This window comes from Abramis brama, assembly GCF_963993115.1.
Source record: "Abramis brama genome assembly, chromosome: 15".
NCBI lineage: Eukaryota > Metazoa > Chordata > Actinopteri > Cypriniformes > Leuciscidae > Abramis > Abramis brama.
Genome location: NC_139977.1, coordinates 5,207,214 through 5,279,302, shown reverse-complemented (window position 1 = coordinate 5,279,302; position 72,089 = coordinate 5,207,214). Strand labels below are relative to the sequence as shown.

Genomic DNA, 72,089 nt, shown 5'->3' with positions numbered 1-72,089 from the left:
ATTTTTCTTTTATGCCAAAAATCATTAGGATATTAAGTAAATTTCCTACAGTAAATATATAAAACATTTATTTTTGTGAGTGAATGCGGCACAATCGCAAACATAAATGGACAACTTTAAAGGAGATTTTCTCAATGTTTCGATTTTGTTGCACCCTCAGATTCTAGATTTTCATTAAATAGTTGTATCTCGACCAAATATTGTCCTATCCTAACAAACCATACATCAATGGAAAGCTTATTTATTCAGCTTTCAGATGATGTATAAATCTCAATGTCAAAAAATTGACCCATGTGACCCACAGTTTTGTGGTCCAGGGTCACATAGGAAGCAAATGACGAAAAGAAAAGGGTGACGGCGGTGTGTAAATCGAGTTACCCCTCCCACTTCTGCTGGTTTTACTGAGATTTCTTATCCCGTAAGAACTGGCCATTAATATTACAGTTGTCCTGTGGTAAAATTACATTATTACTCCATCAACCCTTGTAAAACTAATCCCATCCGAATAGGGCATAAGACTTCTTCAGCAAACATAAAAATGCATAAATATAGAATTACTCTTCAAATCTTCAAAAGACGTCCCACACATTAGCCCGAGACCGCACTGCTGTTCGTGTTCGCCAAACATGCAACCGTTTTAGCATCAAAATAGTAAAACCAAGACATACGCCGTGTTGTGTGGCTGTTGTGGAAGTTTAATCCTCCTTGTTAAATTCCATAGTGTCTTTACAACGACATGTGATGAATGTCACAATTCTGTCTTCACTTTGTGCATGAGGTCTTTCTGGTCGATCATTTCCAGTTGTCTGTTCCAGCGGTGGTATGCTAACAGTGCTATATTCTTAGCCGCCACCGAGCTCATTTCCATCGCACTTCCAGCCCACTCGATTCCATTGAGGAAGTACAGGTTATCGTGCAGCTCCACCGGCGGCAAACCCTGTGTGCTTCCATAACTAGGGTACGCCAACCAATCCGTGACCTGCACGGAGTAATAGGACTTAAAAAGGGTCTTCAGCTCACTCTTCCCCAGAGGAACCGGGGAAAACACCTTGTAAACCCCGGCCTCCTGAGGCTGTTTTCTGCGGAAGCCGGAGCTTATGTTGACGGGACACACGCTGGCGGCGCTGTTGAAGACCAGTCCGGGAGTGTCCGTGGTGAGGATGCTTGAAAATGGGAAAAGCTTTGGGTCGGGGAAGCCGAAGTAGGAGCAGTTTAGGTAGCCGTGGATGATGGAGGCCACGGTTTGGTGGTAGGAGCCCGTCATTTCTGGGAGTTGTGGCTCGAAGCCCTGGAATGAGATGCCGGAGTTGACATTTTGTTGGAGAGGCGTTGCAACTACTACAATATCATAGAGCTCCGATGTCTTTTCATTTTGAGAGTCGTAGGTGAGCTCATACTGGTGGTAATCTCCTGAGGAAACAAACTGCAGTTTTAGTTATTATTCGATCCACCTTATTCCTACGCCCGAATTATGGGTGTAACTTCCGTTAAGCTGTAAACGATCAGTGAAACGCTCGCTCTATGAACGCAATACGTTAAAAAAAGTGTCACAATGAGATGACATTAATCTACTCACCCTTCAACCATTAAAAGGAAATATAAAAGTGTAAAAGCATCAACAAGGTACTTTCAACAGACGGGTTAAATATCTTTGTAGTAATATATCTGTATTATGTAGCTTATGTTGCCTTACTCAAAAATGTTCATTAACTTCAGCATTACGTGATACTATTTCAGAGTGATTTCTGTCATTTTGACTGATAATAAATTGCATTTACCTGTGAAAACAAACCTGGAAAGAGACGTGAGGATTTGAGGAGCATAACGAGAGATTCTTCGTGCATTCCAGTGAATTATTAATGAAATACAGGTGAAACTCGAAAAATTAGAATATCGTGCAAAAGTTCATTTATTTCAACAAGGTGAAACTAATGATTATGGCTTACAGCTTATGAACATTTTCAAAATTTCTGAGATTTTGAATTTGGGATTTTCATCAGCTGTAAACCACAACACATAAAGGCTTGAAATATCTCACTTTGCATGAAATGAGTCTATATATTAGTTTCACCTTTTAAGTTGAATTACTGAAATAATGAACTTTTGCACAATATTCTAATTTTGAGAGTTTCACCTGTATATCTTAAATTAAATCTGGGAGAACAGAGCACAAATGTGCAGTCAATGTTGTCCTTTTTCATACTTTTACAGCGGATTGCAAAGGGGAAAAAGAAAATAATCACGAGGAAAAGAAAGCAGCGACTGAAAAGAGCTGTCACGTTAAAACTCCAAGTATAACGTTGTTCTCATGATGTCTGAAAATAAAATTGACAGCTCATGCAGTCAAACTGACGGATCAGCTTTATTTGTAGGGCAACCTTATGATCTGAAATGATTTGTTTCAGCCTTTTTGAATGGAAGTTCCCCAAACCGGAAGTGCCACCCATAATTCAACACGCAGTGAGGTCGTCAGGAATAAGGTGGAAAAGACCACCACATTTTTAAGGTGCGTTCACACTGGCAGCCATCCAGGCATTATAAAACTGATCGGTGAATGTTTTAAACAGCTGATTGTACAGGACAGTTAATCGCTGTTCTAAACTAATGCGCTGCTGCATTGTAACACACACAGATACAGTGAAGAAAACCATGTGAAAAAACAATTCTTAAAGGGGTCATATAATGCCATTTTTGTACAAGTTAATATGATTCTTTAGGGTCTAAATGAAAAGTTTGTAATATACTTTAATTAAAAATTCTCATTAGTATTGTAAGAAAACACTCATTTTACCTGGTCAAAAACAACTCTGTTTTCAGCACGCCGTTTACGTGCATGTGTCTTTAAATGATAATGAGCTTTGCTCACCCCGCCCCTCTGTTCTGTGGGGCGTTTTGACAACACACGTGGAGTGTTGCCTTGACAACAGTTGAGGGTATATTTTGGAGAAAGAATGGCAGCGGGAGTCTCTGAGGACACATCTGTGCAACCGTATCAATTTGAACCGGAGTCGGACCCGGAACAAGATGACGGCCCCGAAGAAGTTCGACCATTAAGGCTCGAACAGGACGTTTCTGAATGGTTGGTTAACGTAATGTCACTTTGATCTATCTTTGTGTGTACTGGCAGGGTAGAGTAGTGAGATACGAACACTGTGTTTACTGATGTACGTTAGTTCATTGACAGATTGATGTTACAGCTAATGGTCATGAAAAACTTTTTTTCGGTAAATGTAGGCTTGTCCGTGATGCGTAACGTTATCTATGCAGTGTTAGGTACAACTGTCAGGGCTGAAGCACATGAGGAATATTCCCTTCGAAAACAAAACTCAGCCACTGCGTCTTCAGCGGTTCGGATTTAGGAACATCAAAATGATGCTGTGTTCGTTATTACACCCAAGAACAGAACACCACAATCGCTTAGACGCCATTCTGCTCCAGCGTATCAACAATGGCGGACTATGATGACAGCTCGCTCAGGGCGGGTCTGTGTTGAAACGCTGCTGTCAATTAACAATCGTGGGAGGGGCGAGACGGGGAAAACATATAAGGATATTAAAAAAAAAACACTGGATGGATTTTTATCATCATATGATGGTTGTGTACAGGCACTGCCAACACACATTTCAGTACAATCAACTTGTAAAAGTGCATGTACCATTATATGACCCCTTTAAACATTCGTAATGCTTCCCCTGCCATTGGCGAGATATTCCATCGTTTATGAACCACTTTCCTGCCATTGACAGAAACTTCAGGCAATCCATGTTTTCACTGTTGTTGTTATTAACCTAGACCATAGTACAGAATCTTCTGATCCAAAAACAAATCGAAGAAGATCTGCGTAACCCAGAAGAAGTGACTTTTTTGGCCCCTTAAAAGTTCGTGCTAGTGACATTTTGGACAAACATCATATTCGTTCTGATGCCTGACAGAAAATATGTACATGAGAACAGCTTTATTGGACATATGTGAGCACGGATTAGAAGAGAAAACAAGACACACAAGTATGACGCGATGTCACGAATATGCTAATTGACGCATGACGTCATCTAGCGACATTTTGGGCAGGATTTAGCTACTTTCCTTTGAAAACAGTTGGCAACACTGGATAGAAGTTGTTTACGCACAAGTAAGCTAACGTGATCACCAAATAGAGCTGCGTGATTGGTCGTTAAATGATTCTTCTGTGTCTATTAAATCTAACCAATCAGTGTTTGCGCTGCCGCTGATCCAGAGAGAGCAGTGGTCATGTATAGGTATGAAACGGCTTCACACACAGTCTTTTCAACCACACAGAATCGCAATTTCTGTGTTACAATTAGGGATGTCACAGTATCAAAATTCCAGTAGTCGGTACCGATACCATTAAAATTTTACGGTTCTCGGTACCACGGCAAAATCTGTTGGAACTATTTTTCTATTTTATTTAAAGGTGTAGTAGAGGATTTTATTTTTCCGGGTGGATCATCAAGACTATTGGTCCTCCTAATTGTCAATCATTCTGGTGATATGTTTACGTAAGGCCGTCGTACGTGCTCGTCCTTTCTGTGCATGCGCACTTTCAGGTGTATATGTGTGGTGAGCTACGGTTCCAGCCATTCATTGAAGCTCGCCCGTTCTCACCGGGTTTTTTCAAAATGTCAGAGGGTCGCAAGAGAAAAAGTGTCTACGAATTGTATGACAAGAAGAGAAAGGCCTCTGAAGAATGTGTTTTTGGGAGAATATTCCACACGCTGGCGTGCGCTAAAAGCACAGGTTGGGCTTCCCACTGATGCCTCAGTCGCGAAGTTTCTACTCGACAGGTAAAGTTTGGCATGCTATTTGGAGAAATCCATTTAAAATCACTGCTAGTAAAAGTTAATGTAAGCTATGATTAGCGATGCTAGCCCTGGCACAAGTCACACACCGCGCAGACACGGTAAACATCTCAATTTGTCTAAAGTAGCCTTATGACCAAATGGTAAAAGGTATCACGCTGAAATGTTCTAAAACCTTGTGTGTTCATTTTTGATCATTCCAATGTGTTCACCATAGTATTTATTACACAAATGCAACAAGCTACTTCTCCATTGCAGATCATGTCTTGAGTCCTCACTCATAAAACACGGAAGGGCATTTGACATTTTGTCTTGCATGAATGTTTCTGAGTCTGACATAGTGGAAAAAGTGCAAATCTTCTTTTGGAAAGTAGGCTTGTATGAGCCATGCCGACAGCAACTTGTAAACAGAGCGTGCACGAGGAGAACTGGGCTCGTGCATGCTCTCTCGTGCACACGTTTAATAGGCGTTCCCTCTCGGGAGCAGGTAGAGTGTTGCGCATGTGCATTTTTTCAAAAAGTGGAGAGGGCGGTTCTTTTCTAAAATTCGGGAAAATCCTCCACTATACCTTTAACTATTTGAAAAAAATATTAAATTCAATTCAATTACTTTATGACGGTAATCATAAGTAAATAATACATATAAGCATTAAAGGCTACATGCTGTTTAAACGTAAATATTGCTTATAAAAAAAAAAATCTCATGGAGACGTAGCTAAATCTGCTGTACAGTAGCCTAATTATTTCTGTCAATTTCTTCAAGTTAAACCAAACCTTTATTTTGACGGGTTGCCGTGAAGACCTTTGAGTTTCTGTGTGTGTATGATATGACGATAGTTTTTTCTCTAATTAAACGGTAAAATGCTCATGAAGTGACTCATCTGAATTTCATCATGTCATCATATCATCATATCATGAGGCAGCAGAGACTGAAAACTCGTGCTTCAGTGTGTGTGTGTGTGTGTGTGTGAGGTAAATGAAACCGCAGAGTTTCTGGAGTCTGGAGTCCCGCGCTTAGATAAAAACACGGAGGTGACTTAAAGCAGCTCCTATTAGTGGGTACCGAATATACCCGGTACTACAGAAATGCTGGTATCGTCACAAGTACCGGTACTTTGACAACACGAGTTACAATAATTCATATTTTCACAGAAGTACTAGAATAAAAGTTTATAGTTTGAATATAAACACTGATGTCTAAGGTAGAGATCAAAATAGAGCAAAATCACCTTTTAAAAGAAACGTGACGAGTGAGCGAATCCAGACATCGGCTGTACGCTCGTTATTGCGGTGCATTGTGGGATTGAATAAGTGCACTCAATAACGTCCCCTATGGTTTGGGACAGCACTATAATGGCTGTCCCCTCAAATAACGCCCTATTTGAGGGTATAGGGGGCGATTTCGGATTCAGCCCATTGTATTTGTCATTGAATCATTCATTCAAGAGATTTGTTCAAAAATGCTGATTCATCCAGTACTGAAACAAGAAGCATTTATCAGCGAGTCATTGAATCATTCATTCAAACTGCTTTTTTGTTTTGTTTTTAAATAATTAACTCAGATTAATTAAACATTTTAAACAGACTGCAGCAATTAACATGTTGTCAGAACCTCTAGTAAATGACATGTTATGTTGTTTAGCTGTCAGTTCAGAATTGTGGGAGAATCGTGATCTCCGTTTTATCCAGAATCGTGCCGCTGTATCACAAAACAATCTGAATGAAATGTCGAAACCCACGAAGAGGTGCAGGACTGTGAAGCTTCACGGCTGTTCATGGACTCGATCTACTTCCATATACGTTTGGATTATCGTTCTGTATCCGATCCGGACAAAGTCTTTGACAAAAACGTGATTTTCTAAGCTTTCTTCATACATTCAAGTTTAGATCAAAGAACAGTATTTTTGCCTGTCAGTGTGAACACACCTTTAGCGGTCCAGATGAACATGATTGTTTTTTCATGTGGAATACCTGCTGATCGTAGGCTAATGGTTGTAACTGGACTCTGGATGAGATTAGCTTTAGCTAGTTGAAGCAGTCCTGAGCAAACCAGCTTGTTTCCTCCCTCCACGGCCCAGAGATTGGCCTGTGCACCGGCGAGAGACACGGCACCTGTCACAGAGAAACACACACATCAGGACAGGTGATCTCATGACCAACATGCTTTTGTTCTAGGATCATTTAGAACTTTCTCTTCTACTGTTGATAAGATATAAAGGTTACACTTTATTTTAAGGTGATGTAGTTACATTGTACTTACTCAAATAAGTGCTGAGTTAGGGTTTGGTTTAGGGTTAGTTACTCTTAACTATGCATCATTTACTGTTATTACTATAGTAAGTTAGCCTGACGTCGTCATACTCAGATTCTAGTCAGAGTATGAGTCTGAATCTGCTCCACTGGGCTGTGATTAAGGGGCGTGTTTCAACCGAACCAGGAAAGAAAATGCCTCTGCACTCTATTGGATAGACCTACAACCAATCAGAGTAACGGAGTAAGTGACGTATTTTCTTCATTCATGTTTCCAATCGACAGATGCCTTGAGAGCGGTTCTCTGTTCCTCTTTTAAAATCTATGCGCTGTTGATATCTTCTATAACAGATGCGATGGCGTAATCTACACATCTCAATTCTCCAGCGGCAGTCATCTTTGTTGTAAACGAATTCAACCCAAGCGCTCTTTGCTGACATGGATGATTACATTACAGTTGATCATCCGTCCATCATCGTATAAAGCCCGCCCTGGCAATTTGATTGGTCCGAACAGCTCTGGGTCGAGCATAGTTGCTCCACAACGGATTAAGTCCAGATCGAACTTCCTGACCTCAAATGTTGTGGGCGGGGCTAAGTTCGGCTGGCATCCAGGCTAATAGTAAGTACATGTAGTAACGCAACCATGGCACCTTAAAATAAAGTGTTACCGGTATTAAAAGTGCCAAATCATGAAAACTTTGATGTAAAACAGTTTGATGTCAAACTTTTAAAACTCTGTCCAAAACCCATTCATTTTAACTAAGCAAAAACAACATTAAGAAATCAACTTGTTTAATTTTTTAACATTTAAAAATTAACGTACATGGTCACAAAATTAATTAAACTATTATATAAAAATGTACAATGTTTCAAAATATTTTTTAAATGTTTTTTTATTATGTTCACAAAGGGCTAAAAATGGCTGTTTTGTGTTTGAGTACATTTTAAAATGTCATTTATTCCTGTGATGATAAAGCTGAACATGTTAATGTTGAAACTGTTGCTTAATATATTAATATTAGCTCATTTGAAATGTAACAATGTCTTTACTGCCACATTTGATCAATTTAATGCATTAAAAATGCTACATTTTCAAATAATAATAATACTGTACCCAAAACTTTTGAATAGTAGTGTATATTTAATAGATTGCTTATGTTTTTGGTGCAAAAACTTTACAAGACACTTTCAGATTTTTAATAAGAAGATCTTGTAGCCCTTTAATGTTTGAGGTTTATTATATACTCTAGGTATATATACACTTTGTGCTTCAAATATGTATTATGTGATTATTATTCATCACTTTTAGAATTAAAAGAAAGTGAAAAGTAGAGTATAATTCTCATAAGAGTGTAGAAATACAGTTTCCGGCTGTGCATACCGACAAACGCAGGGATGCTGATGTTCTGGCCGTAGTTGACCCTCATGATGGGGGCGATGACCTCATCAATGAAGCGCTGCGAGACGCCCAGTTCTAGCAGAGACTCGGAGAGAGAGCGGCGGGTCATGTTGATAAAGCCCGAACCGCCCAGAGAATGCAGCAGCTCTTCCACTGAACTGAAGGCGTAGCCATGGGCCTGGTATTTATAGATCCTGACAGGAAAAGAGAGGATGATGGTGAGACAGATCATTTGGTAAATGAAAATCAAATACAAAAACTTGTCACTCAGCTGAACAGAACTGCAGATTTTAAGGTTCCCCAACACTACAGTTAAATCATCGAAGGTATGTAGAGAATGCATCAACAAGAAGTGGTTTGACAAGAAGTGCCTCTTTCTTTTCATTTTTTCAGAATTACCTATTGAGGACATAATCAAAATGCTTTTTTTTAAGTGCCCCTTTTGTGCTTTTTCGAATATTATGTTTCATGCCGTGTGTAATAAAGCTGTTTGTGACTGTAAAAGGTCTGCAAAGTTTAAAAGATCAAAGTGCACAATAAATGGAGTTATTGTGTCCCAAAAGAAAGAACTGCCTGAAACGAGTCGTCAGTCATTCCAGTCTTACTTCATGCATGAACCGATGTAGGTTTGTAACACATTTGCATAATTATACATTTGCACAATTTTTTAAACAGATATTCAATAGTGTTGGGACATGTTTCCTATCGACTGTAAACAAACGCTTTCTCTCTGGTTCTGTTCCAGATCAGTGTAAACAAGCCATGGTGAGACAGATATTGAAAAGACCAAAACATTTTTTGTCTCATTTTAGACCCATTTCAAATCTATCATTTATTGCTAAGATCTTAGAGAAAGCTGTTGCCAGAAAAATTAAAATACACAACACAGAATTTCTGAAAAAACAAAAAACAAAAAAACATTATATAGAAATACATTTTTTAAACATTATGAATTATGAGTTCCGGATTGAATTAATTAGACATGCACTTTGATTATTAAAATTATTAAAACAATTAAAATGGAATCCAGAAAACTTAAAACAGAAAACACAGAATTTAGTAAAAAAGAAAACGGAATTTGAGAAAAGAAAACGTATTTCATAAGGCCCTAAACATGTAATTTTTGTTAAACTTTTAATAAATTGTTATTAAATTGTCTAAGTTTCATGATTTCAAGTAATTAGATTTAATTAATTATGTTTTTTGATTACTAAAATGTAATTTAACCATATTTTTTTTTAACTGATTTGTACACAAACACACACATTACATTAAGGGATGTTTTTTTTATTTTTTTTTATTACATAATCATATGTCTACTCCAGTTAGTTTTTAAAAAAAATATAAACATTTAAAATGGTGGCTGTCATAAAAACTTCACAGATTTATTCAAACATTCATTAAATATTGAAGAACATTAAAAATCATAATGAATATGTAATGTAGTGCATATATTTATCAAAATGCTCCTCTCTAGAGTTGACTAATGAGTTATGGTCACTAAATATGTTTTTTTTGAGGTAAATGTGATTTTACGTGACACTGTTTACAAGCTGTTTTATTGACGTCTTTCTGCGGCTGAAACACTGATTGAGCAATTACATGAGAGACATGATACGGATTTCGGTATCTTTTAACATAACTTCGGTTATGTTGCTGCAATGTATATTATGAGAAAATAAAGTGTTCTTTGACCTTGGATGCATGTAAAAGTATTATAGGAGACAACCAAAACATAATTATGGAGGCACTTTAAAATGCAACAGCCCTACGTCACAGCACGACAAAACCACTTGCTATTGCTATTCAGTTTCAGGTGGTAATTATACAATTTTATTCTAACAGGCAGAGATTTGGGGGAAAAAAATACTATGGAAGTCAGTGGCCATCAAATGTCTGGTTACCGACATTCTTCAAAATATCTTCTTTTGTGTTCAGCAGAAGAAAGAAATTCATACAGGTTTGGAACAACTTGAGTGTGAGTAAATGGGTGAGTTGTAGGGGTGTGCCGGTTTCAGAATTGGTGATGACGGTTATGACGTGAGTCAAATGTGACGGTTCGTAACATAACCGTCGGGGGCGGGCCCTTGTCTGTTCTAGAAAGGATGCAGCAAAGATATTGCTAATGTATGAGGCATAGGCCTACGCTGAGTTTCATTCATTTATGATGAGATGCGCTCTAGTTCACAATGCAATGCAAGTGAACGCGGCGCACCAGTGCCGGTTATTATATTGTCTGCTATATCTGATTTTTATTTATTAAATACATTTATTACAATTAAGATACAATTTGTACAAAACGAAATTCGTTTTAAAGAAAGGCTTTTAACAATAAAATACAAGTGAACGCGGTGCGTTGGCGCCTCAATGTCACGGTTATTATATTGTCTGCTATATCTGCTTTTTATTTATTAAATACATGCAATTGGTTGATGAAACATTTATTAAAATTAAGATACAATTTTTACAAAACGAAATTCACTTTAAAGAAAGGCTCTCTACAAAGAAAAACTTAATGAAGTGGTAAAAATCATGTCTGACGATTTACAAAACAAAACTTGCGTTGGTAGGCTACTTGGCAAAGAATCAAATACAGTTGGAAACGACGTAGACCATTAATGACACAGACTGTTAACAATTGTTTTTAATTAGTATTTAAACATTCTCTATGATAAAAAATGTTTGTAAAAAATATTTTAATAACACGGTTTTGGCGGTTATAGAGTTCTAATGACGGTGTTCAACTATAACCGTCGGTCTCACGGTTATATACTAACCGTCACACCCCTAGTGAATTGTGTGCTTAATTTTAAACGTAAGCAAATTTAAAAGATTATAAACGGTCAGTAAGCGGTTTTAATGTCCTCTACCCTTTCGCTCACCTCATGAACTTCTCCATGATCTCCTCCACCCACATCTGCAGGCGGATGAAGCTGATCCCATAGCGCCACCACAGGCGAAACAGATCCAGCAGGTACCAGTCCGTCTCCTCCAGGATAAACTCCTCTCCATTAAACACCGCTGTTTTCCCAGCCACGCTCTTACGGTACTTCAGCCCTGTGGACGGGTAACATGAGACGAGCACTGAAGAGAACAGCCTCACGCTTTATATAATGCGTCTTTCATTGTACTTGCATTAAAAAAAAATGTTAAAGTGTTAATTCAACCAAAAATTTCTCACCCTTATGTCGTTCCAAACCCGAAACACAAATGAAGAAATTTTAAATGAAATCTGAGAGATTTCTGTCCCTCCATTGACGCTTTTGAGTGGTTTAGTCCAAATTTCCTAAAGAGACTTGATCGTTTTATGATGAACATTTTGAATTTAGGCTTTTATTCACATTTAAACATTCATCAACACACACATCAGTTGTGGTAAACTGAACCTCAAGCATGTTCGCTTGACGTGCGAGAACCAGTGAGGTTTATTCTTGTGTTACGCAGCAAGAAAACACAAGAATTTTCACTATCCCTTTAAGTGCAGTGTACTTATTGTGTGTTCATATTGTATTGCAAAACACTTGTGCTGCTATTGAGGTGTGATACCGGTAATGTGAGGGGCAGGTTTCATGTTTCATAAGGGTGGGTTAAGGTGTAAGGGAAGGGTCAACAGTGAAATTACAGATGCATGCAGGTTTTTTTTTTTTTTTTTTTTTAAATAAGTACAAGGTAAAAACATGTATGAACAAAATAATTGCATTGCATCAAATGGTTAATTTAAATGTTAGTGCATAGTTGTTAAAGACACCTATAAAGTGGGGCTGAGAACAGAATGAATAAAAACAAAACCCTTACGCGAAGTATGAGCAACTGAAGAAGTGTTTTCTCAGGAGGAGAACTAATTCAGTCACTAATAACTAAATTCAACATTTTAGCAAACATGACTACAACTAACCCAGTTGCTGGACAAAGTCTTGCATGTGCAGGTTGAGGGAATGGATGATGGATCCGCCGGACTCGTACTCTTGCTGGTTGACGGTCACAGTAGCCAGTCGACCACCGACTGAGCCTTTCTCAAACACATCAATTCTCACTTCTGGCCCGAAATGTTGCCTAAGGAAATGAGCTGTTGCGGTTCCTCCGATTCCGGCTCCAACAACAGCTACACACACATACACACACACACACATACATACACATACACACACAACACGAGTGTTCAGACTGCAGCATAAAAACCTTTATTTGTAATATCATTCACTTTTTGGCCTACCTATTTTAGAAGGCGGAGCGCCATCTTGCTTTGCAAAATCCGAATCGGCCAATACATGCACAAAAGAAAGAAGAACAAGCAGAGACTGATGCATGTTTGTTTATGACCCGAGACTACTTCAAATGAACAGAGGATGCACGTGCATTCAAGCTAACAGTTAAATGAATGCATGAGCCTTTATGCATTTCTTCTCATCATTGTAATAGAAAGGAAAAAAAGGAATTAACACGCAAATATCTGATGATTTTGATAAATGTCGATTAAAAGCTATACGCATAAATGTCTGCTACTGTCCACCGGCAACAAGAACGCATGATCGGCGTTCATGCGCACGCTTCTGACCAATCAGAGCAAGAGAAACTCTCTTCTGACCAATCGGAGCGATATAAATGTCTGACCAATCGGAATAGGAGAAACATTCTCTCTTCCGGGATGCTTTGAAGCATCAAGATGGAATGGGATTCTTGGACCCAATTATTGGTTAGATTTAGTTTTTGTTGGAAGTTAAAAGATGCCATATGCGATTTCAGCGACTGTTTTAGACCGTCCAGTCCCCTCAATCATACGACATATATTTAAAACACCGCCTTTCAAAGACATTTTACGGTATGATTGACAGACAGAAAGCGTTTCTGCCTAAAAGATCGCTAAATTACTTTTAATTGCCATTTACAGTGAAGAGGGCTCTCACAGGTGTGATGTCTCAGTCAGGAGTCAGGTGATATCTGTCAGGTAAATGTTACATTTCCAGGATTCTCAGAAGCGGAAGTCGTTATGGTTTGTGTTCCCATTTTCTCAAATAGCAAAAGAAAAACATGACGATAGTGTTTTCACAACTTTCAAAAAGAGGAAAAAATAAATAAATGTAGAGATTGATAACGGCAGTCGGAAGAGAGAAAGATGTCTTGTTGACCTTATATAGCCACTGTATTCGAAACAGCGTTAATTAGTTTTTTGTAATTTAAAGTAAAGGTTATATAATACAAAGTATACTGTTATTATAGTAAAATTTGCCATTTAAGTGAAATTATTGAACTTAAATATAATATATATTATATTATATTATATTTAAGTTCAATAATTTCACTTAAATGGCAATGCAAATTACCTATTAATTGTCATTTAAGTGAAATTACTTAACTTAAATATACAAGCTTTATAAAAATGATCATTCTTAGAAGAAAGTTTCAGATGGCACCTAGGCTTTTGCATCTAAACTCTTCATATATATATATATATATATAAAAAACTTTGCAGTTTTATAGGAGTTTTAGATGATGGATTTTATAGGAGATTTACGATGCTGATGACCGTTAACACGTCACGGTCTGTGAAAGGGTCAATATACAGACCTTATTCAGAGCAGCGCCATGACAGGCATGAAAGCGAGGCTGTGAAGAATAGACTTGCCGTGTTTTCAATGGCATCCACTGTAAAAAAAAAAAAAAAAAAGCTGTTTAAAACTCCTATATCACTTATAATTTTCCACCGCTCATGCTGTCTGGGATTTTTGGTCTACTGAAATTTTCATGGAAAGATATTTTTGCAATGTTTTGTCAGTAGAAGAACAATCAATACACTGAAGAGATGCAGGCCTAGCTATACGTCACAGCCTCACATTCATTCCTGTGAAAAAACAAAGATGACGCTGCTGTGAATAAGGTCTGGCCTATGTCTGGCCTATACATTCATTCACTATTCCCTACATTACACTAATATAGTCCACATGAAGGAGTGAATGAAAACGAGTGAGTGAATTCGGTCACTGAGTGCGCCGGAAGGGCTGCTGCTTTTGCATAGTTTGTGTTTGGTGTTTAATAATCATTTGAAACTTAGCAAACTGGCAGCTACAGTAGTAATGAAACGATTTTTCTTGAACTCTTTCATGGAACTATGTATAAATCTTATTTAAACAATTTAATAACCAATTAAAAAGGAATTTATACCTAGATGATATTAAGCAGTTTGGAAAATGGATGGATGAATTCATTTCGACACGACTCTCTCAGTGCATTATGGGTATTCTCTAGCCGTTGCACACTAGTTTTTGCGGTGCATTATGGGATTGAATGAGTGCACTCAATAACGTCCCCTATGGTTTCGGACAGCACCACAAATGGCCGCTAGTGTCCTATTTAAAGGAGTATTTCGACACAGCTCCGTTCACGCCACGTCGTAATTATCGTAATTACAGGATTTCAACTTGTAAAAAGTGTTCAAGTTCTCGTAGAGCTTGTAATTACAACTTGTGAGCTGGGAATTTTCTGAGAGCTCCTACTTGCACCACATGATCAAATAAAATAAAAAATGACCTAACATAAATTATGCAATTCCAATATATCAGCATAGTCACAAAATAATGAATATTTTCCCTTGATTATGTATGTATAACTCCTTAAAAATGGAAAGCACAAGAGAACTATTTAAAATAAAAACAGAGTAGTATTAAATAATTTAATAAAATTAGATTCAATTAATATAAATAAAATGTCAAAATAAAAAAATTATATTAAAAACATGAAATAATTAAATTAAACAAATTTAAATCTGGTAGAGAAATTAGAGTTGTAGTTTTACTTTACTTTTGATATTGATATTTTACATTTTTCTAAGGCTAATAGAGTTGTTCCAGTCAGATCGTATGTTAGTTATTAGTTAATTCTGGGTCAGGGAGAAATTCCCCTTTAGCCAACTGGTTTTGTTTGGAGACTGATTTCCCAAACAATTATTATGTTCAAGATTAAAAGGGATTTTCTTACAAAATCACAATGACCAGTGCCAGGAACCTGAAACATGATTTGACTTGATGCCTGTCCTGGAAATGTCCCTTGACCTGAAAGGTTACAATAGATTAAAAATACATTCAATGTTCTGTTTAAAATTGAAACCATTATTTATTAATTTGTACCATTTGTGACATTTCAAAGATTTCTTAAAATACTACAATAACTAAAGAAGAAATATCGTCGAAATAAGTATAGACCACTCATTCCAGTCACTGACATTTTCACCCCCCCCCAAAGAAAAACAAAATATATATCTATATCTATATATATATCTATATATATATATATATATATATATATATATATATATATATACATATTATATATAGAGAGAGAGTTCAGATGCAAAAGCCTCTAAGTGCCATCTGACATTTTCTTTTAGAATGATAATTTTTATCAAGCTTGTATATTTAAGTTCAGTAATTTCACTTAAATTACAATTAATAGGTAATTTTCATTGCCATGTAAGTGAAATTACTGAACTTAAATATACAAGCTTGATAAAAATTATCATTCTAAAAGAAAATTTCAGATGGCACTTAGAGGCTTTTGCATCTGAACACTTCATATACATATATATATATATATATATATATATATATATATATATATATATATATATATATACATACATACATACATACATACACATATATATATATATATATATATATATATGGCCTGGAATATACTTTGGGTTAAATCAGCTATATATATATATATATATATATATATATATATATATATATATATATATATATATATATATATATATATATATATATATGGCCTGGAATATACTTTGGGTTAAATCAGCTATATATATATATATATATATATATACATGCTTATTTGGTCATAGTTAATATTTGTGCCCGGTTTCACAGACAAGGCTTAAGATAGTCCCATACTAAAATGCATGTTTGAGTTGTTTTAACTGAAAGCTGATATATCTTTAAATATGTCATATATGTAATGTTTTTTCTAAGGCACATTTATAAAAGCTACTTAAATGTCTAAATCCTGGCTTAATCTAAACCCTGTCTGTGAAACCAGGCCATGGTGTCTTCACTTTTCTCGTGTTATATGAGGAAATAATTCTCATTTGTTCAAGAATACTGTAAACACTGACAGGGCGTTTATATCTTCTAAACTGTGCCATTAATCTTCCTCACCAGTGTTGATGCCGGCTTTCACACGTTTGCACTTTTAAAGGTCAGCGTTTATTTATACGCCGTTTTCTCGTCATGAGAGTGGCCGTGACTTCAGGTCATCTGTGAGATTCTGACTCATTTCCTCAGTCATGTGAGGAGAGAGAGAAAACTCAGTGGCGCAAGATGGCCAAAAGTCATGATGACCGATATCATAAAAACAACTCATGAAAAGTCATGACAGGACATTCCCACATTGTTTATGACCTTTACAGACATATTTTTGCTGCTGTAATGTTAAATGGTCAGTGGAAATGTTTACAATTCATCGAAAGTGGTGACCTAAAAACAGTAACATGTAAATGTTCAAGTCAGCGATATTATTTAACACAACTGAACCAGCCTATAAACATTCATTCATGTGGCCTACCCACAAATCAACATTTTTGGGTTAAATCAGCTAGAAATCCCACTTTAAGGGAACAGGTTACTACTGTTGACAGTGTGTAAAGCTGAATGCAGGGCATTCTCGTCATGAAAACTAGAGTGATATTCAAAACAGGAGGTCTGATATTTTGCATTGTTTTGGTACTCTTGGAAACTGGGACGAGAAAAAAACCACCAACAACAACTCTCGTATGAATCAGGAACGTGAAAAAGTTCGTCTAATAACAGCCATGTGACAGTTAGACAGGACGAGATATGGCCGTCTTGATGGGCAAACCGAACAGGGTTAGGATTTCCCCGTCTCAACCCACGGACTTTACAGAGCGGAAATGGTGCATTAAATACTTAACCAACATTTCCTCCTGCTCTGGCGGTTGGGGTTTTCTCAACACCAGCGTCGCTTGCACGTCGCCTCGTCTGCAATAACAGGCCATACCGACGGAAAAACAATGTTACTCGATCAAGCTTTATCCATTAAACTAAACATGATTGCAACGTGTGCTGTTGGTGGCGTGACGTGGGTCTATTATCATGGGCTATACGTGTGTTGTGCAATTACGGCTATCTTTGCACTTTGAGCAAAATGGATAGCAGAGGGACTTTCCCATGACTGTGTGTGTAGTGTGGAACAAACGCCCATGCAAATGACAGGTCTAATCGATGGGTTTATATAGGGATGCTGCACTGAGCGAGTAGGCGGCAGAAGAGCTTATCGCTCACGGCAGGTTCATGAGAGACGTGATTCAGCATCCTCAATATTGGTACTGGTACCGAAATGACTCAGTGTCAACACATGATGTGGACCTGTGGAGAAAAGAGGCGAAAACTGAAGGTAGGTTTGAGGAGGTGAGTGATAAAACGCAGATAGACGACAGATGCGCACGTGGGTTGAAGAAGTCAAGAGTTAAAAAAAAAAGTTGCAAAATGCAATCGTTGCATTTCATGTTTAAGAGCGTTCCCACACTTAATGTAAACACTTATCAATGTGGAGTTTATGAGGGCCGTTCAGATTCATCATAACACAACATGCATGGAAGCAATATGCGCATTAAATGCACTACTGTTCAAAAGTTTAGGGTAAGCAAGACTTTTTGTGGAAGAAATTATTCATTTTATTTAGCATGGATGCATTTCGTTGGTCAAAAGTGGCAGTATAGACATTTATATTGTTATAAACGATTTCTATTCATCGAAAAATCCTGGAAAAAAAGAAAGAAAAAGTGTCTCGGTTTCCCCCAAAGTAATTTTTAAAATAATAAAAACTGTTTTCAACATTGATAAAAAAAAAAAATTCTGAAGGATCATGCGACACTGAAGACTGGAGGCATCATTACATTTTAAAATATATTCAAATAGCATTCATTTTTTAAGTTTATTTCACAATATTACTGCACTGGAAAAAAATTTTATATAATCAATACGTTATGACAACAAATGTTTTTACATTGCTTTCAAAACTCATTTTTTAAAGTAATATAAGTTGAAATGACTTAAACATCCAAGTTGATTGTACTTAAAAATTTAAGGCAGCCACTTTTTTTTTTATCAAATAAACTTTTTTTTTCAAAAGCAAAATCTTATTGACCCCAAACTGTAATGAAAGGCTACATTTATTTTTATATTTATTTTGTGTGTAGTAGGTGAAATTAATTTGTTGCGAAGTTCTAACATATTAACATAATTAAAAGTTCAATCAACTGAAAACATTATTTAAATGATCCTCGATCACAGGAATCTTAGTTTAATTCATATCTTGGTTTTATTTGATTCTTGCAAGGAAGTTAACCGAACATGACAAATATTAGTTAGAGTCATTCGTGCATGAAGTGCTTTCGAGAAAATGCTCTTGAACAAATACAGAATTGCTGGAAACATGAAGAGGAACGAGGAAATCCAAGACAAAAAAAAATTTGCTACCAAAAGAGACACAATGTGCGACACATTTTACTAACTAAATAATCTGTTTTTATTTTTGGTGATGAATGATTTTTGAATGAATATTTATTGACTTTCATTTTGTTTTTTGCTTAGCTCTGCATGACTTCTGGGTGTTAAACTGAGCTCTTGGCTTTGAGAACTGAATTCCAAGGGTGTCTTCTTTATATTCAGCCCACGGAGTTCAGTTCTTAAGTTTGGATGCTCTCGGCATCGGCTCTGACCCGCGACCCGCACAAACACTGGACCAGAAGGTACTGATGCCGTTTATCATGCACAGCTCCTCAGTCCTCTTCTGGCTTTCAGATTAGAGATCTTAATGCACTAGTTCAGCGGATTCTGTCAGGTTGTGGATCATCATTTCTCTGTTGCGTAGAAGTAAATTAGAAAACTTTTGCTGTAGTTTTGTATGGTGATTTTTTTTTTTTTTTTTTTTTTTTTTTAATTAGCACTTTTATTTTTATCCTACACGCAAGTGAAGACTTGTTTGGTTAAACACGATATAGTAAATAAGGGTCATTAATTGTTTACCAGCAATGTTTTTTTTTAATCTAATTTATATACTGTATAATGTATGTATGTATAATGTCAAATATATACAGTATTTATATATATATATATATATACACACATATTACTTGCTCTATATTATATTTTGACATTAAACAATATCAGTATACGATGAAATGTTGTGAATAATGGGAAATACGTCTGTTGGTAAAGAAAGGCAATATTTCTTTACTGTTTTTGCAGCACAATACGTTTTATGAACTTTATTGCTAAAGTATTTTGATAATAAAAACATTTTTTATTTTAATATGAAAAAAAGTATTTCATTTTATGCAATTAAAAAGCGAAAATTACAGGTCATTATCCCTTTAAAGTGCATTATGAACTTTAACTGCTTTGCTGAAACTGGTTTACTAAAATTAATATGAAGTTGGGTTATAGTTATAGTCAGTCATCGGCAAAGGTGTAGTTTGTACATCTGGCACTTTATTTTACAGTGTCCTTGTTAGAAATGTTACATGTAGTTAATAACAACAGTAAATTAAACTAAAACTCTATATAAAACTAAAACTAAATGGAAATTAATTTCACTTAGTTAAAGCTGCAGTCCGTAACTTATAGTCCAGATATAAACACTTGTTATAGGTGTACCGTAGTGATTCAGGATGAGACAAAAACACGCTTTGGAAAATGGATTCATGATGTTCTCGCTTATTATATACATCTACGGACTGCAGCTTTAAATGTATAAATACACTCTCACAAGGACACCTTCAAATAAACTTGATAACCATGATAACCAACATATAGCATATACTTTTTTTCAAATGCTTTATCTGATGTCCAGTTGTTAAATCGCTCTTAGTTCCTGACATTTTAAAGTAAAATGTCTTCATCGCCCCAATCTGCCAAAAAAAGACACTTGAAACTGACATTATCCGGAAGGCTTCGGCTGATTGTTTCGTTTTAAAGACAATTTAAAGGAGTCATGACATGAGAAATCAAACTTGCCTTGATCTTTTGATGATAATTAGGTCTTTGCACGATAATTAAATTAAATTAAATTCACATTTATTTTTTTATAGCACTTTGCACAATACATATCATTTCAAAGCAGCTTTACAGAAAAATACATGTTTCTACATTACAATTTAGAGTGTCAAAGTCCTGTGTCAAAAGTCCATTTGTCCAGAAATGTACTAAGATAATACAAATCATGTAGTTAGCTAAAATCATGTTCTCATTTAGGCAGAAACAATGGTCTCATTGAAACTATTACAAGTTGAGATCATAATGATGATATAGAAAATTTGGCAGTTTTCCATCATCTCTGCATCTGAAGTGTTCATATGAGGCTGGATCCAGACGGTTTCCTCGAGCTGCTGTTCATAACATTTCAAGCAAAAGATAATCATGTGCATGTCATCTGACTGACATCTGACATACTGGAGTACAAAGAGGTTAAGATATGTATTATATGAATGCTAGGCTAAAGAGATGCGTCTTTAATCTAGATTTAAACTGGGAGAGCGAGTCTGAGTCCGAACATTATCAGGAAGGCCATTCCAGAGTTTAGGAGCCAAATGTGGAAACGCTCCTTTAGTGGACTTAGATATTAGAGGTACTATCAGAAGCCCAGAGTTTTGTGATCTCAAAAAGCGTGATGGATTGTAGGGCAATAGAAGATTAGTTAAATACACAGGAGCTAAACCATTTAGGGCCTATAGGTCAGTAGCAATACTTTTCAGTTAATACGGAACTTAATAGGCAACCAGCGTAGAGATGATAAAATATGGGTTATATGATCACATTTTCCTGATAAGAACTCTAGTATAGCTGCATTATGGACTAACTGTAGCTTGTTTATTTAGGATGTAATGCATTACAGTAATCTAGACTAGAGGTCATGAATGCCTGAACTAACTTTTTAACCTGGATGGGAGACTCCTGGGGAAACCAGGTGTCTGCTGGAAGAGGTGTAAGTGAGGCCAGCAGGGGGCGCTCACCCTGTGGTCTGTGTGGGTCCTAACGCCCCAGTAAAGTGATGAGGACACTATACTGTCAAAGAGCACCGTCCTTCGGATGAGACGTTAAACTGAGGTCATGGCTCTCTGTGGTCATTAAAAATCCCAGGATGTCCTTCGGAAAAAGAGTAGGGGTGTAACCCTGGTATCCTGGACACATTTGCCCATTGGCCTCTGCACTGTAAAAAGTGAACAGTTGGATCAACTTAAAAAAATTACTTCAATTGGTAACACCTAAAGAAATTAAGTTTTCTCAACTTAAATTATCACATTTTATCGTGAAAACCGTGATAATTTAAGTTAACTTAATTTCTTTAGGTGTTACCAATTGAAGTAATTTTTTTAAGTTGATCCAACTGTTCACTTTTTACAGTGTGGCTATCATGGCCTCCTAATCATCCCCATACACTGATTGGCTTCATCACTGTCTCCTCTCCACCAGTAAGCTGGTGTGTGTGTGGTGGTCGTTCTGGCACAATATGGCTGCCGTCACTTTGAGTATATAGCCTAAATGTAACAAATTATTATTATCATTATTACAGGTGGGAATGGAGACACTGTGGAAGGACGAGACACTGGAGACAGGGAGAGAAATCCACTTTGACTAAACGAGATCGGACGATGAGCTGGGGTGAAGCGAGTGCATTTATAGTGGGGGTGATGAGGGTGATGAGAGATGTAGTGCAGATCTGTGACAGTTACGATTGCAGAATATCTAACCTGTCCTGAGACGCCCGCGGAGGTCGTCCGTGAACTTTCTGCCTGTCCTGAACACAGACTGTAAAAAAAAGATGGACGACGCACCTTCCCTCTCTTCCATTGTAGTAAGCGACGCCGCCAGTGACCCAATATGGCGCTGACATCTTGAGTCTCAAGTCGAGTGAGCGTGAAGTGGTATCAAGGTACTCACTAAAACCAAACTTATTTAAAGAACGAACTCTTGAACTTATATCAGCGTGATAAAAAACAAAACTGGCTAAAATGACAGAAACCATCTTTGGAAAAAAAATTATTTGATTATATTTTATATTATTATATTATTATATTATATTATTATTTGAATTATAACGTCCATTACGTTACATGGAGAGGGCGGGGTTTATGACCTACACTGGGACCAGCCACCAGGGGGCGATCGAGACGCTTTGGCTTCACTTTTCAGGACTCGTGTGGCTCGCTTTCCCCCGACACAACCACGGAGGTCACCTGTGAACTCTCAGTTTGTCCTGTTATGGCCACAGAGGTTAATCTGAACTCTCTGCCTGTTTTGACACAGCCCTAGAGGCCAACCATAACCTCTCTATGCTCTTTGTTCCAGTTCCACCTGATTAGTGATGGTGGTTTTCTGATGGTGGCGTCCAGGTCCGACCAAACGGCAACCGTCCGGTCTCTCCCTTGAATCCAGCACGGAAGTGACTTAAACTGCAATTCATCGACTGGCCACTAGAGACAGGCTGCAATAGAGAGTCAATCCCATAAACCCCCATGTTAAAATGCCTAAATTTACAGCAGAAAAAAACATGTTTACTGCCTGGTGCAAAAAGTGGTTTTGGTCTATAGCTAATTTTAGTGACGCGCGGCCGGCTCCGCACACTTTGGGCTTAAACAATGCTCTTCTGAAACCTACGGGTGACGTCACGAACACTACGTCCATTTGATGGTCCTTAGCTACGCCTTGGCAACACCAGCTGGAGAGCCCACGATCTCCACCAGAGGGCACTGCTTCCCCCTGCTTTAACTCACCGTGAACGACATATCCCAAAAATCATTGCCAGGACTAATCATATTCTGATTAATCTATTATTATTAATCTATAGCCCTGTGTATTGACTCTTACTTTGCAAAATCTTGTATTTTGTTGTTACACTGCATTTCTGAGCATTATCCTGGTTTCTTGTGTCTTGGTTTTCTGGATTGCCCCTTTGCCTGTGTTTTCTGCCCTGTTGTTCACTTGGATTGCTTGACCTTTTGCCTGTTATATATTCTGGATTGTCCCAATAAAGCTGCATTTGGATCTTCAACCCAAGTCTCAGAGCAGTTCGTAGCAAGTCATCACGGTGCTTACAAGACTAATGGCATATTCATTTTTTAAAATGCATTGAATAGGCTCTGTGCCTCCCTACATCTGTTTCCCATACTATATTATCTGTTGTAACAAAATAAATAAATATAGTGCTATCAATTGATTTAAAAAAATAACTACTGTAGATTAATCACACATTTTTTTCTGATTAATCACATTTTATATTTTATATATATATATTTTATAATGTAATAATTTCACAGTTAATCTCCAAATTTATGTAGAAACAACATGAAGACAGTATATTTTAGATACTTGTTTAATGGCATCTTTTTATAAAAGATATCACTGATACTAATACAGCTACTGATGTCTCGATGACAATGATTTTTTACCCCAATCTTAAACATTAATTATAGCCCTTCAACATTACAGTTTAATTGAAAGCTATATAAAAAAATGTGTAACATTTATTAGGCTTCAAAAAATATAACAACTTTTTTTAAGTGAACTTCAAACAATCCTCACACAAAACCATAATAAATGTCATATTTACATGTGCCCCTCCTACCTGTCTAACAAGTCATCACGGTGCTTACAAGGCTGAATGGTTATGCTGTTATTTATTACTTTTTACATATTCTGTGAAAAAATCAGATGGCAGCTGGGATCCGTCAACCATATATATATAAAAAATAAATTAAATATATATATATATATAATTTCTTTTTTTTTCTTCTTTTTTTACATAAAAAAAAAAAACTTGATTTTTCTAAATTTTCACTTTTTTTCTGCTTTTTGTTGCAGCTGGAAAAAAATGTAGACAAAAAATGGCACTTTGTTGCTTTCAACCACAAGATCTCTTATTTACATACGTGCAACTGGGCCATCTCTGCTTAATGGAGTGCAGCAGGAGCACATCAAAACTAGTTTGCATTTTAGCACTCCCAGTTCCATCGCCCTGAAATGATAGTGTATTGTTATTGGAAATATACAGTATATTTTTGAAGTATATATTGGGGGCAATCTAAGCAGATTCAATAATCTGATTCAAGAGTCTGTGAAAGCTCATTGTTTGGTTAATCATTGAACATGTGAGTTGTCGGAAGCTTAGTGATGGTGACATTGAAGTAGCCTATAAGACTGGTCTTGGTCTTGAGACCAGTTTTTGAAGGTCTTGGCCTTGTCTCGGCCTCGACCGCATTTGTTCTCGGTCTTGTCTCTGTCTCAGACTAAGAGGACTCAGTAGGCCTATGTTATTTTAAGACATTGAAAAAAATGTTTTTGTGAAGTGAACCAGAGTGATGCTAACTTCTGGGTTAGCCTAAACAAATGTCATGATCACTGCAGCGCTTTATAGTCTCTGGCAATAGTCGAAGCTCTTCTTCTGCCCTATTACATTAAACGTGGCTTTACTGCCATCTAGTGTTCTTTTAGTAGGCTATTCAACAAACTAACTCCAAATCCTTCGGGTCATTCTGTGTGAACGATCAATACTGTCTTTGCTTGAGTTAGTTAGTTATATTGTGTAAATACATATATATTTTATTTATACAGCTGTAAATAATGCACAAATATGTGCATAAAGTCTTCTGTTTCAGATGTATACCACATTATTTTTTCCCCCTTAGTCATATTTAAATGTTCTTTCTGTTCTCGTGTCATATGTAATGTATGTATCCGTGGATATGCTAATAATAATATCTCAGAAAATGTTATATTTCTCCTATAAAAATAATTATCATCTCATATTGGAACATCACAACATTTAGTGTAAACGAATGTTATATTTTACAAATAAAATTAGATAAAATTAGGCCTTAATCAGAAGGAAAGGGCATAGCGTTGGGAAAAAATGGCAACAACAGTGGGATAATGCAGTAAAAGTTTATAGTCAATACAAAAGAGATATGAATCAGAGACAGCAGGATAAGAATGTGAAATATGAGACAGTTGAACATATTCTTACATTATGTGAGAAATTCACTGAAATGATGAGTGAATTAGGATGTTAAAAGTATTCTAGAATGTGCAGTTTACAAGGGAAGATGTGTCTTGAATATTCTCGAAAAGTCTGGACTGGACAAGCGCGTTTGTAAGTGAAGTGCAGGACAGTAGGGGGCGGTACCGCAACACTCCTGATGCCAACCTCCGCCAAACCCCACCGAAGAAGAAGAAGATTAGAGGGAGTGGAAGCTTCTAGACGCCTGAACCGCTCGGCCGCGTCTCTTCCTTTATCACCGTGACTCTGTGTTCAGGTTTCCAGCAGAATGTCCGCGGTTAAAGCACTAAACCCGAAAGCAGAGGTGGCCCGGGCTCATGCGGCCCTGGCCGTGAACATCAGTGCGGCCCGGGGGCTTCAGGACGTGCTGAAGAGTAACCTGGGGCCGAAGGGAACAATGAAAATGTGAGTTATCTGTCGTGTTGCGCACCGCTTTGTTAGCACGTGTTTGTCACCCAGTCATCCGCTAACCGGCTCAGTCCAACATGTGCTCCGGGATTTACGCACGTTTTCCCCCGTCTCTGCGACATGCCAAAATGCAGTGTGTTGCAATGCTCGGAAAATCTGTTTGTTAAATGAAAGTGTGTTTTTAAGGCAAGTTTGGACCCAGTGGTTGTCAAGAAGTTAGCATCAGTGCTATCTACTCATCGTGACTGTAAACTTGCATTTATAATTAGCACATCTTGTCTGGACCTCGATTCTGTATGTTGTGTGATATAAGTGATTTGTTTAATACATGTTTGCAGTACTTCGGTATCAAGTTTTTAATTGCATGCAGCGGCCAGCCATTTTAATTCAAGAACGCATGAACCAAATAAACAAATAAAATGAATGAAAAAATTAATGGTTGTCTTAAAAAATAAGTGTCCGGGTAATTTAAGTCATGTAACGTTAACCAAAATTAAAAATGCATTTATGAAATATTGCAGTATTTAATAATAATTAAACGTGTACGTTTTTATTACTGTGGCTTTGTAATGTTTAATCAAAATAACTCCCTCTCCCTTTGATCGACTTCTCTGATTACATGTTTACTAGCGCGAGGGTGTGGCAACCTGTCAATCACTCTCATCACTGTAATGGCAAACAACAATGATTCAACCGATTTCTGATGGACAAAATTAAAAGGTTAGTTCACCCAAAAATAAAAACTGAGTCAGTAATTACTTGTTCCAAACACCTAAGACTTTTGTTCATCTTCGTAACACAAATGAAGATCATGATGAAATCTGAGAGCTTTCTGTCCCTCCATTGACAGATACGCAACTACCACTTTGACGCATCAAAAAGTTCATGAATTAAAAAGATCGTAAAACTCAGAAGCTCAAGCATGTTTGCTTAAGGTGCAACAACCAAAGATGTTCATTCTCGTTACGCAGCAGGTTTGAGCTTCAGTAAGAGGTTTGTTCTCGCACGTCAAGCAGGTTCGGTTTATGTTCGCTGATCAGTGTTTATATCTGAATAAAAGACTAAAATAAATCTGTTTATCATACAAAAGTGATCGTGTTTCCGCTAAAGCCACTAAATTCATATGGATTAGTTTTACGAACGCACTTTTTGAAGCGTCAGTGGTAGTTGCGTAGACTGTCAATGGAGGGACAGAAATCTCTCAGATTTGATCAAAAAGATCTTCATTTGTCTTCCAAAGATGAAGGAAAGTCTTACAGGTTTGGAACGACATGAGGGTGAGAAATTAATGACATAATATTCATTGTTGGGTGAACTAACACTTTGACAAGCTCAAAAGTGTTTGTTTGGCAAGCCGTTTAGGGAAGGAAAGTGTTTCAGTGCGACTTAAATGTTATTATTGTGTATTGTGTGATTATGGGTACACTAAGTAACTTTTTTTGCTTTTGTTCAAAATCAACAATTTTAATGTCAACACATCATCAATTTTTCTTTCAAAACGTGTTTATGTCTTGGCCTGATTCCCTATGGTAAGCCTATTATAAGTAAAGGATAATGTTCACCCAGCCGGTGGATCTCTCAGAATACCCCCCCGACAGGACGGTGAGGACCCCGACGCAAAATTCACGACGCTAATCTGTCATTCTTTTAAAATGTTCTCATGAAAAACTATTTGGAAGAAAAAACTATAAAATTTAAAGATGTTTATTGAAAATGTATTATGCAGATTTTTAAATCGTGTATAGCCTGTTGCACAGTGTGTTACAAAGCAAGGCACTGCACGCATCAGGGTGAGAATCACAGGGTACCTCACGATACCGATAACATCACGATACAGCAATTCTGCGATTATCAATATATTGCTAGACAATCCTATAATGATAAATCACAATATCTGTCTAACTATGAAAACAAAATGCCCATGACAAGGTTAAGTGCAGGTTTTCTCTCTTCATTAAAGTCCAAACTGATTGAAAACAGCACAAAAAGTTTCAGCCTGTAAATTAAATGAAACTTTAAGTAAGTTAATTTTATGCTTATACTTTTTAAAAGCTTAAACTTCTTTGTGTGTAAACTGACACATTTAACTGCTTATCTCGACTTGTTTTATATAAACCTAGATACATTTTCAAAATTTACCATTTTATACAAATCTTATATTTATAAAAAAAAAAGAAAAGTGAACATAAGTTTAAAAGTGGTTAATTAGTAAAAAGAAATTAAGAGCTACAAAAACCTGTATATTAAACTCTTTTTATTTTAGGTACACTTGGGTACATTAAAACAGAATCATATTTACCTGTGCCCTTCCTTTTTCATAAAAAATCGCAGCATTTTGCGTCATATAATTGCGTAGGCTTGACATCGCGATTGCAATATGATTAATCGTGCAGCACTAGTTGAGGTTATTTTATGATTAAGATAAAATGAACATAAAATCTTACAGCATTAACTATAAAATGCAGTTTGCAAGCCTATGAACAGTGGAGGAAAACTAATACTGGCTTTTGGTATAGATAAATAAATATGGAAAATAATCGATTCGTGGCATTTGAGAATCGATTTTGAATCGACCACATTTAAAAAAATGATTAATCGAAATGTCTTTTTTTTTTTTGGCCCAGCCCTATTTATTAGTGTTGTCAAAGGTACCAACTTGGGTATTTTAACTTTTTAAAAATGTGACGATACCAGCATTTCCCTCTAGCATTTTGAGCGATATTGAACGGATTCCTAAACGCCTCTGATTGGCCATTGTGTTCACGCGCTCAACACTTAGGTCTGTGATTGGCTACAATGATCAACTTCCAAAACAATATGCATTTTTGGCGCTTTTCACAGAGTGCTTACACAGATACACATGGGAGCATCTATTTACAGCATGTTTGTTCCATCAGTGGTATAAAAGCAGAAGTGCGTCCAGACTTTAGACTCAAACGTGTCTGTCATCTATTATTTCACTCGTACTTCTGTCCGCCATCCTGTTTAAACCCTCTTTTTCTTAGGCTAGTTAACTTGTTCACGTTTCCCTCATCCACGTGTTGAGCGCCACCTTGAGGAGCCATGAAGAACTGACGCTGGGAGCAGGAAATCTATTTAGAGCGCCTTGTTTTATTAATGCAAATATCGATATTTGGCACCAGCATGTCTATTCTCGTTTCCCACGGAGAAGGACAACGATACATCGCCCTATCGAGATTTGGTCCCACCCCTAGTGTACATGCGTGCTGCTCATGATCCGGTGTTTCAGCATCTCAGAGTGGCAATGCTGTGAACTTCATCTGTGTGTATGCATTTCCAACTTTTTTAAAGACAGATTACTACGACGTATCATTAGATGTGCTGCTTTTGTAAAGCTCCTCAGCAGATTTGAGTTGTCATGCACACATTTCAGTTTTACTACTTCCATTTGTCACGAGGCGCGCAGGATAATAGTTTTATGATGAGACGTTAGTTTTAAAGCAAAGAAAGAGAACTTTTCAGCAGGCTGGTATCCAAATAATTATTGAAGAAAGGGGGAAAAAAATCTCAAAAGAATCCATTTAACATGAGGGTTCTTAATGGTGTGAAATAAGGGGCATTTAGTTGTAATTATATTCGCATGAGGTTAGGTCAAGAGTTGCACGATTATCTAAAAGCTGCAAAAATTGATTTGCACATGCTGTCTTTGCCTGCCCTTACAAGCTGAAACTCTCACATGGGGAAACACTTCTTTTTTAAATGGTTTTCTATCAGCAGTCATAGTTCCAGTTTCCCTCTTTAAATGATGAATACAGGCCACTGTTATTCATCTCACACAGGCGCAGAACATACTCTCTTGTTGGCCTTTGTCTGTCCTCTTTGCAATCTGTTCAAGTGCATCCTTTTATCCCGGACCCTGCCGGTAACACGGTTTAACACGGTTGCCTTTCATCGCTGCTAGTTGTTTGACGTCGGCTTGGCGTGTCATGGTCTAAAACCACTGTAAACCACGGCTTCACTGCGTTTACTGCTTTTGAAGAACTGTTATAACTATACCTCAGCAAGCTTTTATAAACACACCAACCAAGTTCTTAATTTGATAAATCATAAGTTCTTCAGCAGCGTATAGCAGAATGGTTGTCAAGCGCAGTAATAGTGATGCAAGGAGTCCACAGGTGTGTGTTTATAGAGTATTTTACAATGGCTTCAAACACGGCTCAGCCAATCATAATCAAAGACTGGAGCTAAGTAAATGGATATAAAGTGAATGCACACACAAACATGGCATCTTGGACATGTGCTCCCTGCAGCACTGACTCAATCCTCTTATCTATTAAACACGTTCTGTTGGTTTCGCAGGCTTGTGTCCGGTGCAGGAGACATCAAGCTCACCAAAGATGGGAATGTTCTGCTGCATGAGATGGTAAGAGCTTTACTACTAATGATTTAGGAACTTTAGTGTCCTAAGTTATTGTTACCATGACATTATTGTTCCACAGGTGCAAGTGCAATAATTGTTTACGGCGCATTGAACAAGCATGAGAAACATTGTTTAAACTGGGGACTGAATAAGCATTTTATATATAAACTTTTTATTTTTTTTAACTATGTAGTATTAGAGTGTGTGCTTGCAATCTGGACTTCGCCATGTTGTCAGTGTCATTATCATGTGATCTACCAGTGGCAGCTGTGTCACTTCACTGTCATTCATAAATCCTCTCCCGTGGCCTCATGGGATAGTAGTGTCCATCGTATGCATACAATCTCACTGGAAGTATTCGGTCATCCGGGTACATTTTACCTACTCTTTTATGAGTACTGTGAATTCAAAGACATTTATTAGGGTCACATTATTTTATTTGATACAATTTTTCGCCTACTGTATAGTAGGGAAGTATGCGAATTCAGATGCAAGCTGAACCAGACTACATGAATGATGAGCAAGCGATCTCATTGGCTGCAGGATCAGCTTGTGCCATGCAGTATTGATGTGAGAGCTTGCAGATTACCAGTAAAGGACTGATCAGCCCTCTAGAGTTTCATGATTTGAACTAGATGTTTATAAAAATGCTCCTCTTTAGAGCTGATTATACCATGTTTATAAAATTACCTAATTAGTCTGGGTGTGAATCTCTCAGGTGCTGTAACACATCAGATGTGTTCGTCACGGTTGCTGACACTATTTGTCTGTGCATTATATTTAGTTTTTTGGTCTGTGAAGGATCATTAATTCCATGTTATTCAAGCCACTCTCTGAAATTGCATATGTTCTTGATATTTATTTTTCTTTTTTCCCCAGCAAATCCAGCATCCCACTGCTTCATTGATTGCCAAGGTGGCCACGGCCCAGGATGACATCACGGGAGATGGCACAACATCTAACGTGCTCATTATTGGAGAGCTCCTCAAGCAGGCGGACCTCTATGTTTCTGAGGTTTACATGCGCTTCTCATATTTCTAGTTTTGTCTTTGTCACGAGTCATGTTCCTCATTTGAGCCGGTCCTGTACTTGTCTGAAGGGTCTTCACCCCAGGGTGATCGCAGAGGGGTTTGAGGCTGCGAAGGAAAAAGCCCTTGAGGTGCTGGAAGAGGTAAAGGTCGTGAAGGAGATGGACAGAGAGACTCTCATCCATGTAGCCAGGACCTCACTCAGAACCAAGGTCCACGTGGAGCTGGCCGATTTACTAACAGAGGTGAGAAACGTTGTGTGAATATCTAACGTTTTAAACCAGTTATGATGATAGAACAGAAAATAATTTTAACATGGGGAGAGAAAAAAGGATTTGTTGCTTGTCACTGGATCACAAGTTGTGCCCATGGCATTGTCTTCAAAGGGGCCATGAAATGATAAAATCTAAATGTCCTTGTTATTTACACAGTTTAGAATAATTTTAAACAATATATCCAGATATTATCATGTGCACTTAAAACATGCATTCTAAAATCTAAATAATTTGTAAATAGGAATTATTCCCTGCATTTTTAAGAGAACTTTTCCGTCAAACGGTTACAGAGCTGCCAACTCTCGCGCATTCACCGTGACACTTTTCACACGCTCTCACGCCACACAGCCATTTTCTCATCCACAGAACAATCGCGAAGCAAAGAGGACACGGAGACCGAGACAGACTAGACAGAGCAGGTTACTTATGATATAAAGAAAATCTCAGCTCTCAGATTGTCAATTTTATTTCGAAATTCAAACAATAAATACCGTTTTGGCGTTTGTAAATGTGACGTGACAGATCCCTAGCGCACGTGAACCGATCATCTCCACTAGCTAATAGTAAATAAACACGAATGAACACTGTTGAAAGATACAGTACAACTTACCGAAATGTATATTCCTCATACATAATATCGATCAATCTGTGTTTTTCAACCGCGGAAAGGGGTCAATAAAACAGCTGGAGAACAATTGTCACATAACATTTACCTCAGGAAAGCCATAATGACCATAATATAGCACGTCAGTTAGCTAGAAAAAAAGAGCTATTAACGCTCTATTTTAATAATTAAAAAATTAACTCCTATCTTGTGTACCTAATATTCATCCAAATGAGTCGATATTATATCAAATCACAAGAATTGAATTGAAATCGTGAAATTTGTGTCAAGCAATAATAATAAAAAATTTAGCTTACCAGAAATTGTACCATATGTAAACATGTTGTCATTAAACCTAATAAAATTCAGTTTAGTTACTAAAGTGTTTTGACAATCACAATACACTTATATGTAAATCTTATTTTTTATTATGAAGTTTGGAGATGATTGGATGTTTGAGTCCTGGCCTGAAGACATCTACATGCCAATATTCATTTATAGTTGTAGCGCCACCTGCTGGCAACAGGAAGTGACATGTTTAATATTGTCATGCACTCCTATTATAATTTGAAAATATTCCAGCAAGTGTTAAACATGCTAGAAACATGTTTTTTACTGCTTGCAGCTTTAATAATAGTTTTAGAACTATATACAGATACATTTTTTACCATGCTTTACCACACCACGCCTCAAGTCTCGTATATGTTTGATACCAAATCCGATCCTATCACAGCTCTGGCTCTCTCGAGCATCAAAACATCATGCATACTGTGGGGAGGGTGTGAATATAGTGCGACACAGTTTGTCAATCACCGCATTGGGTATTTGCATTTCTGAAAGACCTAACAGCCTCTGAAACAGTATGGAAAATGATTTTCACAAGTTTGATTGGTGCAAAAACTTTACTAACTTCATAAAAAACATAAAGATCTGAAAATGCATTTCATGACCCCTTTAATATGATAAAAATGAATTGGATAGGACATCTTTCCCCTGTACACTTACATGTGCTTTTACTTCAGGCTGTGGTGGACGCTGTGCTGGCCATCAGGAAACCCAACGAGCCCATCGACCTCTACATGGTGGAGATCATGGAGATGAGGCACAAAACCGACAGTGACACACAGTAAGACTCAGAGAATGGTTTCCTCTCTCGTGTGGGTTGTAGGCTTTCCTTAAAGAAAAAGTTCTCAAATGAAATTGTGAAAAGTGGTAAATTGTTTTGAACGTGATGGGAAGGACTTCTGTGTAGCAAGAAAACTGAATATTTGATGAATATCCTGGGCAGTTTTTTCCATATAACGGAAGAGAACGATGATTGGGGGATTGGCTTGTGGGCTTTATTCCAAGTCTATGTGAAAAACACATGCCTTGCATTTTTGTTGCAGTGCCGTTTTTATTGCATAAGTCGGTGACAAGCTCATTCATCCACATCAAAACGATTCACCAACTCTTTCTCCACAGACATGAGCATTAAGTGGCTTAGTCTCTCATCTCCCATTGTTGTCCTCAGATAAGGTTTTACTTTTTATTCTATTCTCCTGATTGCTATTATTTAATTTCTTCGTTAAAAAAACAAAAATCCAGGGAAGATTGAATAGGCCTGTTTCTTTTCATTTTTACTCCGTATCTGACAGCTAGGCTAATCAAAAAGACGCGCGATTAAGTGATGCAATAAACTGCGGCTGCGCACACTCACTCCACACACTTTTTTTTTTTTTGAATAATACTTTTGCAATAATGTATACATTTGTGTTCATTTAAAATCTGCCACTGTGTTTTCGACATTGTTAAAATAATAATAAAAATGATATTTTTTTCTGAAGTGGGATCCAATCAGAAGTCGGCATTAAGAGCAGAATGGTCGTGAATGGTCACTCATCGTGAATGGTCACTTATCACGTGTTTTGCCTTTGGATTTATTATCAAATGAATATAAACAATTAGCGATTTTATTGCACTGATGTATGAAGTATAGCAAGAGTAGGAAAAGTCACAAAGTCTCATGCCGTTTGGATGAAAGGAATTTCATAAATCAATAATTCGTGTTGAATTGCTCCAGCATCATATAATGTAAAATGCATTTATGACAAATAAAGAACTACACGGATTCATGTATGTATATATATATATATATGTGTATATGTGTATATATATATATATATATATCTATCTATCCATCTATCTATCTATCTATCTATCTATCTATCTATCTATGATCTATCAATAAATAAACACTGTCCTCTGCTTTTGTTCTGACGCTGTGGAGATAATACTGGGAGTAGCCGGTTTCATATGACTTTTAAAGTGACTGAGGCGATCACAAATAGTGTACAGTTAATAGTAAATATTTAGGGGGGTTAAAGCGCTCCTAAAATCTTTAACGAGCATCATCGTTAGCTGATGTTTTATCTGAACTCTGACTGCCATACGCAAACGCCGGCCCTGGTGCTATGCCAGTTTCATGGTTCACGGAAAAAGAAGAAATGTCTTTGCTTGAGCTCGAATTTCTGGCCTCTGCCTGTTTATATTTATCTATAAAGTCTTGATTTCCCTGTAAGAGAAGTAACTCAGGTGTGGAATCAACAGGGGTTGCAGCACTTACATTTACACCTGTGTATGTGTGTGTTTATTCTCAGGCTGATCAGAGGACTGGTGTTGGACCATGGATCCAGACACCCTGACATGAAGAAGAGGGTGGAGGACGCTTTTATTCTCACTTGCAACGTTTCTTTGGAATATGAGAAAACGTAGGCTTTACTAATGTTCATATTTAATTATTTACAGTAGGTTACTGGGGGTGGCTAATCATCTATGAATTAGGAGATCTGTAATGAAACGATTGCCTGTTTTCACAGAGAAGTGAACTCTGGGTTCTTCTACAAGAGTGCAGATGAGAGAGACAAGCTGGTCAAGGCTGAAAGGAAGTTCATTGAAGATCGTGTGAAGAAAATAATTGATCTAAAGAATAAAGTGTGTGGAGACACTAAGAAAGGTTTCGTGGTCCTCAATCAGAAGGTAATGTAATTCTTTTAGTTTGTGGAATAAATGATTTTGAATCGATTTATTTATACTAGGGCCGGGACTCGATTAAAAAAATAATCGAATTAATTAGAGGCTTTGTAATTAATCACATTTTAATTGCATATAAATTAGGGCTGTCAATCAATTACAAATTTTAATCTAATTATACTCTGTGATTAATTAATCTAAATTAATCGCATACATAATTTTTGCTGTGAAAGTATTAAATATTTCAATTCAAATGAATCAATGAATAATCAGCATTAGTGACATTAAAGTTCAAAAACTTTTGAACTTTTATTATTATTTTCACTGTTCAAATAATTGAACATTATTATTATTAATAATTGTGTTGAACATGTTATTGAAATAATGTTCAAATGTTCAAAGGGTGAGCATTGAAATAATTGTGCCTAGCAAATAATCAATACAATACAATTGAACATTATTAAATTATACATTTAATATTAAACATTAAATTATAAACATTACTTAGTTTTAACAAATGTATTTTGTACAGGGTATTGATCCATTTTCTCTGGATGCTTTGGCTAAAGAGGGGATTGTGGCTCTGCGCCGAGCAAAGAGGAGGAACATGGAAAGGTATGAGAATAATGTTAGGTAGGGGTGTACCGATACCCCTTTTAATTCTGATACCAAAGTTTCTTTTTTTCTGCTTAACTGATTGGTATTTCTCATGTATAAATAAACATTAACTATGCTACTTGAATATAAATAGAAAACACATACATTTGCATAATATTTTCAGGTTAAACAATAGGGGAGGAACCTTTTCATAGTTCCTACAACTATTGGAGGAAGTACCCGCTTTTTGGCATGTTCGCACCGTAGGAAATGAGAACGATGTTAGTTCTAGGAACGCCTTTTGGGGGAACTAAATTAGCTCCTACTTCAGAGCAGGGTCAAAACCAGCAAGTGAAGCGATGATTCGCAAAACGCTAATATTCTTTCATATACTGTTTACTTTCTTTAAATAACAGTTTTATCTGATAATGTATTAGACAGGACTCTTAAGAAGATTGAAAATGCTGTGTGCTCGGGCTCTGGTGTTCTCAGCACCCTCAAAATAAGTCAAAAATAGCACGGTTTACGTCAATTCAGAGTTCATACTGGTGGTGGAAAATGTCTCTAGAGGAACATTAGTTCTCGGGGAACCACCCTGGTGGCTAGTTCCTGTAACTACCCAGTGCGAAAGTGTGTGAAACAAGGTTAAGCACATTATTTCAGAATATCAGTCACATTTTTTATCATCTGAAACGTGCTGTGATCACTGATCTATATAGAATGACTGGATAGCTCATGACGTCATAAACAGTGAAGCCACCGCAGCCATAATGGTATTCCCCACGCATTCTTTTAAATCAATAGGAAATCTTATGATTTGACTGAGAAAACATTGCCTAACGAGACTGTTTTTAAATCTAAAGTATCCCAGTACATTCTTACAACGCAAACATCCTAAGCATTTAAATGGGTATTTGTTTAAAGTCAGAAATTTTTCATGCTTATTAAAAATTGCTTTAATACTGGGGAGAGGAGCTTGGAGAGTGTCTGTCTAGGCTAAAAGCAGGTGACAGTAATAAAGTGTTTTATTTTGTGATTTGCCCTTTGAATGAAGAAGCAGCTTACCTCCTCGTTAAAATACACGTTTAAAATATACATTTTAAGTGTCCAGTGTTCGTTATTCACTTATGGGACTGTTAAGATCAGTGGTATAGCTAGTTAAAACCCCAAAACGTTAACTAAAATGGCAATTTCTTTGCAAAAGGACTAATCCTTGATCATCACTTGATTAGATCGGTTAAGCTTGAAATGGCAGATAAACAATTTTAACAGTCAAATAAAACAATGAAAGATTTGTCACTGAAGAAAAAATCCTTGTATACGTGTACTTAAAATATAGCTCTTTCTGATTGTGTTTTATAGATCCGTAGTTTGTTCAAATAAAGTGTTTGATTAGTTAGCAAGTACATGTTCAGGAAATGCATAATACAAATCAAATGGGTTAATGTAAGTAACGGTAAACGGACTGCACAAAGCTCTTTTGAAGCTGTCAAATGGTGTCGCTATTGGACTCGTAATTGTGATTATTGCTGCTCTGAGGTTTCTTATTGGCTACTGTTGACTTTTATCTTTTTTTTTTTTTTTTTGAAGCAGCATTACTCGTCTTGCACGGGATTAGTGACAATTGTGCATATAAATGAATACTTATAGGGCTTGAATTACAACCTGTGGGCAGTTTTCTACATCCTTTTGTGAACGTCGTTTTACACTTGAATGCTGCACAGCAGATCATCTTAAAAGTGCCGTCGGAGCCACCAGTCTCTGTATAACGGCCGTTGGAGCCTCTGCTGGTAGGGAATCGCAAGATGGCCGCTCATACTTCCGGTGGCTTCACTGCGTGCAGGCAGTGTAGAACGTCATGAGCTATCCAGTCATTATAGAGATCAGTGGCTGTGACGTATATTCAAAAGTGACTTATATAATGCATGGTTTAATCACTGTTATAATTATGAGAGGGTTCTTGGGGAAATGTTCCACCCAATAAGGCACCCCTGGCTTACACTATCAAAAAAACAACCAGTACAATACAATTTTATAGGTTTGTCAAGTGTAACTCTTTTATTAAAACAATGTAAAAATTGTAAAGTTAGTTTAAACATTGTCAAAATTGAAAAGCAAAATCCCTCTTACTATTCCAAACATGTTCTCTTCCCATAAGGCTGTCTCTGGCATGCGGTGGCATAGCTATGAACTCGGTGGACGACCTCACGCCGGAGTGTTTGGGACATGCTGGGCTTGTGTATGAGCACACACTGGTGAGTGAACTAGACTCTGAACAACAGTCTGAATGTCAGCTCACAGTCACTTATGTTTGGCTCTCTGTATCAGGGAGAGGAGAAGTACACGTTCATTGAGAAGTGTGGAAACCCTCGCTCCGTGACCCTGCTGGTGAAAGGGCCCAACAAGCACACGCTCACACAGATCAAAGATGCGGTCCGAGACGGGCTCCGGGCCGTCAAAAACGCCATTGAAGATGGTAGGGAGACAAACCTTCAAACATTAAAGGGGTTGTATAATGCCCATTTCACAAGATGTAAAATAAGTCTCTGATGTCCCCAGAGTGTGTATGTGAAGGTTTAGCTCGAAATACCCCACAGATATTTTTATATAGCATGTTAAAGTTGTCACTTTTTGAGGGTGAGCAAAAACACACCGTTTTTGTGTCTGTCCCATTAAATGCAAATGAGCCGCTGCTCCCGGCACAGGGGGCAGAGCTTCAAGAGCTCCTGTCCTGAAACTTTCAAAAACTTTTAGCCTTTTATGTTCAAACTGGGGTCAGACAATGATGGAGAGACTCAAGAAGTGACAACATGTAGAAGCAACAGGACATTTCTGAATGGTTAGTTGATGAATTTATGCAGCTGATGTGTAGTTATCTTCTAGTCATTGATTAGCATATTCTGTCTTGATAATCTATAAATCGTGTTCAGGGGGCGGGGTTTATGTAAATTCTAGGGTTGGTGATGTCACTAATCCGGGAGGAAGCTCGTATAGTCTCTTCCAGCCGTTTGTTGTAGTCCTTAAAAAGCGATTTCTTTAAAAGCAAATCGCTCCCTTTGCTTTGAACTTTGAAAAGTGAAATAATCAACCAACCCTTTAAAGAACATTTATATGGCTATTACTGAAAAGTAAAGAAATATCCCGTTTCATATTGAAGATGGCTAATGGTAATACTAGCTAGAGGTTCTGAGAGGATCTGTGTGGACTGTAGTGTTTTCCTCATCTGGTGTGTGTGTGTTTGCAGGATCTGTGTGGACTGTACTGGTGTTTTCCTCATCTGGTGTGTGTGTGTGTTTGCAGGATCTGTTGTGGCCGGGGCCGGTGCGTTTGAGGTGGCTGTAGCGAACGCTTTGGTCAGTCATAAGCCCAAAGTAAAGGGTCGTGCCCAGCTGGGGGTGCAGGCGTTTGCTGATGCCCTCCTCGTCATCCCCAAGGTACTGGACAAACCGCAGAATGATGTGTGCGCTGTGTAAAGAACTTGAATCAAGCTTTTTGTGTAAAGGGGCCTTTGACTGAAGCTTATCTCCTTTTCAAAGGTTCTGGCTCAGAACTCAGGCTACGACCCTCAAGAGACTCTTGTGAAGCTCCAGAGTGAATTCAAAGAGACCGGACAACTGGTGGGAGTGAACCTGAACACAGGCATGTGTCTCTCTCTTTATCTCTCTCTATATATCTATCTCTATAGCTTCAAATTGTCTATGTTTGGTCTAAAATACATTGAAAATTTTTTTTTATTGAACATTTTAGTATTTTATTTTCCACTGGAACTGAGTTATGTCAGGACGATCATCCACATCAAATAAGAGTAGTCTATATAAAATAGCTGAACGATACTATGCATATAAATGCAAATCTGAACAAATGATAAAGAATACAAAATGCTTGTCATCTCTGGGAGAGAGTTGGACAGAAAACATATCAATGTTTGAGTATCTTAGTTGATATTTCTCTCTTATTTTTGAGAAATGCAGCTATTGATCTGTGATCATTGCACTCATTTCATTCATAGAGCTTACACTAAAATCACTTCACCATAAATGTGTGTGAATGAGTTTTATATAGCTATATCACACTTTCCCCTGGCTAGGGCTGGCCGATAAAGATAATTATCACAATTTAATTTGGTATTGATAAATGCATGGTTTTAACTGTGTTTATCATGATCTAAATGTACGCTGCTACGGAAGACCCATAGTTCATTTTAATAACCAAATTTAAAATGTTAAAATTACAAAATTCTGACTTTGAGTTTTAATGAACATAAATGTACATCTTCATCCAAACTCAAGCTACTACTATTGTCAACTCAAGCTACTGTCAAACGAGCATTTCTAAGAGATGAAACGTAATATTATTAATAGTGCGCTGAGTCAGGCAACACAAACATGTTTCATGACACGAAACACTATCACCCGTTAGCACATGCAGCAACTAAGACATTTTTTTTTTCTATTAAGATATTTATTTATTATTTAGAGGAAAAATGACTAGGAATGTGTAAATAATGTGTTTGTCATGTTCTGACAATAAAGAGCAGTTTAACACCAAGTCACCAAGTGTGGTTCTCAATTCCAGTCCTCGTGACCCACTGCTCTGCACATTTTGTATGTCTCTCTTATCTGAGACACTCAGTTCAGTTCATGGAGTCTCTCCTAATGAGCTGATGATCTGGTTCAGGTGTGTTAAATAAGGGAGACATACAAAATGTGCAGAGCTACAACTTTCAAACTTTTTGCCTTTAAACTTGTGATAAAAATCAAATCTCAAATTCTTTTTCTGATTATCAAAATCGACTAATATGAAAAAAAATTTGTGATACTTTTTTTTTTTGGCCTCATCGCCCAGCCCTACCCCCGGCTGACCTGTTATCCAGCAAACACGAGACGTGTCTGCCCAGCGTTTTTCCTATTATCCAGTAGAGTTAGTTATTCCTTTTGAAGCCATTATCCATTCCTTTCCAAACAAGATATTCGGCTTTGGTGCACGTGTGTGTGTGTGTGTGTGTTAAATGTGAACTACTCTCTCCACCTGTGAGCTCATTTCAGATGTTTGTAGTATTTTGGAAGAGAACATCTGCATCCTTGTGTCTGGTTTAATATCAGTGGTGTGTGTGTGTGTGCTGCTTTGTTGTAGGTGAACCCATGGTTGCAGGAGAGGCCGGTGTGTGGGATAACTACTGTGTGAAGAAGCAACTGCTCCACTCCTGGTGAGACCCGTTACTCTATAGATCCCATCTGCACTCTTTTACTTCACTAGACTTTATAAAGACATCCGTGACCTGTGCTGGCAAGACGAGTCAGAATGTGCATGGGCTAATTTCAGGCAAAACAAGTGAAAAATGTCAATTTTGGTCCATTTTGAGGTTAGACAGAGCAATCCCGATATACACATACTGCAACAGAATTACGGTCTTGGAATGTATTCATGCAAACATTATCTGTTACGTCTTAAATAAATGTTTGGCTAACTGTTAGGGGAAAATCATATGATGTGTAACATTATATTACATCTGAATATATAGGCTGTTTGTTCATTTATTTATTTATTTTTTAAATGTTAATCAAACAATTGTGGTACCGTGGAAAACAAAATATTTTTTTTTGTGGAAAATTTAATTTGGCACACCAAAATAATTAAAATATCTATAGGAAAAATATAATGTTATTACCAGGGGATTTAGGGTATGGTTGCTAGGTGATTTTGTTTTGGAAACTTTAACTCGATTTTTCTCAAAATGGACTATCGACTTCAAACAGGTATAGCTTAGTAATTTTTTTTGTCTGATTCAAACAAATCATATATTTTTTTAATGGAGAATGTGGAAAACTCATTTGTGAAAATGTGCTCATTGCGGCTCATTTTGCCAACACTGGTCACATTTAGTTGTATAGCCATATACTTTTTTTAACCATGGTTTGGAGGAGGCATGTATAGGTTTTACCTGAGGTCAGCATGAGGTTAAATACAAAAATAAGCGGTCTGGATAATTCTCCATTTCTGCAATGTTTCGAATGAACAGTGCAGAACCTCATCAAGTGGGTTCAGCTGGATAGGCGAAGGAAAACATTAAAACTCAACTCTTACATCACATCTCGTGTGCTTCTGAGAAGGCTGCTTGACACACAGTAGAATTAGCCCTCCAGTGCAGAGTGGTTATTTCCCACTGTATCACGTGATGGACAACTTTAATGAAAAATGAAGAAAATGTCTCTTTGATGCCTGAGCCTAAACCTGACTGTAGACCAGGGGTCATGAACCTTTTTTCACCCGTCTCCTCTCTCTTTTTCTTTGTCATCTGCACAGCACTGTAATCGCCAGTAACATCCTTCTGGTTGATGAGATCATGAGGGCTGGCATGTCTTCACTCAAAGGATAGTCCACCATCATCATCATCATAATCATCCCCCCGCCTGGACTCAAGACCACAATCCTCGGCTGTTAACAACATATTTGTCTGCTCATTGTACGTGTCCAAGCAGTTTTGTCCATTTCTATGACCTAGGAAATGTTACTCCTTCCAGTCAGTCGGTTTATTTAAGAAATTGTTGCATAAGCACTGAATTGCAATACACACTTTCTTTTGTACCCATTAAACGTTTTGCTTTTTTTGTGCGAATTCTTTAGCATGTGTGAATTTAGCATGAGCTACTAGTCAAATCAAGAATATCCATTTGAGTGCATTCATTTGTGTGTGTATAGAAACTGTTACTAGAGCCCCTCTCACACATAGAAAATACACGGATAATGTGTCCTGGGGTGGTTTGATTTTGATTCATTCATTCACACTGCCAGTGATTTTCCAGAATCTGTGAGTGCGTTCACACACATCCCGTAAAGACACGTGACGTCAGGATGTGTTGTAGAAAGGCCAGTCTAATCTTCCGCTACCGCTCTTTCCATTGTAGTCGTCTTCAGTTTACTAATAATCTGCGGTTTCGATCACGAGAAACCACATCCGAGCTTTTTTCCGGGATTCGGTCGTACACTAACGCATCGCGCACTGTTCCACAAAGCTGGCGAACGCTCTCGCTTCAGCGCGGACAGTAAGGAGCTCCTGGTCTCGGCTTCATTCTAGTTTGCTCACATTTTTTCGTTCTTTCTTTGAAGACGAACACAAACGTTCTTCTAAGAGCAACAAAATACCCTTTTACGACATTGGTCCTGGCTTTTGTCCACACAGGGCGCGTTCCGGGACTGATCCCGGCATCAATCCCGGATCGTGTTTGCGTTCACACAGAAGGCACTCTAGCAATTTTATGCCAATTTCTCGGGATCAACGCGCTGTGTGAAAGGGGCTCATGATTGGGAGAAAAGAGAACACATCTTGCTTTTCTACATGAATAAAAAGGTAGAGTCCGTTAGAAGCTCCGGTTCTCAGAGAAACAGAAGGTATGTTTACATGCACTAGTTTGTCAATCTGAATCAATCCAGTCACATTTCAGAAGTTTGGTTTAAAAATTATTCTTGCTTTCAACAGCTTTTCTTTCCAGTAAATGTGTTCGTGTAAATACTTGAATGAACATAAAAAGATTCAACTGAGACCAACTGAACAAGTTTCAGAGAGAATTGATGAACAGAAATTGGAACGAGTCAATAGCAAAAGCAACAATATCTGGTGTGGCTTGAAGTATTAAGATTTTAATGTCAGCCTTTCAGACGAGAACGTACAGGTACGGTAATAAATGACCACGAAGACAAAGATATATGGTCAGTGTTTATTGTTCAGGTGTCAGCTTCTATACATTTGCAGACGATGGTGAGGGTGGTATACCTCGTGTCCTTATTGCATCATGACAGTCGCCCTACATGTTTCTCGCCCCACACCTAAAAACCACCACTCGCCCTGAGGTAATAGATATATTGAGTAATTGCCTGTAGTTTTGTGATAATGACAAGACTACACAAAACATTCTAATAGTTCAACATTTTATTAAAGATACAGATGCTACATGAACATTTTTTCACGCCTGCCTTGCTGCGAGAGCTCTGATCTTCTGGATGGTAGACCGCCCGAACACACACTCCTCTCAACTTGAGCTGAGACAATCTGATAAACTTGTCACTACATGTATATTCATTTTAACCTGAAATCTTGATAATGTGCCAACTCATTTACTATACTTTCAAGTCCATCAAACATTTGTCTAAAATTCCATCATGAAATGAACATTAACAATAGCCAAATAAACAAGTAATCTTGTTGAAAGTCAACATAATTGCAAAGGAGCCAAATTCATTAACTAAAAATGATATATTCTGTACTTTTGCACATACTTCTGCTAGGCTGATTTACAGCATGGCTGTATTTATCACTGAAAATATGTTTTGTTCACACATTTCAGTAAAAATATTTGAAGGGAATTTCTGCATAACAGAACGGTGAACTGGAATTTGAACGTGTTGTGAAAGTAAAACAAAAAGGGTAAATATATGAGGCAAATAGATTCTGAGAGATGTTCATGTGATACTAGTCATTTAGTTCTTGCCCAGTCCAGAAGCGCCCTGGATGAAGTTATATCCTTTAAGCTTTTCATTTATGGTGGATCAGTCATCTTCGTCACTTTCAAAGCCTTCTTCATCTTCCATTTCCACTCCCTGAAACAATCTAGAGCATAAATAAATAAACACATCACAAATGCACCAGCCATTTTAGAAAAGTTATCATTCTGAAATCAATTATATATGACTTTAAAGGGATAGTTCGCCTAAAAATGATATTTAAGCCATGATTTACTCACCCTCAAGCCGTTCGAGATGCATATGTCAATCTTTTTTCAGACAAACACATTTTCAGTTATTTTAGAAAATGTCTTAGATCTTTCAGTGGTTATAATGTGAAGCAATGGGGTCCAGCTGATTCAAGTCGCAAAATGTGCATGCATCCTTCACAAAAATAATCCATCCGGCTCCAGGGGGATAAACGAAGGCCTTCTGAGGGTAATCCGTGCAGTTTTGTCGTAAAAATATACATATTTAAAACTTTATAAACGAAAATAACTGGCTTCCGTTCATGGAGATGGTTGCTGGCTTATGACGTAGGACGTAGCGCAGGAAGCGTCGAGACGTAGAACGAGAGTGACAGCGCAGCCAGAGAGCAGAGCAAAACAAAACTCTACGTTCGCTCTACGTTACGACGTCATTCATCTCCATGAACGCGCACCGACCGCCACCGGAAGCCAGTTATTTTCGTTTATAAAGTTTTAAATATGTATATTTTTACGACAAAACTGCACGGATTACCCTCAGAAGGCCTTCGTTTATCCCCCTGGAGCCGGATGGATTATTTTTGTGAAGGATGCATGCACATTTTGCGACTTGAATCAGCTGGACCCCATTGCTTCACATTATAACCACTGAAAGATCTAAGACATTTTCTAAAATAACTGAAAATGTGTTCGTCTGAAAAAAGATTGACATATGCATCTCGAACGGCTTGAGGGTGAGTAAATCATGGCTTAAATATCATTTTTGGGCGAACTATCCCTTTAAGATCAGGAATTGTATTTGCAGAGGAAGAAAACTCCGAGGCGGCGAGAGGCAGTGTCCCGACCCAACGGCGAAATCTAATCTCATCACTTCAGAAAATTTGGACTAAACCTCAATTCATATGGATTAGTTTTACAATCTCTTGATTAACTTTCTGAAGCATCAAAGTGGTAGTTGCGTAGCTGTCAATAAGTGCGTTTCCATTACAGATTTGCGCAAAACTTTAGTGATTTTCTTTCTAAATGTCAACAAAAAACTATTGTGAAATTACGGCGTTTCCATTAACCGATGTTATACGACTAAAACTTCCTCTCGCGATAAGTAAAATCATTCCAAAAACCATGGCAACGGACGTTGGTGGGTTTATGTGCTATATCCCAGCCACTGCACTGGCCATTATTATTATTAAGGAGATGTATGTGTGTTTTCCAAGCATTAATGGTAAGGAACGACCCTTATTAAACTTGTGAGCGGCACATATGAGGTGTTTCTGGGTGTTTCTCCCTCATATCTGCTTCGAGATCTTGATTGTGGCATTTATTTGAGGTTTAGAATCCATTATTCCGGTAATTATTTTGTCTTATATGAATTTAATAAAGAACTCTGTCTCGTATTCTGTCCACACACACTGCGTCATCTACGTCAGGTGACCTGTAAATGCGCAAAAAATGCGTTTCCATTGCAGTGTTGCGAAATATTTCTGAAAAACCACCTCATGCGAGCGTAAAAACTTTTTTGCGATAAATGGGAGTTTTTGCGAAATTGACGCTTTTCCATTGGACGTATTTTCAATTCGCAATTTCAATGTGCGCAATTTGAAGGGTAATGGACACGTGGCTAATGGAGGGACAGAAATCTCTCAGATTTCATCAAAAACATCTTCATTTGTGTTCTGAAGATGAAGGTAAGTCTTACGGGTTTGGAACGACATGAATGCGAGTAAAGCTCACGGGTGGCTCTGTTCTTACTCATGGGGCTTCAGTGGTCACTTCGCCTTCTTTCTGGAGTGGCTTTCACATTAACACGTGTCAGGGTACCAGAATGAAATCAGAGTAATACGCAAAACAAATAAATGATGTGTGCTGATCACAACAAGCCTTCATGACTAAAGTTACCCCATAAAGAGTTCAGGACACTTGCATGTCCGTGTCGGGACACTGAAGACAGTATGTGGAGGAACTCACTGGTTATAGCATGGTGAGCTGGGGTTGTTGAAGTGGCTGTAGGGGTTCACTCGGCTGAGAGCTCCCAGACAGATCCAGCAGAAATACTTCTGACAGGAGGAGCAGGTCATCTTGTTACAGCCGTGTACCTTCTGAAGAAATGGGAAAATACAACAACAAAAAACACTTTCAATCAATGCGCAATGAGTCTTTCAGAGTCTCCCCTCCACAACACATCAGATCTCAGTTTGCAGAAGGTTTACACAATTTTTCTTACCCTAAATAATTTTTTTGAGATTTTTCATTGTAATGCTTGGTAACACTTTCTATGAAGCCTGTATTTATAATGCATTACAAGGGTATTCTTAATGCATTATAATACATGCATAACGCCTTATAATGTGTTGTATCATCTAACAACACAACAGTAATTATACTTGATTTGGTAAAGGCAAGCCTTGCAATTTTACAGTTTTTATGAATAAAATATGTACTTTCCCACACAACTTTATGATTTGATTTTACCTAAAGAGAAACGTCTTATAACCACGTCATGACTTATAGTTGTTTAAAGGGGTTGTATAATGCCCTTTTCACAAGATATAAAATAAGTCTCTGATGTCCCCAGAGTGTGTATGTGAAGTTTTAGCTCAAAATACCCCACAGATACTTTTATATAGCATGTTAAAATTGTAAATTTTTGAGGGTGAGCAAAAACACACCGTTTTGTGTCTGTTCCTTTAAATGCAAATGAGCTGCTGCTCCCAGCACAGTGGGCGGAGCTTCAGCAGCTGCACTCACACAGACATGCACTGAAATTTCAAAAACTTTTAGCCTTTTATGTTCAAACCGGAGTCAATGATGGAGAGACTCAAGAAGAAGTGACAACATGTAGAAGCAACAGGACGTTTCTGAATGTTTAGTTGATGAATTTATGCAGCTGATGTGTAGTTATCTTCTAGTCATTGATTAGCATATTCTGTCTTGATAATCTATAAATCGTGTTCAGGGGGCGGGGTTTATGTAAATTTTAGGGTTAGTGATGTCACTAACCCGGGATGAATGTGGTGTAGTCTCTACCAGCCGTTTGTTGTAGTCCTTAAAAAGTGATTTCTTTAAAAGCAAATATCTCCGTTTGCTTTGAACTTTGAGCGTCGTAACTTTGCAGATGTTGTTTATGCTCAAACAGCAACATTACACACTAACTAAAGTTAGAAAAGTGAAATCATAATCAACCACCCCTTTAAAAGAAGACATGATACTGTGCAGATCTTAAGTAAACAATGTCAAGATATGAGACTTGGAAAAGTAAAAGATATGAAACTATGAGATAGATAATCCATTATAACTGAAGTGGATAAAATGATGTTCATTGTGTGTTTTAAATCATCATACTCTTAATAGTTATAACCACACATAAGTAAGTATTATTACTGTTGTTACAATTATTCATGAGCTGACAACACATTATAAGGTTTATAATATAACGCATTAAGAATACGCTTATGATGCATAGAATGCATTGCACTCTTAAAAGTTCTAACCACAAATAGTGGGTTTATCCCGTTGTGCAATAATGTATTTTAACTTATGAATATGTATTATGCATTATTGCCTTTATTGAGAAAGCATAGTGTAGAGGACTGACAGGAAGTAAAGTGGGAGAGAAAGGGAGGGGGACGGGATCGGGAAAAGCGCCACATGTCAGAGCACTGTCCACTATCGGCCTCAATCTCTTTTATTCTTTTCCATTCTGCTGTGCAGTCCAGCTGTTTTTGAACACAGGAATGCATCTTCTGTGATTCTTCCAAAGAGAAAAGCATCTGACTGGGATCAGCCTAACTATTCATGGCATTTCATTTTAGACAACCCACCGAACACATTGAGAATATGTCGCATATATACCTCTATATGAGAGCCGCAGCACGGGCACTGTTTAGAGTTGCTCTTCAGCCAGTCTGTGCTGAAGGACTCCTCCACCGCCTTCTGAATGACCCGCTTCCCAAAACGCTTCTCAAGGAACTTCTTTCCCTCTTCGCTTGCAGAAATGTACTCATCCCGCAAACTGCGAAGCTCATCTGTTAGAGAAAAGCACACCTTTTGAACAAGCTAACCAAGTGCCCGTACTTCACATTTTGTAGCAAGAAAGAGCATCCAATACATCTATGGAAATATTAATATCAGAATCAGGAAACAAATTAGCTAGAAGTGACTCATTACTAACTCAATCAGTAACTCAAAGAGGTGCAAATATCCCGGATCTTACCGGTAGTCGCTATGCAGTTGGAAAGGCCATGATAGCTTCTCTTACAGAGGGTACAAAAGGCGTATCGGCAGGAGGGACAGATGCCCATGGTGGAGTCGGGCTCGACCATCACAGCCATACAGCAGCTCATGCGGGGGCAATACACAACATCTGCCATCAGATCCAGACTGGACTGCAGCAGAAGACGGTCGTAGCGCGCAAATTCATCTTCACCCACAAGAAGCTTCACCTATTATCATATGAGCAAAGTCCCAAAGCATTCATTCAGGTCTCAAAACAAACACATTTCACACACGTTCTTGATGATTTCTGCAGAACTCGACATTTTACACCAGTTTAACCATGTGCTCATTCATCAAACACAAACACATAATATAATTAACTCAAGTATAACCATGTGAACTTAAACAGCACACACGTCTTTAGGAGTAAACATCAAGTAGCAAAACCAATCAGAATTTCAGGATAATGTAAATAGGAGCACATGTGAATGTTCTTCAGAAAATGTATACACTGGAGAGCTGAAAGAATCATCTACAGGGTTTTATACTGTATACTACACAGTAACAGTACTGTAGATCAGTCAAAGTATTTTAGCAGAACTGAGTGATGACTGCCTAAGGTAGAGAAAGTCTTTTTAGCACCGAAAGTACAGAAATTTGGCAGAATGTGCTGAATTTATTTAATTATTATTATTATTTTTTTACTGTACTGTAATAGACAGTATACTGTAATGTGTTGCATACCGAGTTCATTTTCAAATTCTTTTGGTATTTGAACCTTTCTTCTCCAGTGCTTTTCATCTACTGTAAGATCACTTTACAGAAGTAATGAAAGGAATTTTCTTGTATTTTACTGTATCTGCACTCTATCATTTATGTTGTATAATGTAATAGACATTAAGCTGCAGAATTATTCCTAAATCCGACTAAGAGGTTTGTTACAGTGTTATGAATTTTTCTGTGTTCTTTAGTCTACCGTATGTATTTGTTAGGGTTTGTGTGTCATCTGAGGCCAAAGTTTGATTCTGACAAAAGAGAATATATTTGACTAAAGTATTTGATTTTGATGTAACAGTTTGAGGTTCGTAGATTGTTTGTTGATTGTCAAAATGAAAACTTTTACTATTGAATTTTTTTTTCAGCAGCTGGTGCCATTTTCTCTGATTTGGCCTATTCAGCAAATACTCACATTTTCTGATTTTGCTGTATTATAAAGCCAATTTAATAATATCATGCAGCTATAATTGTGTGGGTATGTTGATATGGATGTCAGCATGTGGTTTGCATGTGTAAAAAAATGTGTGTGTGTGAAATTATACTGTACTTACTGCAGATCACAAATGCTGGCATCTAATGGAAAATGTTGGTATTGCACCCAAACAATTTTAATAAATCTAAAACCTCTTTCACTTTTTTAAATGTTTGTTCAGTGCCCCAAAGCTTTTAGACACATTTTTGTCTTCTAAGGACCTCTGAGTGACTTTAAAGGGTTAAAAGCAGGTGTAAAATGGCTGAATGGTCATGTGAGCATTCAGACAGGTATTGTAATGTATTGTGCAATATTGAATGAACACGGCTCTATAGTGTACGGCTGCTGCCAGTATGTCTGGTCGACCCCTTGATGGAACAAAAGGCCCCCCTGGACATTAACACTTGAACTATCTCCTGCATATGTAACAGGGATCTCGAGACGCAGCACACAGTGCAGTTCACACTCCACACACACTCCTTCATCCCCCCTCCTCCTCACCTGAAATACACTGAAAACCTATGCCATGTAAAGTATGTACAAGAAGTATCTATGTATGTTTGATATCATTTAAAGTGTCTCAGTGCGCCTGGTAAAATGGTCTCATTCTCCCAACCATAATGAAAAGTTAAAAGAAGTTATAAAATATGAGAAAAGTGATGTGTTTCCCTCCCCCAGATCCTCCATTCAGACCATGATTAACTGATGATTTTATTCTTGCGAATTGGAGTTTTAATTATTGCTTCATTACCTGGTCAATAAATTGTAAACGTTTGATTTTATTCTGACTGACTCTGAGATTGTTTTTACTCTTATAGATTATAGGATCCGTGTATTTCCACAAGCCTGCGCTAGACATTAGTGACGACTAATACTTGATTATCAGATTCAAGTGTACTTGAATGAGGGGGGCGAGTTATTTCCGTCCAGAATCAGCGAATGCTATTTGATCAACCTGGATTCGGGTGCGTCCATAACCTCTGTTCTCATTTAAATGTTCCTTTAGATACGTGTACGTGGTTATACCACGGGCTTGACTAAACTAAAGCCATTTTAAGAAAAGTAAGTTGATCGACTAACGTCTTTTATGGTGGTCATGACCTCTACTAAAGGGAAACGATTTAATTAAGTTCCTGAGGTGGCATTCAAGGGGGCTATGTAAGTGTCTGTCATTTTGTACGTGTGAATACGGCAAATCTCAGATGTTTAGCCAATTACCTCTGTTTTGAGAAATCAGACTGGCGAGATTGTGTCGTGCATCCTTAGGAGAAGGACTGCAAAGCGATATAGTTTCCTAATCTAAACGGGTAAACTATAATCAGAGTTAAAAGAATAATCAAATATTCGTTCACGTTTAATGATGCACAGATATCATTAAAACCTTTTCATTTATGGAGTCAGATGAAACGAGCTATTGCGTGTGAGAAAATATATTGCATTTAATCTTGTTGTGTTGCGTAAAAGGAAAGACAGTAACGCGCAGAGAAACCTTCCCCGTGTTATTGGAAAACCTCCATTGGACCAATAGACGGGCTTACAATAGGACACCGTTTTAACTGCCGCCTAAGGACTACAGTAAGAAATTTAGCTTTAAGCAAAGACTGTTACTAGTATATAAAGTGAATTGTCCCTGTACAAATAAATAAATCAGATTTTCACCCAACGGTTTAGGGAAAAGACATAACCAACAGTGTTTACAACAAGGATACTCTCTTTGACTATTCTGTGTGTATTTTTCCATTCAAGCATAAGACATGAAAGAAAACTCACTTCAGTACTCAGGCTTTCTGTGTGCACACTTTGAGGGGACGTTTACACGACAACGATGTGCAAAAAACGGAAAAGGTTGTTTTTTTGTACAGATGACAACGGTCGTCAAAATGATCCCTGTTCAAACGGATCTGTGAAAACGACTAATAACGCTGCATTATACATGTCAGACAAGTAGTTGGCGATGAGACTTTATAAAGAAAGACTACGCGCCCGCGCACACACACGAGCCGAACGCACATGCCTAAATAATCTATCGTGTTTTTTGTCCGATTTTCATTCTAAGGAGGTTAATCTTGATAATATTGTATTATTACTTTGTCTTCTGGGTAAATTTCATCTTCACAAAGCCAGAAACACACTGTAATCCCAACTGTAGAATGTCCTCCTCTGATATAAAGTCCCGTTTTACTTCCTTTAAGAAAATGTCAAAACCTTTGAACACAAAAGCTTCAAAAACACGCATCATCCTTGAGTCTGTTGTAAGGAACCTTTCATTTTTCATGATGACAAAATGTTATATTGTGATTTGTGTAATTCTTATAACCACTTGTGATGATGATGTCCGTACACCACCTTGTTTATATCTGTATCTTTTCATTTTCAAACAAAGAAAAAAGAAACGGTGATAGACTAAAAGCATAATACGCATCTTCATGACGTCACCGTTTTGCAGTTTACAGAGATGATAAGGGCATCGTTTTCAAAAACTTGCACTTTGAAACCCGTTTTCAGGCCCCCAAAATGCTGTTGTCGTGTAAATGAACGGCCAAAACGCATCAAAAGTCTTCTGTTTTTAGTTGAAAATCGTGTTGCTTAATCAGACCGTCACGAGTGCCGAATGGAGTTCACTTCTGTGTCTTCTTGTGCTTAAAATTGCATGAATGTTTAAACTGGCAGGATTTTTAAAAAATGAATTTATAACAAACTTGCTTGGATAGTAGATGCAATTTCCACACATCTTTCAAGCTGGCTCTACATTACCTATTCATATTATCTATTACTATTTTTATTGCTATTCATATGAGCACACAATGACACAATCATAAACAAAAGACAAAGATACCTGTGTGGGAGTGGCCAGGGACACACACTTGGGCTCAGGGCAGTTAAGGCACTGAACTTTGCCATCTCTGATTTGGATCTGGAAGTACTCCTTAATGCAGGCCTTGCAGTAAACATGCTGACAGTCTTTGAAGAGCAAAGAGTCGCATCCCAGCTTCTCCGAGTAGCAGATGCCGCAGCAGAACACCTTCCCGTCGAACACCTTCTGCTTCTGAGCTTCGTCAAAATCCAGCAGCTGAGTCAGTATATCCGTGCGAGGGTCAACTTCTTGAACAGCTCTCGGGTCTAAATCTTGTGCTTTACTTTTATCTCCAGAAATGTCTTCAGCTTCTTTCTGACCGGATTCAGACTGATGCTGAATGCAAGAGCTTTGGATTTCAAGCGGAGACTGGATTCCCAGGAAATCCAGAGTCTCTTCCTTTAGGAACTGGATCCAGGTAAAAAGAACCACATTGCCTTGGGTCTCCTCCCAAAGCTCATCCAGCCTCCTGCAAAGCGCAGTGATCTGGTGGAGTGAGAGTGTAAGATTATCTAAGATTATGATAGAATATATCAATCACGTCATAAATAATACAGCAGCAGAAAATATATATGTGATGTCTGCACCACTAACAAACATTAGGGGCCCTATTTTATCTAACTGAATGGTCTAAAGCACATGGAGCAAATCCACTTTTGCTAGTTTAACGACGGGAAAAATGGTCGTCGCTCCCGGCGCATGGTCTAAAAGGGTTGTCTCTATTCTCTTAATGAGTAATGGGTGTGTTTTGGACGTATCGTGCAATAAACCAATCAGAGTCTCATCTCCCATTCCCTTTAAAAGCCTGTTGTGTTCGCGCCATGGCGGATTCGCTATTTACATGGAGGAATTTGCAAGCGGAAAGACTAAACGCTTCTCTGGAGAGCAAACGGATCTGCTCGTGCATGAGGTTAAAGGGATGGTTCGGAGTAAAATCAACCTAGGGTCCTTTGCACCATGACCTCGAGCCAAACACCCCCCCAGACGCCTTTTTTCCCTTGGTTGAACATTATTAAACATTATTAAAGTTAGAGCTTATTTAGAGATATCAGCCGGATGGCTTAGTGCAGGCGCTAATGGATCCAAGGTTGTATCTCGTAAATTACCCCACTAATAATGCCCAGAATGGTACCAAACTTCTACAGTAGTACAAATAGGTTCTGTACTCATAAAACGAGGCATTGGAAAGTTTGTAAGTACATCAGGAGTTTATTTAAATAACACTTGCCTGATGGCTTATGCTACCGCTAACCCGGATGTCGACGTCACTTCAGTGATTTGGGAAAAGCACGTAAAAGTCCTGGCAGAAAGCGATGCATAAGGATGTAGTGTAGCAAAGAATTATTATTTTTTCCGAAGTGTTGACAACTTAGTGTTAACTAATAATTGTTGCAAACTGGTACTACCAACAAAATATTAGTGCATTCCTGAAACTGGGCGTCGTTACACTACATCCTTATGCATCGCTTTCTGCCAGGACTTTTACGGGCTTTTCCCAAACCACTGAAGTGACGTCGACGTCCGGGTTAGCGGTAGCATGAGCCGTCAGGCAAGTGTTATTTAAATAAACTCCTGATGTACTTACAAACTTTCCAATGCCCCGTTTTATGAGTAAAGAACCTATTTGTACTACTGTAGAAGTTTGGTGCCATTCCGGGCATTATTAGTGGGGTGATTTACGAGATTAGGTTGATTTTACTCAGAACCATCCCTTTAAAGCACGAGCAGATCATCTACGGGACAAGCCGGATTCCACCATATCTTTATATACACAATAATAATCTTTTACATTGTAATCCTTTTATTTGTAATATTTGGCATGTTTGTGTGCAGCTGTGTGTGTAATAAGCAGAGTGTACGCGCGTTGTGGACCCACCTATAGGCACACATTACTAACATGCTCTTTAAATAAAAAAAACAAATATTGCGCCATTGACTTTAGATCAGGTTTGAGTTGGTCAATGGCACAGTGTATTTCAGTTCCTCAAAATAGCAACGCACCAACAATGCACCAGAACACACCTCGCTTTCGGACCAGCAGCCCATGGGCGCAAATGCATTTGCTATTTAAACAACGTGGCGCAGGACCTGAAAATAATAACTGCGTCGGGCTTTGTTTGACTTCCACCGGTCAAAGAAACTGATATCCCCAAACTAACACCATTTACCAATGTCAAAGTTGCTGTGACAGGTTGATTGGGATGAAACCCCCTGGTCCCCAATCACTTTCATGATGGTCCGGAAAATCATGAACATTTCTCAGAACTTCTCCTTTTGTGATCCACTGAAGAAATCCATGCAGGTTTGCAATGACAGAGGGAAAATATTTATTTATATATTTATTTAGTCAACTATTCTTCTAAAAGATGCTGCCTTATCAGTATTTGCACTTAATTAAGTGTCCCTGGCTGTTTAAATAAAAGAAGAAGTTAAATTTATGCGAGTATGACTAATTGCTTGATGACAAATGGACATGGTCTCTAATTACAAATTTTCTGGTTAAAAATGCGATTTGCAATTTAAAATGTGTTTTTACTTTTTAACCACAAATGCTCGTCTTGCACTAGCTCTGAGATGCACCACACATTTAATCACGTTGAAAGGTCACGCGTGTTCTGGTTCAAAAATGTAGGGTAGGGCGAAAAACTACATCTCATTTTCTCCTCCAACTTCAAAATCGTCCAACATTGTTGTTTTACCTTTTATTTTTTATTTTATTTTTGTAAAGGGCGTTTGATTTAGCCTTTACATGTTCGCTTTGTAAACATTAGGTTGGTACTTCCGCCTTTGTCACGTGTGACCTTTCAACGTGATTGCGTAATGCGTGGTGCATCACAGAGCTAGTGCAAGACGAGCATTTGTGGTTAAAAGTATATTAATTTTAATTTTTTTTTTTTAAATGACTGATCGTTTCACTAGATAAAACCCTTATTCCTCGGCTGGGATTGTGTAGAGAGACTTTGAAGCTGGATTAAAACTGCAATTTGGACCTTCAACCCGTTGGACCCCATTGAAGTCACTATATGGAGACAAATCCTGGAATATTTTCCTCAAAAACCTTAATTTCTTTTCTACTGAAAAAAGAAAGACATGGACATCTTGGATGATGTGGGGGTGAGTAAATTATCAAGAAATTTTAATTCTGAAGTGAACTAATCCTTTACATGCTGCATGATCTTACATTTGTCAGCAGAGAAAAGTGAGTGTCACAGAAAGCTATGATTAAAAACTACAAAAGCAAAAATAACAAAATTACAACAATAACATTACACACATTTCGGGACATTACTAAACAGGACTCACCTGGACTCTTGTGAGCCATTTGGAGCTTAAAGTAAAAACGGGAGACGATACTGAAGGGTAGTCTGTAGGAAGTTCAAAACTCAGAACCAATGGAGGTAGAAATGATAAGTTATACTCTGTGGATTTCTGTCCTGCAAAAAAACATAAATATAAATATTTTATAATAAATGTATTTATTATAAAATAATATAAATATTTTTTATAAATTTAAATGTATATAATAAACATATTTTTGTGTGCGCATATATATATATATATATATATATATATATATATATATATATATATATATATATATATATATATACACACCGTATATACAGTTGTGGTCAGAATGAATGGCACCCCTGGTAAATATGATCAAAAATGGCTGTAAAAAATAAATCTGCATTGTTTATCCTTTTGATCTTTCTTTCAAAAAATTAGCAAAAAATCTAACCTTTCATTGAAGTAAAAGAATTAAAAGTGGGGGGGAATCACATTATGAAATAAATGTTTTTCTCCAAAACACGTTGACCACAATTATTGCCACCCTTTTATTAAATACTTTTTGCAATCTCCTTTTGATAACTGCTCTGAGTCTTCTCCTATAATGCCTGATGAGTTTGGAGAACATCTGACAAGAGATCAGAGACCATTCCTCCATCCAGAATCTCTCCAGATCCTTCAGATTCCCAGATCCATGTTGGTGCTTCTTCTCTTCAGTTCAGCCCACTCATCTTCTATGGGGTTCAGTTTAGGGGACTGGGACGGTCATGGCAGAAGCTTCATTTTGTGCTCAGTGACACATTTTTGTGTTGATTTTGATGTTTGTTTTGGATCGTTGTCCTGATGGAAGATCCAACCACGGCCCATTATAAGATTTCTAGCAGAAGGCGTCAGGTTTTGATTTTTGATCTCTTGATATTTGATAGAATCCACGATGCCATGTATCTGAATAAGAAGTCCAGGACCTCCAGCAGAAAAATATGCCCACAACATTAAAGATCCAGCAGTGTATTTATCCGTAGGCATGGGGTACTTTTTATCCCTGTTTGCACCAAACACATCTGGTGGGTTTGCTGCCAATTTTTTTTGTTTCATCTGACCACAGAATCCAGTCCCTTTTGAAGATCCAGTCGTGTCTGACCACTGAATATGCTGGAGTTTATTTTTGGAGGAGCGAGGAGCATTTTTCTTGAAAACCTTCCAAACAACATGTGGTGATGTAGGGGTTGTTTGATTATTTTTAATAGGCTTTCTGACCCCAAGACTCAACTAATCTCTGCAATTCTCCATCTGTAATTATTGAAGAGTCTTTGGCCACTCAAACTCTCCTCCTCACCGTCCATTAAGATAATATAGACACACGTCCTCTTCCTGGCAGATTTGTAACATCTTTAGTTGATTATAACTTCTTAATTATTGCCCTGATGGAGGAAATGGGGATTTTCAATTCTTTAGCTATTTTCTTACAGCCACTTTCTATTTTGTGATGCTCAACAATCTTTTGCTGCACATCAGAACTATATTCTTTGGTTTTACTCATTGTGATGGATGATTAAGGGAATTTGGCCTTTGAGTTTCCTCATATATAAACTCCTGTGAAACAAGAAGTCATAGCTGGACAATTTCATGTTCCTAGTCACCCTGGTGTGCTAAAAAAAAGAAGGTAAATATTAATGGGAATATACTTATTTTACTCGTAAAAAATTCTAGGGGTGCCAATAATTGTGGCCAACGTGTTTTAGAGAAAAACATTTATTTCATAATGTGATTTACCCCCCACTTTCACTTCTTTTACTTCAATGAAAGGTTAGAATTTTGCTAATTTTAAGCACACACAAAATACAACTCCATGAATATGTTAGAACAAGGTTTAAATATCCGCTAAAAAAGTCTCACCCTTGACTAGCAGTTTGAAGTTAGGAGGAAGCTCTAGGCACAGATGGATCTCACCCTCCTCTTCTGATTCCGCCTGGTGAAACTCCTCTTCATCATATATGCTTGTTAGAGCAAGCAGTTCATCTTTTTTCGCTTCCTGGTCGGCTGACATTTGAACATTCCTGAAATTAATATGAAATCAAGTCACACTTGTATTTTGTAAAGCATCTTGAGCAATGGAAATACTCTAAACCAGGGGTGTCAAACTCAGTTCCACGCCGTGGCGTAATTACCGTCATTTCGTGATGACAACACGTGACGCTCTATTTGAAGCTGTTCACGTCCTCGGACTGGGAATTATGCACTTCTATCAACGCCTGAATAAATCTGCAGCAGTCAGGTGGTGGTACGGTGGTTATCTGGTACTAGTAGGAGCTCTCAGAAACTTCCTAGGTAACAAGTTATAATTACAATTTCTATGAGGATGTGAACGCTTTTTACAAGTTGGAATCTCATAATTACGGTAATTTTGACATGGCATTAACGCATATTTTAGCTCCAACCCGAACAAGGTCTTCAGGATCACTAGAAACTTCCAGGCAGGTGTTTTTGGAGTTGGTTGGAGCTGGAACAAAGTTTGAGACATTTGCTCTACGTAAACTACTAAAAAAAACTTGTTCTATGTAATGCAATGTTCCATGTATGTATTTGTCTAATAAAGGTAACTGATATGGCTGGATTCTTCATGTCATTTAACTCACTGTAAACAAACATGTCACAACTGTAAGTTTTAAAATAATCAGAGGACCATTCTCCTTTCCTAATGTGACGTTAGTCAACTTAAAATTGTTGGGAAAACGTATCATTTGCAGACGAGATAGAAAATGTTAATTGTGCTTAGGTTGTTGCACCTATAAATTGTGTAAGTGAAATCTACATCTAGGTAAATCTAGAGGCGATCAACTGGAAACCAAGGCGCCGATTTGTGTTTCTGGTAGTGGCTGCGCACACTCCATACCCCTGCCCTGTCATGTGATGAGAAACGCAAATACGTACATCTTTCTTTTCCTTTCTTTTACTGGAAAACACATTACCAATTAAATTTAAACTTCTTTATTCACCTCTTTCCATGAGCAAATGATAACTGGGCTAAGTTACACATACGCAACAAATGCCCCTTAAAACATTTTAGTTTTAAGTCCCTCTGTGGTGAAAATCAAGTTTTTTAATGTTGTTTATGTCTATGTGGTGTTTTTAATATGCTTCAATACAAACCATGTGTAAATTCATAAGTCGACAGCATTGCTGAGTATTTTCTCCTTAAAACTGCAGTGAACCAAAGACAGTCTCAAAAACACGGTTTGAAATCGCTGGTGTTTCTGACGTCACAAACGACCTTGTAACCAATCAGATCAACGTGTGATCGTCAACCAGTGGATCTCTGAGCTGAGTGAGTGAGTGGAGGCGGGGCTCATTTGCATATTCATAGATCTGCGTATACTAAATGAGGCAAGGGTGTAGAGTTACATTCAAGCTATTTTAAGACCTGAAGAATTTTTTTTCCAAGGAAAAAACGCTTAAATATGTCATTTTGGTGATCACAGAAGAGTTTGAAGGGATAAAATGATTGACTACAGGGGGACTGTAATATTTTCATTACTCAATTAATTATACTAAATTACTTGGTGTTAGTTTTTCAAGAGTGTCTTTTCCTCCGTTCAATGGTGCACTTGATTAATTCATTACGCAAAATGTGTCTCGCAAAGGGAAACACACAGACTGCAAATACATGATCAAGTTTCAGTCAGAGCAACAGAGGGAGAGCACAGACAGAAAACAAGAGCTCTAAGATGGAGTATATATTAGGGCGATATATCCATATAAAAAATATATCGATATATTTTTAAATGTGATATGGAATCAGACCATATCGCATATATCGATATAGTTCAAATTTGCGCTGTGATCCTTGCTCCAAGCAAGCTGCTGACCCAGAGCTCTATGTTATGTTATGAGAGGCGAATCATGACTACTTCAGAAAACCCAGCACAATAGGAACTACCAGGCAGTGACATAAGTGTACGCTGAAATAAATTTCACTTCAGAAAAACGGACTTTCTTGTCCTGTCTGCCGTTATACTGTACTCACTCATCAATTGCATGCGCAAATGCGGCGGCGCGCGCTGTGTATCACCTCACTATTGCCAAACTACGAGCATGCAACGCCGTTACGTTGTAAATTATGGCAACCCGTTTTAGCTTAAATTGTCTTAATTGCATTTTTACTAGTAAGAATTAAATTAGAGAGCTCTCCAAATGAATTTTTACTAGTCATATGCAGTGGTGTAGTGGTAAAAAAAGAGGTGGGTAAACTATAAATTCTGGTGGACCATGACGTGTATCCTGATGACATCGCTATAGGTTATCATTTGATGGTACTACCAAGGGTATCACTGGTTGTTCCCTCATCATAGGTCACACAATCACTATTCAATTCATACATTAATCTAAGTTCTTGTTAAAGAGACTCAAGAAGGAATAATATGGTTGAAATCTATAAAGTTTACTAAATGACAAAACAGAGAGAACAAAAATATTTATGAGAGATCGAGAGGGAGGCTTATATCCAGGGCTTCCAATGCAATGCACTTGTGCATAATGATTAGGGATTTGGGATTATTTTCATAGTCGATTAATCTGTTGAATATTTCCTCGATTAATTGATACATTTTTTGGTCTATCAGAAAAATGTGGATCAGTGTTTCCCTGTAGAGGGAAAAGTCTTAAACCTGGTGCAGGCTTGACTCCCTCTGAATCTCTTGTACAGTTGGGTTTTGACATGCTCCCTACATTAAACCAGCTGCCTGTAATGAAATTAAAAAATCCCTTTTTTGCATTGTTTTAATGATTTCCTGTTGCGGCTGCGATCAAGTTTCATTCTCGCGCAGCTTGTTTAGTAACTTCACGAGCGTGTGTTTTCTGCTACGTGTGTGCGCCGTTCTCTTTGTTCCGTGTGTGTGTGTGTATGGAACGCCTAATGGGTCATATTTCGCCACTTTCCTACGTCGTTTTGTTAAAAAAATGCCGTAAAAAGCGCCGTTTAAACGGCCAGGACGCCGCTTTTTACGCCGCCGAAAAGCGAAACGCCGTAAAAAGCGCCGATGAATTGTGTAAACAACGGCGGATTTTTCGTCGGTTTGGAGGCGGCGGAAAAAACGAAGCTCTATATGCCCATGTAACGCCGCTTTTTACGGCGCACAGTGTCCCCAATGACGCGTATCATAACGCGTCACAAGACGCGTAGTGTTAAATAATAATGATCTCCACCCTGTCTTTTCCAAAGCCAATAAATTTGAACTGGTATCACCCAATCAGTAAAGAACAAGAACAGACGACATTAATCCAACCCAGCACAAGGATGAGATTCGATCCATGCCTCAGCTCACTGAATGTTGCTGAAACTGAGGTAGATGGTCTAGCTCACTGCTAACGTTATACCGCCTTGTAAGGCAAGCATATTTTATTTATCATTATAATAGGCCCACTTTAATCTGTTATTTTTCTATGTTCTTTTATCGCACATTCTCGATTTTTTTCATCTGATTATTTGTAAAGCACTTTGCATAGCCACTTTATGCATTGTGCTTTATAAATCACCTCTTGCCGCTACTCCCCTTACACATTTGTTTTTGACAGTGTCATTGCTTGGGAACAATGATTGTAGACAGATAAACTGTAGCCAGTCGTATTGTTTCCCCCAACATATATTAACATCCAGTTGATTTGAAAAGCACAATCCAAACATAACGCAAGATCTCCGCTAGGTGGAGATAATATAATATTCTCGTATAATATATAATATAATCGTATGCCCTATTATATGGCCTATAGCCAACAATTATATTGTATTTTTATAAAATAAAATCTTGAATTGAATTATTTCAGTCAAACTTAACTGTAATAATGGAAATTAGGATACAATTCATAACATGAAAAACAGCCCCATGCGTTTGATTGCAATGTTCGATGTCTAACTTCAGTCAACTGAAACATGCAGTTTAATTTTAATAAATAAAGTATATAGTCCTATCTATAATAAATAATTTATTAAACTGAATATATAAATAAGTCCTGCTGCACAGGTTTTTGTAATTATTGCAGATCATATGCTCGGCCCAAATGCTCGAATCATGTACCGATCGGCGATAATGCACTGGAAAAACAAAGTCCGCTCAAATAACGTGAAATTTAGAGGTGGATAAACGCAATGTAGAGGTGGATAAACGCAATGTAGAGGTGGATAAACGCAATGTAGAGGTGGATAAACGCAATGTAGAGGTGGATAAACGCTATTTAGAGGTGGATAAACGCAATGTAGAGGTGGATAAACGCAATGTAGAGGTGGATAAACGCTATTTAGAGGTGGATAAACGCAATGTAGAGGTGGATAAACGCTATTTAGAGGTGGATAAACGCAATGTAGAGGTGGATAAACGCAATGTAGAGGTGGATAAACGCAATTTAGAGGTGGATAAACGCTATTTAGAGGTGGATAAACGCAATTTAGAGGTGGATAAACGCAATGTAGAGGTGGATAAACGCTATTTAGAGGTGGATAAACGCAATGTAGAGGTGGATAAACGCTATTTAGAGGTGGATAAACGCAATGTAGAGGTGGATAAACGCAATGTAGAGGTGGATAAACGCAATTTAGAGGTGGATAAACGCTATTTAGAGGTGGATAAACGCAATTTAGAGGTGGATAAACGCAATGTAGAGGTGGATAAACGCTATTTAGAGGTGGATAAACGCAATGTAGAGGTGGATAAACGCTATTTAGAGGTGGATAAACGCTATTTAGAGGTGGATAAACGCAATGTAGAGGTGGATAAACGCTATTTAGAGGTGGATAAACGCTATTTAGAGGTGGATAAACGCAATGTAGAGGTGGATAAACGCTATTTAGAGGTGGATAAACGCAATGTAGAGGTGGATAAACGCTATTTAGAGGTGGATAAACGCTATTTAGAGGTGGATAAACGCAATGTAGAGGTGGATAAACGCTATTTAGAGGTGGATAAACGCAATGTAGAGGTGGATAAACGCAATGTAGAGGTGGATAAACGCAATGTAGAGGTGGATAAACGCAATGTAGAGGTGGATAAACGCTATTTAGAGGTGGATAAACGCAATGTAGAGGTGGATAAACGCAATGTAGAGGTGGATAAACGCTATTTAGAGGTGGATAAACGCAATGTAGAGGTGGATAAACGCAATGTAGAGGTGGATAAACGCAATGTAGAGGTGGATAAACGCAATGTAGAGGTGGATAAACGCTATTTAGAGGTGGATAAACGCAATGTAGAGGTGGATAAACGCAATTTAGAGGTGGATAAACGCAATGTAGAGGTGGATAAACGCAATTTAGAGGTGGATAAACGCAATGTAGAGGTGGATAAACGCAATGTAGAGGTGGATAAACGCAATGTAGAGGTGGATAAACGCAATGTAGAGGTGGATAAACGCTATTTAGAGGTGGATAAACGCAATGTAGAGGTGGATAAACGCAATTTAGAGGTGGATAAACGCAATGTAGAGGTGGATAAACGCTATTTAGAGGTGGATAAACGCAATTTAGAGGTGGATAAACGCAATTTAGAGGTGGATAAACGCAATGTAGAGGTGGATAAACGCAATGTAGAGGTGGATAAACGCAATGTAGAGGTGGATAAACGCAATGTAGAGGTGGATAAACGCAATTTAGAGGTGGATAAACGCAATGTAGAGGTGGATAAACGCAATTTAGAGGTGGATAAACGCAATTTAGAGGTGGATAAACGCAATTTAGAGGTGGATAAACGCAATGTAGAGGTGGATAAACGCAATGTAGAGGTGGATAAACGCAATGTAGAGGTGGATAAACGCAATTTAGAGGTGGATAAACGCAATGTAGAGGTGGATAAACGCTATTTAGAGGTGGATAAACGCAATGTAGAGGTGGATAAACGCAATGTAGAGGTGGATAAACGCAATGTAGAGGTGGATAAACGCTATTTAGAGGTGGATAAACGCAATGTAGAGGTGGATAAACGCAATGTAGAGGTGGATAAACGCAATGTAGAGGTGGATAAACGCAATTTAGAGGTGGATAAACGCACTTTGGAGGTGGGCAAACGCTATTTCCGAATTTTGGGAGGTGCGTAAACGGCGTTTATGTGCGTTTAGCCTCCACTACATCCCTGGTCATATGTCTCCATTGTCTTCCATTCATTTTTAATCACGGAGCTCTACAAAATTCCAATTAGAGAGCTCTCTAATTCAGTTGTTACTAGTATGAATGCAATTGCAGAGCTCTTTAATTCAATTACAGAGCTCTGCAATTATACATATCTTTAATTCGTTTTTTTACTAGTAAAAATTCTATTAGAGAGCTCTGTAATTGGATTTGTTACTAGTAAGAATTGAATTAGACAGCTCTGCAAATGTAATACTAGTAATAATTGGATTAGAGAGCTCTCCAATTGTAATTGCTACTAGTAAGAATTGAATTGTAGAGCTCTCAAATTTAATTCTTACTAGTAAAAATGCAGTTACGACGAGTAACGCTGGGTACAATGTAAGCTAAAACGGTTTGCCATAGTAAATTACACGAAATAAAAGTAATACAGATATGATTTTCTTTCTATTCACCAGGAGCAGTTTCCATGTTTCATTAACAGTTCTTGTTAGTATTGTGTATTAACCTGTTTACTATTTATTCATTTGATTTTGTACCTGTTCATTGAAATAGCCGGTTTCAATAAAACTACTTGTGACATGTCATATTTGGCTTTGACTTTGACTGAACATTTGCTCTCTCGTTGCGGAAAAAATATCGGGATGTATATCGTATATCGATATTCAACCTAAATATATCGGGATATGACTTTTGGTCCATATCGCCCAGCCCTAGTATATATGACATATCATGCGGATACATTTGTCCGGTGTCAACAAAGGCACAGGGAAGAGACAGATGAAACATGAAACCAAATAAATACACGATTATAATCATATTAGCCTGATGATTTGTCTACATTCTTCAAGCAGTCTCTGGTATTTTCCATAAACATATGTCTATTTATTATCGCAATGGTTAGCATAAGTAGCCTTTAGCATCGTAAATATGTTTCTGTCTCATATGGTGATCAGAATCCCCATCGGACCGCAATCGGAAGCCACTTCAAGCACCCGCTGATGTCTGAAGGTGAGTTTTGAGCTGAACATTGTTTTAAATGTTGAGGTTAGCTGGTAGCCTGGTATGATAACATGGGATTAGCAGCGGTGTTAACCCTCTCCTGACTCAGATAAACTCCAGCTTTTGTTCATGACCACTCCTCAAGCCCCATCTGGCCTAGTTTGGACATTGTTTGGCCATTGGCCCTGAGGAGGCTCGATCAGGTTGAACCACTGTAGTCACAAACTATTTTAACGATGTCTTCACTACCTATCTGGACCTTGAAAGTTGCAATGACGTTGCTGCCTGTCTTAATGTGTGTTCCAAAGATGAACGAAGGTCTTACGGGTTTGGAACGGGCGAGTAATTAATGATAGCAATTTCATTTTTGGGTGAACTAACTCTTTAAGTATGACAAAAATATGTTAGTAATGGAGTCTGAAGTAAATGAGAGCTAACAAGTTTACTTTCTTGTTGGGCTTGAATGTTAAAATGGCCCTCCTATGAGATGTCAATCACAGCACTGGCCCCCAGCCAATCTGAGTTGGAGAGCCCTGATTTACACCAATCATGATGTTCAAAACACAGGAGACAAATGGGGTGTGAATGAAAACAAATGCAGTCAGTCAGTCTGTTCACATCCTGCAACATCTGAATGTGAAATCAAAATTTAGATGAATTATTGTTAATAATTCTGTAAAATAATAGCATCCTGTACATATAAAGGTAGATATTGGCACAGTAAGTCCGGAAAGGAATCTACTACTACAACCATTGGAATATGAATAATAACAATTAGGTCAATTATAGCCTAATGATTATTTTCCTTAAAATATTTTAGTACTGCATTAGTATAAAGGGAGGTATTGGACAACTCTCACCTGTAGTCTAGCACCTTATTGTGATCCTACAACAACTTTAGGATGTGAAAATGTTGTTTTGCTATATATATATAATTTTGTGTATGTTTAAAAACTTGTGAGTCATTTGAATTAACGCCTGGTCATCTCATATGTTTTGTACTGTGGGTTGAAATGTCAGATGATCCTTTAGGGAGCATTTCAAACACGAAACTAAATAACTTTAACGCAATGTCACCCTACGACTACAGTCTAACTGATTGAGTTGAGTTATTTCCTTTTACTATTCATCTCAATTGCGACCTGTGAAAATATATTAACTTATAAAACACGTACCTTGCTCTGTGCCTGACGCTGCCGCTTCTTCTTCTTTAGGTGTAATGGCGGGTTGCGAACCTCGGTCAGACCGCCACCTACCGTGATGGAGTGTGAAGATAATTAATTCTATATTTCGATATACTATTTTTTTTTTTTTTTAATCCACTAGCAGCTAATCCTAAAGAATATCATGATTGCATATTGATTTCCCGCATTTGGACCATTACTTCGTATATTTTGAATTATTAATAATCCTAAAGATTGCAATTCCTTTCTCTCTTAAATGCATTACATATCATCAAAACATGCTCTACTGTCTCCTCTATTAAACAAACATCACATAATCCTGTGTTATGTAGAGATGATGATGGGCGTTTTCGTAACACTGCTTCGTGAAGCTTCGAAACCTTCGTGAATCTTTTGTTTCGAACCAGTGATTCGGAGCGCGTCACGTGATTTCAAGCTTTGTTGCGTCATAACTTTTTCGAAATGTCAATGGTTCGCCGCTAGAGGGCGATGTTCTCTGTGAACCCATGAACAAGTGTTCAGATGATGTTATATATATATATATAACACATATTAACATATGACATATAATAACACATATTATTCGGACACTTATATTTAATTGTTTTTGATGATTTGTAGATTCAATAGCTAAAACTTTCAATAAAACATTTGCGATTTGTTTTTAAAAGCATGACATATCATTGCATTTACAGTGGTTGACCAGCAGGCGTCACCAGCGCGCTGTGTTTCGAGTGAATCAATTTGCGAAGCAATCGGTTCAATTGATCCAGAGTTTCGAAAAGATTCGGTTCTCACATTGGAACTGGTCCGGGAGTCTTCCCCATATGAAAGCGGCTACCTGATGCACGCAACTTACAATATCCCAGAAATATCCCAGAAATCGAGGGAGCAAGAGAGAAGCCCTGTTTCCACCTGGTATTAAGATGCGTTTTCGGTGAACCGAATTATAATAATGATATTTGACACCCAAATCATATTAATCTTAGATAAATAAAGACTATGGTGTAGCTATACTTTCTCCTGTCTTGGACCTGGACCAGATTTAAAAAGATTTTGCATTTTGAGGTTAACTACACACCCATTGTAAGTAGCCTAGCTTTTCTTTCTTTTTCACATGCTGAACAGTGAAGAAGCACATGCTCCATTATTGTCTGGTTGCAGGGTGAATTCAGGTTGAATGGGACACTTTTTTCCAAATCATCTTAATGACAAAAGTGCCCCAATTACCCTGAATTCACCCCTACATTTATTGTCCTGTTTACTGTTTTCCTATTATAATAAATAGTGAATGAACAAGACTTGAATGGCCTATGAGTAATGTCAATAAGTGGGTGTCATAGGCTAAAGCTTGTTAAGCCAACATATCAACAATTTCATTACCATCCGTTCCTACATGAAGCCAACAGAAATGACAGGATTAACTGCATGTTATGGATTCTGTAATAAACTTCTGAGAATTACATAGGCCTATTATATCTTGATGAATATGTTAAAACCGAGAGTGAGTCAATGCATATATTTCCACATTTAGAGGGCCATGAAACCCTACATTTTTTCAATAAAATATTTCCCAAAAAAAATTGAAAAAAAGGTTATCTCTGTGCAAACCTCAAAAAAACGATTTAAAGGGTTAGTTCACCCAAAAATGAAAATTCTGTCAGTAATTAGGCTACTCACCCTCATGTTGTTCCAACCCTGTAAGACCTTCGTTCATCTTCGGAACACAAATTAAGATATTTTTGATGAAATATGAGAGCTGGATCACTCCTCCATAGGCTTCTAAGACATTATAACTTGCTGACCCAGAAAATGTATTAAAGACATCGTTAATATAGTCCAAGTGACTACAGTGGCTCCATCTTAAGTTTATAAAGCGACGAGAATACTTTTTGTGCGCAAAACCCCCCCAAAATAACAACTTTATTCCACTATTCATTTCCTTCTCTATGGGCCTCGAGTTTTTTCACGTAGTGTTTTAGCGCAGCGTGTCTGTGTTGCACGTCACACGCATCACACACATGACCAGCGTCGGCCAATAGTGAGCCTACGTGGTGACGTGCAACACAGATGCGCTGCGTAGTTATACTACGTGAAAAAACTCGAGGCCCAGAGAGAAGGAAATGAATAGTGGAATAAAGTCGTTATTTTTGTTTTTTTTGCACACAAAAAGTATTCTCGTCGCTTTATAAACTTAAGATGGAACCACTGTAGTCACTTGGACTATATTAATGATGTCTTTAATACATTTTCTGGGCCAGCAAGTTATAATGTCTTAGAAGCCTATGGAGGAGTGATCCAGCTGTCAGATTTAATCAAAAATATCTTAATTTGTGTTCCGAAGATGAACGAAGGTCTTACAGGGTTGGAACAACATGAGGGTGAGTCATTACTGACAGAATTTTCATTTTTGGGTGAACTAACCCTTTAAGAATTTTTTAACAATTTACAAATTTTAATTGTTGTTAGAAAAGAAGACACCGTGTCAAATGTTCTGGATATCGGGAGAAACCTTTTTTCCCCTGATGGTGAATCAGCAAAAGGGAATGCTGACGATTTCAACTTTATGGTTTGTGAAGTCAAACCAGAAGTCCAGAAGTCAAACTTTGCATTCCCCTCCTTCTACGCCTGTAATCTCCAATGATGATGTACTCCCGTCTTCTGATGGTGAAGTGGTGTTCCTGGGTAATGATGTGAACACATCTTTTGACATGGTTTCTGACACACTTGTATATTCACCTGTACATGTTGATTATGTGGGGAAATAAGTGGCAAGAAGAGTGGGATATGTGCAAGAATAATACGTTTTATGAAACTCATCCGTAAATTACAAACAGACTTTTTATCACTCTTAAAACTAGACTTGATCAAGTGCTCTACACCAGATGTCATACAAGTTTGACCCATGCTTTTTTTGCTTAAAGATGAAGACCCAACTTTATGTGTGTTTTGTAAGATTCCCTTATCTGTCAAACATATTTTATTGGATTGTCCTGGACTTAGAAGCAGAATGCTCTTTTATGAAGTTACTTCACTTAAGATTATACCTGAAAAGGTTTTGGATTTTTTATCATATGTTAATTTAAATAATATTTTATAATATGACTTGCTTTGTTTGTTTTGTTTTTATTGTATTTATTATGATATTTGTATTTTTGTAATTGAATTTTTGCCATGAAAATAGCTTTGAATGCTGACATGGCATTAAATAAAATAATCTGAATCGGATTATGTGGGGAACGAAACATTTGTTGAAACAATATTGAAAACAGTTCCATCTGAGTCAGATTCAGTCTTCATTCCAGGTAGCACATTCAATGATGTTACCGATGCTGAAGGAACTGTGCCAGAAGTGCCACAAGATCCACCACAGGCAACTGATTCCCAGGAGCCAGCGAAACAATGACTCGTTCTTTGAAAATCCAAGACATGTGACTGAAAGTGAAACATGTGTAAGTGATATGATTCAAGCTTTCTCAGACAAAAAACATTCTGCATGCAAATGTAAAATTTAAACGGGTACTCGAAAATGGTGAGGAGGAAGCTGGCATCGGGACTGTATTACTGAATTCTGGGACACATTTTTTGCAACAAGAACTTGTGGAACAACTTACAAGATACCTACTCGGCATCACACTTACCAAGAAAGCGAGTGGGAAGCTGTTGCACGGATTTTAGCCATTAATGGCTGCGCTTTGGTTACTTGCCAGTTCAGCTGGCACCTCCTTTTCTAAAAGAAGCACTGTCCCTTCCTTCGCCAGAAACCAGTCTAATGGAGGTGTTTTTCAATTACATTAGTCCAACAGAGAAGGATGTTTTAAGTGAAGCGCTCCAAGACTTCCAAAGTGCTGGCATGGATGAAGTAATCAGTGTTGTCAGCAGTCACAGCTGCACATGAAAACAATCCCCAGAAGATACTGGAAGAAAGTGCATATAAAGAGATGGTGCAACAACCAGCCTACATAATAAAATGCTGGAAACCCATTCTGCGATCTATTGGGGAAACCATGACTCCAGAAAATCTGGACAAGATAACTGAAAATCTCCAACCTAAGGCAAGAAATGTGGCAAAATCCATTAAGTTCCCACAATCAATGTCCCAGTCTGAAACAACTGTATCAAATCATCTCTTGCGATTCATTAGGGCGAGAGACCAGAAGGAGCTTGGTCTTTTTCTCAGATACTGCACAGGGTCTGATTTATTTCTCTCTGATTTAATCTAAATAATCTGTTGTTGAAGCAGGAGTTGCACTCAGATAGTTTTATTAGCATCAACTGATTCATTTATTTTTCTACACAGTTGTATGGATCTTTCTATTGCTGTCGTATTAGAACAAAGTTCTTTGACTCATCCTTTGATGTACTTTGTTTCTGTTTCCATTAGGTGACAAAATTAAAAGATAAATACATAAAACATTAAATTATGAAACTAAAGAGTATACAAATATAACCTGCCACCTAGAAAAAAAATGGCATTTCATGTTTACACACTGAAAAAGATTTTATAGATTGTGACATCTATAAACCTAAAAGTTCTCTAACCAGAGGTCGAATGTTTTTGTAGAGTCTCGATGTCTCTGTGGCTGCAGATTATTCTCCTCCATAACAAGAATGCAGAGGTCATAGAAGTCATGATTTCCACAGGCTGACATTTTCATGCATAATCACATAAAATGTTTCAGCATCTACAGGATTCAAGTACTCTTTTGATTGATAAAGTTCTGGTAAGTTGTACATGAGGAAGGGTTTTCCATTTTGTAAGTCACGACCATTGCTACGTCGGATTCAGTGGTTATTCCACATATTTACAACAGTGTCCAGTTCATCCTAAAAACAAACCATATTAGGGATTAATAAAAACAAATCATATTTGGGATTAATAAAAACAAAGCATATTAGGGATTAATGAAGGGGAATAATGACATTCAGTAAATTGAAAAGCTGCAGGGTTTACTGAAGCAGTAGAACTTGAACATAAAACATAATTATCTACTAGCAGGTAAAAACATTACAATAAATAAATTAAAATATTAATTTAGCTCTTAGCTGTGACACCAATTAAATATACCTTTACCAGCTAATCAAGGATCACTAGAAACTTTCAGGCAAGTTGGAGCTAAACTCTGCAGGATTTTGGCCATTCATGAGCCGGACTGAACATCCTAGTATTTACACATTTTAATCATAGCAAAGCAATATCTGAGAATAAAGAAGTGTCTATTACGATCCTCAGCAGTTTAAGTGTTGTCACTTAAAAAGATGAATTCACTTAAAAAATGCTATTTTAAATATATTAGAAATAGAGTATTATTTGAACAACCTACTTAACTTAAGCATAAGCACGATTAATTAAACTCTCATAGATGTAGTCTACAAAAGCCTTTAGCATTTCTTACCTCAAAATATTTTATATGAACAAGCAGATACTAGCCTATATCTGTACTGAATAATACAAGAAGATAATACCAACAGCAATAATAATAAAGGTCAATTGGACAGTTGGGCTATTGGCCTAATAGACTAAGCCTATAATTGGCCTAAACTTGCCAAAAGATCACCAGTTGACTGCAGTTCTTTGAACATATCCATCCAGTAATCTGCATTTTGTCGTCTGTAGA

The 72,089-nt window shown here is 37.6% G+C and overlaps 3 protein-coding genes and 1 long non-coding RNA gene across 5 annotated transcripts in view; 2 read left to right on the top strand and 2 right to left on the bottom strand.

Annotated features, from left to right (window-relative positions):
* pcyox1l (prenylcysteine oxidase 1 like) overlaps positions 1-13,024 on the bottom strand; it is a 14,614-nt gene extending 1,590 nt beyond the window's left edge. The window contains exons 1-6 of the mRNA XM_084138234.1: positions 12,682-13,024; positions 12,364-12,570; positions 11,351-11,525; positions 8,451-8,662; positions 6,789-6,929; positions 1-1,410 (exon numbers count right to left, since the gene is read on the bottom strand). The exon at positions 1-1,410 is cut by the window's left edge and continues 1,590 nt beyond it. Of these exons, the coding sequence (XP_083994360.1) occupies positions 749-1,410; positions 6,789-6,929; positions 8,451-8,662; positions 11,351-11,525; positions 12,364-12,570; positions 12,682-12,775 (1,491 nt within the window). The 5' untranslated portion in view covers positions 12,776-13,024 and the 3' untranslated portion in view covers positions 1-748. The remainder of the gene's footprint in view (positions 1,411-6,788; positions 6,930-8,450; positions 8,663-11,350; positions 11,526-12,363; positions 12,571-12,681) is intronic.
* A 4,547-nt stretch (positions 13,025-17,571) lies between these two features.
* LOC311097318 lies at positions 17,572-23,555 on the top strand. Of its 2 annotated transcripts, none has more exons than XR_014609239.1 (3): positions 17,572-17,897; positions 19,097-19,254; positions 22,077-23,555. It is a non-coding gene; the product is annotated as an uncharacterized lncRNA (long non-coding RNA). The 2 variants fall into 2 exon arrangements; XR_014609240.1 differs by having other exon boundaries at positions 17,572-18,142.
* A 2,173-nt stretch (positions 23,556-25,728) lies between these two features.
* Positions 25,729-42,480, top strand: cct6a (chaperonin containing TCP1, subunit 6A (zeta 1)). The gene is made up of 14 exons (XM_084137653.1): positions 25,729-25,964; positions 30,288-30,351; positions 31,228-31,362; positions 31,448-31,621; positions 33,278-33,381; positions 34,895-35,005; positions 35,114-35,273; positions 35,800-35,882; positions 38,023-38,119; positions 38,193-38,340; positions 39,165-39,298; positions 39,401-39,503; positions 40,998-41,070; positions 42,168-42,480. Exons 1-14 carry the CDS (start codon positions 25,828-25,830, stop codon positions 42,238-42,240), a joined length of 1,596 nt encoding a protein of 531 aa, XP_083993779.1. The 5' UTR covers positions 25,729-25,827; the 3' UTR covers positions 42,241-42,480.
* Positions 42,481-43,565: 1,085 nt separating this feature from the next.
* Positions 43,566-66,593, bottom strand: rnf14 (ring finger protein 14). The gene is made up of 8 exons (XM_084137654.1): positions 66,463-66,593; positions 58,072-58,232; positions 56,188-56,318; positions 52,867-53,370; positions 48,780-49,008; positions 48,419-48,591; positions 46,535-46,665; positions 43,566-44,469 (listed from the first exon to the last, which is right to left on the bottom strand). Exons 2-8 carry the CDS (start codon positions 58,220-58,222, stop codon positions 44,409-44,411), a joined length of 1,380 nt encoding a protein of 459 aa, XP_083993780.1. The 5' UTR covers positions 58,223-58,232; positions 66,463-66,593; the 3' UTR covers positions 43,566-44,408.
* Positions 66,594-72,089: the final 5,496 nt, after the last annotated feature.

Excerpts from the sequence above, each read along its gene's own strand:
- cct6a (XM_084137653.1), top strand. The coding sequence starts at position 25,828 with ATGTCCGCGGTTAAAGCACTAAACCCGAAAGCAGAGGTGGCCCGGGCT. Across the intron at positions 38,120-38,192 it reads TTGTGTATGAGCACACACTG|GGAGAGGAGAAGTACACGTT; the intron begins GTGAGTGAACTA and ends TCTCTGTATCAG. Across the intron at positions 38,341-39,164 it reads CAAAAACGCCATTGAAGATG|GATCTGTTGTGGCCGGGGCC; the intron begins GTAGGGAGACAA and ends GTGTGTTTGCAG.
- rnf14 (XM_084137654.1), bottom strand. The coding sequence starts at position 58,222 with ATGTCAGCCGACCAGGAAGCGAAAAAAGATGAACTGCTTGCTCTAACA. Across the intron at positions 48,592-48,779 it reads CAACTGCATAGCGACTACCG|ATGAGCTTCGCAGTTTGCGG; the intron begins GTAAGATCCGGG and ends TTTCTCTAACAG. Across the intron at positions 46,666-48,418 it reads GCTGCGGCTCTCATATAGAG|AAGGTACACGGCTGTAACAA; the intron begins GTATATATGCGA and ends CCATTTCTTCAG.